Source organism: Cupressus sempervirens, chromosome 11 (genome assembly GCF_028749045.1).
Source record: "Cupressus sempervirens isolate cs-2001-9-10 chromosome 11, ASM2874904v1, whole genome shotgun sequence".
In the NCBI taxonomy this organism is placed as follows: domain Eukaryota; kingdom Viridiplantae; phylum Streptophyta; class Pinopsida; order Cupressales; family Cupressaceae; genus Cupressus; species Cupressus sempervirens.
The window spans coordinates 571,866,712-571,938,800 of NC_143128.1; the positions used below are offsets into that span (position 1 = coordinate 571,866,712).

The window sequence follows — 72,089 nt, forward strand, 5'->3', positions numbered from 1 at the left end:
ATGCTGTCCATATTGCAGACTTGTTTTTTAGAGAGGTGGTAAGACTACATGGTCTTCCAAGGAGTATATTTTTTGATAGAGACACTAAATTTGTGAGGTATTTCTGGAGAACATTGTGGAAAAAGTTGAGAAAAGACTTGAAATTTAGTTCCACACATCACCCATAGACTGACGGCCAAATGGAAGTGGCAAACAGAAGTCTGGGCAATTTGTTGAGATGTTTAGTTGGGGATAAGCTCAAGGGGTAGGATTTGATTCTACCACAAGCCAAATTTTCTTACAATAACTCTATAAATAGGAGTACTGGTAGATCACCATTCCGAATTGTATATGGAAGTAGCCCAAGGTCTGCACCAGAATTGAGAAAGATAGAGCAAGGGGAGAGGACAAGTGCTGAAGCTGAAGAATTTGCTGAACATATCAAGCGTCTACATGAGGAGGTTCAAGCACACATTACCAAGATGAATCAAGAGTATAAAGCTAGGGCTGATCAAAGGAGAAGACATAAGAAATTCAAAGTAGGGGATCTAGTCATGGTACACTTACGAAAAGAAAGATTTCCAACTAGCACTTACAACAAGCTGAAAATGAAGAAATTTGGCCCCTACAAAATTATGAAAAACCATGACTCTAGAAATGCATATTAGGTGGAGTTGCTAGATGGTATTCACATTTTTCCTATTTTCAGCATTGCAAGCTTAACAAAGTATCATGATGATGGTGCAGATGAGGATTTGATGTTAGAGCCATGTCCAATTCCTGCTTCTAAGAAGGAGGAGATAGAAGATATTCTAGATCATCGTGTGGGTAAGAGTACCAAAAATAGGTAGTATGAAGAGTATTTGGTCAAGTGGAAAGGACGGCCGATAAAGGACTCAACTTGGATTTCAGTAGCTAAGGTTTACCAGTTGGGATTTCCTCTACCATTCATAAAGTGATAGGGTCACTTTTCAATCTACCTTGGGTGTCTGATGCAGGAGCATCCAGAGGTATAAGGGCAATCCTATGTCACCCAAAAAAATGTACTTAGACTTAGTTTCTGTTTCATGTGTTTTCATTTCTAGATACCTATTTGGGTCAAATAAAGGTTCCAACTCTCATAGTTCCACTATTAGTGTTCTAGGATAGAGTATTTGAACACCTTGGGATACATGTAAATGTCAAAAAAATAGGAGTATGTAATTGAGCCATCATTTTGGTGAACTAGGAGGTGTAAATTGGCCAGATAAATGTAATTGTAATTTAGAGCATTCCAAAAAAAGAATTAGGTCAAAAGGCGCCACGGTTTGAAAGTTATTGTAGTTTTTCAATTTTTGGAGACCTCCTAAGAATGCTTCAAAATCAGGATAGGGGGATTAAATGACCTCAAAAAGGGCCAAAAATTAGGGGATGAGCAAGGCTTGTCCATTGGGCTATAGAGTGCTTCAAGAGCTTTCTAGAAATGTAAATGGTTCGTCAATCAGAGCTATGGTTCAAAAGTTATGACTCCCGAAAGTTCAGTTACCATTTTTGAATTCTTCTCGATTTGCACCAACTTCTAACATGGCTGCTGGAGCCTTCTACTAGGTCGGTGGATTCCTACTAGCACTTTCTAGAATGTACTCCTAGTCCTTAACCCTCTGGGGTCTATTTAAGGAAATTTTTGGCATTGTAAAAGACAGTTCAGAGTGGAATTGGAGAGGAGGTACCAAAAGGAGAAATTATCTCTAGTTTTGTGCTATTTTAAGCCCTTAGGGCATGTTTTGAAGTCTATTTTCTCTATACTGAATGTACTAGCTTATTTTAACAATTAATACAATTTCCCTTTTCCTGTTGTGTCCATTTTGTGCTTGGGTGGTGTCCCCATCAATATGCCTCCACCTAGAGCAATGGATTTTCATATTGATCTTGTGCCAGGATCCAAGCCAATTTTGAGAGGACCTTATAGGATGACTACTCATGACCTTAGTGAACTAAAGACTCATTTGGAGGAACTCTTGGAGAAGGGGCATATTCAACCTAGTGTGTCACCTTGGTGTGCACTAGTGATCTTTGTAAAGAAGAAGGATGGGTCACTTAGGTTGTGTATGGATTACCGACAATTGAACAAAGTGACCATCAAGAACTAATATCCTCTTTCTAAAATTGATGATCTCTTCGATCAGTTGTAGGGTGCCTGAGTATTTTCAAAAATTGATTTAAAGTTAGGTTATCATTAGTTGAGGATTATGAATACTGATATTCCCAAGACTGCATTCTGTACAAGCTATGGTCACTATGGGTTTAGAGTGCTACCATTTGGCCTCATGAATGCTCTAGCTATATTCATGATCCTCATGAATGGAGTATTCCTACACCTTTCTAGATAAGTTTGTGGTTGTTTTCCTTGATAACATTCTAATATATTCTCATAGTGAGAAGGAGCATGAGGAGCACTTGATACAAGTATTGCATGAGTTGACAAAGAATTAGTTGTTTGGTAGCTTGTTCAAGTGTGCATTCTATAGGCCTGAGATATATAATTTGGGTCATGTCATATCAAGCAATGGTGTCTTAGTAGACCCATCAAAGATTAGGTCCATTATGGATTGGCCAGAACCCACCAGTGTCGCTGAAGTGAGGAGCTTTATGGGACTAGCAAGATATTACCAACACTTCATTATGGGATTATCTAGATTAGCACACCCTATTACATCTCTTCAAAAAAAGGAGAAGAAGTGTGAGTGGATAACAAAGTGTGATAGAGATTTTCAAGAGCTCAAGAGAGCCCTCACAAGTGCACCAATTCTTGCAATACTAGATCCTTCTATGGATTTTGTGGTGTGCATTGATGCATCTTTAGATGGTATAGGAGCAGTCCTTATGCAGGAGGGATGACCTATTTCCTTCAAGTCTAGGAAGTTGAAGACTCATAAACTCAACTACCTGACTCACAACCTAGAACTTGCAGCAGTTGTTCATGCTTTAGTAAGGTGGCGACACTTCCTTCTAGGTCATAGATTCGAGCTTCATTCTGACCACTAGAGGTTGTAGTACATATTTATGTAGTTGAACCTTAATGCTAGGCAAAGAAGGTGGATGGAGTTCCTTTGTGAGTATGATTTTGATGTTCATTACATCAAAGGAAAGGCGAATGTAGTTGCCGATGCCTTAAGTAGAAGGCACCATGAGCTTTCATCTGTGACTAGTTTCATTAACTTGAAGGAGTAGATCCTTCAACACTTGCCAATGGATAAGCTTTATGCAAAAGTTAGTCAGTTAGTGGATTCTCAGAGACCCTTGGAAGGGAAGTATTCAGAGTATTCCTTAGAGTCCAATGGACTTTTGCATCATAGAGGATGTATGTATGTAGCTTCCATTGGGGGTTTGCATGAGCTCATTGTACTTGAGGCTCATAGAGCACCTTATGCAGTGCACCCCGATGTTAAGAAGTTATATGCAAGTCTGAGACAATCGTATCATTGGCTAGGCATGAGAGTGTAGATTGCTAATATAGTTACAAGATGCCTTGAGTGTCAAAGGGTGAAAGTAGAGCACCGTCATTCTAGTGGGCTTCTTCAGCCTCATGAGATTGTAGAGTGGAAGTGGAATGTTATATCTATGGATTTTACTATTGGTCTTCCCATTTCATCTCACCGCCATGATGCCATTTTGGTGACAGTTGACATGTTGATCAAGGTCACCCATTTCTTGCCCATGCATGCTACATACATAGCACAAGACATAGCTTAGGTGTTCTTGCAAGACATTTTCAAACTTCATGGTGTGCCATGTAAGATCATCTCTGATAGAGACTCATTGTTCACTTCATCATTTTAGAGAGAGTTGCAAGCAACCTTAGGCATTAGGCTCAATTTTAGTATAGCGTACCATCCTCAGATCGATGGTTAGATTGAGCAAGTGAATCATTTTTTGGAGGACATGCTATGTATGTACGTGATGGACCATCAAGTCAAATGGGAGGAATACCTACATCTTGTCAAGTTTTCCTATAACAATGGGCACCATTCCTCCATAACTATGCTACCTTATGAGGCCTTGTATGAAAGATTGTGCAGAATGCCTTTGAGTTGGGATAGGATGGAGGATCGAGTATCTATTGGCCATCAGTTAGTCAAGAATATGGAGCAACAGGTGACCTTGATTAGATAGTGCTTGCCAGAAGCACAAGATAGGTAGAAGAAGTATGCTGATGCGAAGAGGATAGATCAAGAGTATTAGGTTTGAGATAGATTATTTTTGAGGTTGTGACCACACAAGAGTCTGATTTGATCTGGAAAGGGCTCTAAGTTGGCACCCCAATTTTTTGGACTATTTGAGACCCTAGAGAGGATAGGAACTATTGCATACGATTTAGCTTTGCCACCTAGCCTATCACTCATCCATGATGTGTTCCACATTTCAATACATAGAGGATACATTTATGATGAGTCTCATATTATAGATTGGGATGCTTTGCAAGTGGAGTCGGATGGGTAGCCAATGCTAGAGCCTATCTGTATTATTGCCCAATGGAGCCTAGCACTTCGAGGCTAAGAGTTGGACCAGGTTAGGGTCCAATGGGATTGTTACAATGAGGTCATGGCTTCATGGGAGGATGTAGCATAGATGCAATCTTAGTACCCTTATCTTTTTTATGAACTCTAGGAGAAAGTTCATGCATAGTTGATACTTTATTATTTTGATACTCATGACTTGATATGTTGAGATACTATCAGATACACTAAACATATTATGTTATTTCATGTTGTATGATGTTTTACTTGCAAATTTTTTTTCGTCATTCAAAGCTTTATGAACATGTATATTGATGAAGTAAGTGAATGCATAATTAACACTTTGATTTTTAAAATTTTAATGACTAAAAATATGAGAAGAATGAGATAAAAAACTGATTATTTGAAAGATGAATGTCTTAATTTATGTGATTTTCTTAATACATTATATACATATATGCATGTGATTTTCTTGAACTATTGACATGTGCAATGAGTGTGCAGGAAGTTTTAGCTGAGCAATCTAACAGAGAAGCAAATCGAACCCTATGTACCATTTGTGAAAACCTCGTTGTATTTATTTTATTTGTATTGTGAGATGAATGAATGTATCATTCCAGGATCAGTAAATGTTAATGTTTCGTAATAATAATTTTTTTTATTCTCACTTGACACTTGTGAATTGTTTATGCATTCCAGTATGATATTTAGGGTTAACTAAGTAACCTTACGATCTAAGTTAGACTAATTTAGTGACCTTCTTGCTAATCAGTTTATAATTGAGATTAGTTACCCTAATCAAGATTAGTGTTTAGTCTACTTTTTGAAAGTTGTAAGTTAGTCCTAAAATTATTAGCTTTTGTTAGGTTCCAAATTAATTCCTAAGTCCTTAAAACATGAAATCTTAATACCCAAGGGGTATGGGTATGGGTTGGGGGCATTTTCCACCCCCCTAGCCCCTTTTGTTGACTTTTATGATCACTCAAAAATCTAATTTTTTCTTTGTTGCGAAAATTGATTAATTTCATCATGGGTTGCGAACTTCAACTCCACCTTGAGGTTAGCCTTAGGTCTAGTTGATTTATAAGCCTCTTGAACTTTTGGGCAAGTGGGGGGGGGGGTGGGGCGGGGGGCGGAGTTATTTCTTCTAGAGGTGGTTGAATTTAGGATCTTATTTAGAGGCAATTTTGAGGAGGTTTCAGTTGTTCACCCAACCTATAGTTTTAGAGGGATTTTCAAAATTGAAGGGGAAGGAGAGGAAAGAAAGCTCATATCAAACTTGTTCTTTTGCCATAACTTGTTTTTTTGAAGGTAGGAATACTTCACCTCATTTTGGTTTCATGTTGTGCATCATATTTCAGTTTCATTGTTCATGTATGTATGTGTGTGTCTTGGGTATGTTGGGAGGGACTAAAAACATGTTTTGTTTTGTAAGAAATGATAATGTTGAGCAAGGAACGAGAAAAAATCCAAGTAAGTTAAGTGTGAAACAATGTTACCATAAGATAAGCAACTCCAAGAGCATACACCAAGATGGTTCAACAATGGAGACAAGGATTTATAAGGGGAAAGCAAAGAAAATCCCTTGTGAGTATTATGAATGAAGGCAAATGCCTAGAGAAGAGAGAGAGAGAGTGTTGGAGCAAAAGTAGCTCAATACAATAACATCAAGTGCTAAGAGAGTGTTGTTGTTGAAGAAAGAAGGAGGAGCATCTCTTATATAGAGATGAGAGAGGAGTTGCATTTGTAACTCCCATTTCTATGAATGCCACATTCATAATAGGTGTGTGCAAAGTGTCACAATCCTCTTAAGGAGGATAAACTAAATAAAGAAATAAACAAGAGTTGTCCTTACATGTGGAATAAAGGACAAACAATGACATGTCCTCCACATGTGTACAAGTGGACAAACTACATGTAGGGACCCTTGGAATATCCCAATTAAAATATATATCCAAGGAAAGATTAACCTTTCTAACACCCCCCCTTAATCTTTACTTGGGGAGTTTACTTCAAGGGGTTGTAAACCCAAATTTTTACAATGGAACTGAAATCTCTCTTTAGAAAGTGGTTTGGTTAAAATGTCAGCCACTTGATCTTCTCCTTTACAATAAAGAAGAATAATTTGATTGTCTTCAACTTGTTCTCGAATGAAGTGATGTTGAAGTGAAATATGTTTGGTGCGTGCATGATAAACTGGATTCTTTGCCAAGGCAATAGCACTTTGATTGTCACAATGTATAGGTGTAGGTGATTGTTGAGGTAGACCCAAATCGTCAAGAAGTCTTCGAATCCACAAAGCTTCCTTAGCAGCATTGGTGCAACCTTTGTATTCAGCTTCAGTTGAGCATAGGGAAATAGAGTGTTCTTTTTTGCTTTTCGAAGAAATTGGACCTGAACCAAGAAAGAAAAAATAACCACAAGTAGATTTCCCATCATTGGGATCTCCACCCAAGAAATAATGTAAGATACCTAAATCTGTCATTTGAAATTTCTGTTTAAGTTGGAATTTGATATCAGAAATCAAAGCGTCTGAACTAGAAGTGAGTATTAGATCATCTACATAAACAATAGCAATGATAATATCATCGTTAGTATGTTTAATATACAAATTAGGATCATTTTTACTTCTAGTAAAACCTTGAGAAATAAAGAAAGAATTAATTTTAGAATACCATTCTCTAGGTGATTGTTTAAGACCATAAATAGATTTGTTCAATTTGCAAACCAGATTTTCACTGCCTTTCTGAACAAATCCAGGAGGTTGAGCAATATAGATTTCTTCATGTAAATCACCATTCAAGAAGGCACTTTTAACATCCATTTGATGAATGGGCCAATTCATTTTAGATGCTAAAGCAAGAACTAATTTGATAGTAGGCATTTTAGCAACAGGAGCAAAAGTTTCATTATAGTCTAAGCCTTCAATTTGGGAAAAACCTCTAGCAACTAGTCTAGCCTTAAATTTACTAATTTCATTATTAGTATTCAATTTTGTTTTGTATAACCATTTACATGAAACTAGATTCTTGCCATGAGGTAATTTAACTAAGTCCCAAGTTTGATTAGCAAGTAAAGAATCATATTCTTCTTGCATGGCTTTCTGCCAATGAGGTTGAGAGTTAGCTTGATCAAAAGACTTAGGATCATTAGAATTCATAATAGTAGTCATCAAAGCATAATTACAATAATTAATCCTTCTATATTTAATTCCACCAGATTTAGAAATATAATCATCAGCTTCATTGATTAGGTTTTGAGCCCATTTAGGTTTACGTTCAGTTGTAATGGAATTATCACTAGAGGAAGAATCGTGAGTAATAAAAGTATCATTAGTATCTACTTGAGTATCATGAGATGTAGGAGGAGAAATAATCGGTGGTACTTGATTTGAAGGATTAAGAGAAAGAGTAGGATTAAGAGAAGGAGGTTGGTCCTCCACCAGCACAATTTTAGTGCCACTGAATTCTTCATCCTGTGTAGTAGAGCAATCATGAACTCCATTTTTTGCAATACAAACATCTCTAGCAATTTGAACTTTGTTAGTAGTGGAATCATAAACACGATAACCCTTAGTGTTTTCATCATAGCCAACAAACATATAAGGAGATGACTTAGCATCTAATTTATGCCTTTTCTGTTTAGGCGTATGAACATAAGCAATAGAACCAAATATCCATAAATGATGTAAATTCGGTTTCCTACCAGACCAAGCCTCTTCTGGAGTGATAGCCTTGAGAGCTTTGGTAGGAGTCTGATTAAGAATATAAGTTGCACAAAACATGGCTTCAGCCCAAAATTTATAATGCAGATTCTTAGCATGCAACATGCTTCTAGCCATTTCAACAATGGTCTGATGCTTTCTTTCCGCCACACCATTTTGTTGTGGTGTATAAGGAATAGTAAGCTCATGCTTAATTCCACATGATTTCAAATAAGAATGAAAAGAATTATTCACATATTCCTTCCCATTATCAGTTCTAAGAATTTTAAGTTTATACCCAGATTGCCTTTCAACATATAATTGAAATTCAATAAATATATCAAGAACTTGATCCTTGCTATGCAAAAAATAGATCCAAGTTCGTCTAAAAAAATCATCAACAAAGGTAAGTGCATACCGAGAACCTTGGATGGAGGTATTCTCCATGGGGCCCAAAAGATCACTATGGACAAGATGCAACTTATGAGTTGCTCGCCATGATTTTCCACTTGGAAAGGGCTCCCTATGCATCTTACCACTCATACAACCTGTACAGGCAATCTTGGAAGGAATAATGTGAGGCAAGCCATCAACCATATTATGCTTTTGCATGAAAGTAATATAATCAGAATTTAAATGACCAAGTCTTTCATGCCATATATTGAAATCAATAGAAGTATGTAAAGAATATCGTGAACTAGCAAATTCATGGAATTTAAACAAATTGTCATTATCCATTTTAGCATGAGCAATCACTTTGAGAGTTTGAGGATCTATGATATAACATGTATCTTTGTAGAATTCAACTTTATAGTTCTGACATAACTGTGAAACAGAAAGCAGATTAGTTTTCAAGTCAGGTACATATAAAACATCATGCAATTTACCATTAGGAATAGTAACATCACCTAGTCCTTCAACTTTACAAGTCTGATTATTAGCTAACTAAATAGGAATGTTAGTAATATCAGGTTGTAAAGAATAAAAAATTTCTTTATGAGAAGTGACATGTTGTGATGCACCACTGTCAACAATCCATTCTAAAGGTCTACAAAGATTAAAGCTACAAGTAAAAGCATGATGAGGATTAGAACTAGTCAAATTACCTTTTTTATGGTTTGAGGTTTGATGATTGTTACTATGATTCATAGGTTTTTTATCATTTTGCTTTTTAAAACAGTTATTGACAAGATGACCATCTTTGCACAATAAGAACAATGAGGTTTGGAACTGGAACGGTTCCTTTGATTATTAGTATTACGAGTATTATTAGGATGATTGGTATTATTATTATATTTGGCATGAAATTTATTGTTGGAGTTATTTGAATTAGAATTAGATTGTTTGTAATTATTATTATTGGAACGAAAATTATTAGTTGAATTTCTAGACACAAATGCATGTTCAGTTGATTTGAGGGTACCAAACTGAATTAGCTTAGCTTCTTCCTGTCTTAATAAACTTTGAAAAATAACATAAGTTAACTGAGAAGTTAAAGTAGGAATAGCAAGCTGTGCATGAATATTAGTTATAAACTGTTGAAACTGTCTAGGAAGACATTTTTTAAGAATAAGATGAATTAAACAAATGTCCTCTAATTGAACACCTAAAGCCATAATTTGATTTTTAAGAGAATCAAATTTTAAGAGGAATTCATCCATACTTTTAAAATCTGCATACTTGAGATCTTCGAGTTGATCTTGCAATTGTATTTTGCAGTATTCATCGCCACTGTCATACTTGGTTTTCAAGATGGACCATGCATCATGAGCTTTAGAATAGTGAGCAATTAAGACATATAAATCTGGAAGAATGGAAATACCAATTAACCCTAAAGCTTCTTCGTTTTTAGCTTTCCAAGTATCTTTCTCGTCTTGAGTAGCCGCTGAACCAGGTTCAAGAGAAGGGTCAGTGGCTATTTCGAAGAGATGTTTAAAATGAAAAATAAATGAGATATGAGTTTTCCAAGAATGATAATTAGAATAATTAAGTTTGATTTCTGGAATTAATGTTGACATGATGAAGGAAAAAAATTGTTCTTTTTTTTGAAAAAAATTCCTTAATTTGAAAATTAGATTAATTAAAAAAAAATTGTTAAATGAGAAAAAAAAATTTAATTTTATTAATTGAAAAAAAAATTTGGTGTTTTTCTTTTTTTTTGTTTTATATAAGATTAAGAATATATATATATTTTTTTGTTTGAATTAATATTTTTATTTGTTTTAAAAAAATAAAGAAGAAAAAAAATGTGATTAAAAAAACGTTATAAAAGTTTTGTTTTAATAAATAAAACAAGATTTTTCTTATTTTAAAAAGGTTGGGAGGAGATATGAATGAAGAGCGGAGCGTTGGCGGCGACTGCCGCGTGGCAAAATTGGCAAAAATGGGTGGTCGGTGGAACAAAAAAGGCGGGGTTTCGAAAATTTAAAAAATGCGAAGATAAGGATGCGGGCTCTGCCCGCGTAGGTGGCGGATGCCGCGTGGCTGGGACGCGGGCCGCGGCAAGAAGCGGTGGAAGTGGGGTTTAGGGATAAACAAACACCAACGTTGAATTTGCAGGGTTTAGGCGGCGATGAGAACAAGCGGCGGTGGCGGAGCGACAGATCTCACGGCGGAGGCAGGTGGCGACGCAGTCTAGAGGGCGTCGGCCGCGATGCAGACTGGTAGCGGTGCGCGGCGGCGCGAGTGGCTCGCGATGGTGAGAGGGTTTTGCGCGGTGGCGCGGCGGCTCTGCAGACTTGCGGCAGTTACGCGCGGCAGCGCGCGGGTGGCGCGCGGGTGGTGCGGCTGCCCAACAAAATTCAAGATTTTTATTATTTTTTTTATTTTTATAAAAAAAATGCAATGATAATAGAGAAATAATAACATCTATGTTGTATGTTAAAAATTTTCAAGAGCATACAACAAAAAACACAATATATTGGAATTTTTTTTTTTTTTTTTAAAGAGCAAAAAATTTTTTTTTTTTTATAAATGAAGTAAGAAATAATTAGAGAGTTATATAAAACTTTACTAATGGAATACTTTTTGTTTTGGCGGCATGCCGTCCAAAACAAAAAAAATTGAAATTTACCAAGAAAACCCTTTGGCGGCAAGCCTTCCAAAGAGGGTTAGTAAAAAAAATATGAAACCTGCATACACAAGATTTGTTAAAAAGAGCTAAAATCACAACACAAACTTCTTCTCTCAATAATGTCTCCAAATAAGGTGTGCTCCAATGAATGGCAACCTTCACCACAAAACTTAAAACAAGGATTAGATAACCAAGCTCTGATACCATGTAAGAAATGATAATGTTGAACAAGGAACGAGAAACAATCCAAGTAAGTTAAGTGTGAAACAATGTTACCATAAGATAAGAAACTCCAAGAGCATACACCAAGATGGTTCAACAATGGAGACAAGGATTTATAAGGGGAAAGCAAAGAAAACCCCTTGTGAGTATTATGAATGAAGGCAAATGCCTAGAGAAGAGAGAGAGAGAGTGTTGGAGCAAAAGTAGCTCAATACAATAACATCAAGTGCTAAGAGAGTGTTGTTGTTGAAGAAAGAAGGAGGAGCATCTCTTATATAGAGATGAGAGAGGAGTTGCATTTGTAACTCCCATTTCTATGAATGCCACATTCATAATAGGTGTGTGCAAAGTGTCACAATCCTCTTAAGGAGGATAAACTAAATAAAGAAATAAACAAGAGTTGTCCTTACATGTGGAATAAAGGACAAACAATGACATGTCCTCCACATGTGTACAAGTGGACAAACTACATGTAGGGACCCTTGGAATATCCCAATTAAAATATATATCCAAGGAAAGATTAACCTTTCTAACATGTTTAATGTCTCTTCTTTGTGTCTATTTTCAATTTTGAAGTTTTCTTTTATAGGTGTTTTGGCATTACTCACCCTTGGATAGGGGAGAAGTGGCCATTTTCAGGAAAAGGTCTTTAGTTGGAATCCAACAGTGTAGAGTCTCTTCTCAAGATGAGAAGAGGGAGAGAGGGTTGGGTGTTATGCCCCCCTACCTGTCAGCACAAATCACGTATGAGTTTTGGCATGTAAAAATGAAAGAATGAAAGTTCTTGAGTTATAGCCCCGATTGGGCATCTGTTTTGGTGTTGTGTCTGACATCTCTTGTTGGAAAAATCCACCTTCTCCCTAGTTTTGGTTCAATGTCAAACCTGTTGTGAGAACTCGGTATGGGAATGAATGTTTGATTTTGTCTCCTTGTTATGTTTGTTTGTCACTTGGTCAGTTTTCATTCTCTCCATGATCTCGGTGATGTACTGTTGAAAATGAAATGGGTCCCTTGTTAAGGGCTATGAAGGAGATTTAATTTGGTTGTTGAAATTCAGTTATGTTTGGGATTGAAATCCTATGTAAAATGTATTTAAACTTTTGTTGTAGTGGCAACAATGTCGAGTTTTCTTCCTAGTTCTTTCCGGACAGAACCTTTGAATTAAGTGGTCAATAAAATAATGATTGAATAATTTCATTTCTTATGAGAATTTTAGTATTTTCAGTTATAAGTATGTGTATCTAAAATAAGATGAAATGATGATGTTCAATTATGCAAGCTTCAAGTTCAATTATGTTAAGGCAAAAAGTATGTTATGTTGGGAACTTGATTTGTTTTCGTGCTTAATATGAGATAAAATTGCTCTTACATTATTATGATAGTAAACTATTGGATTCTATTTTTTTAAACCCATTCACAAACCACCCCCCCCCCCCCCCCAAAATACATTACTCGGAAGAAAAATCCATATTTAGAAAATATTTGCAAAAAAAAATAAAATATAACACTTAGTCAAAATAAAGACTTTAAAAATATACATATACATACATCCTAGAGCAAAATGTCTCTGGATTTTGTATGAAAACAAAAATAATTCTTCTTGAGTACCTTACTTTATATTTTTTAATTCAAAAATATACATATATATATATATAAGAATTGCTATTCATATCCTAAATATCCTACCAATCCCTCCTATTTAACTTTTAACAATCACTACCCTCTTACACTTATCCCATGATTATAGCGCATGGGAAGTTGGAAAAGGTGATTTGGATATTAATATCCTTTCCTCCACCTTTTCCTTGGGCATCATGGGTAGTTGGGGATTTATTTTTCTAAAAACAGAAACATAAGTCAAAGTATTAATACCTTGAAACCCATTTTTCAACCCTTGATTTGACTCAGGTTTGTAAACTCGACATCTTTCCTCACATTTTGGTGTTGCCTGCAAACATTTGTATGTGTTTTGGAAATCACATGTCCCAATTTTCGCTTGTGTCTGTGGTACCTGCGCTTTAATGGGGGCAAGGTTCCAAGTTGGTATTAATGCCAAGGTTGGTAACAGAGTTTCCTTTTTAAAAAAATCAGAACTTCCAACATATTTTGGAGTGCCGACTTGGCCCATGGCTATATAGCCACAAAAATGCACTCCATTTACATTGTTTTTTCTAACTTTTCAAAAAAAATTCTAAGTCCTCTCCTTCGTAAGGAAGTGCATTTTCGTGGCTGTATAGATGTTGCCTGCCCACTTGGGCCTGTATGTGCATAAAGGTGGGTGGGAAACACACCTATCATGGTATGTTTGTTAGCGTGCAGGAGGTGGGGAGCCATGTGGCTAAAGTTAGCAAGTGGGTAAGTTAGGTTATAGGTTAGTTTAGGTTTATTTTTAGTTAGTAGATTAGTGTTTTGTAGGTCGATTTATATTATATTAATACTTTCTTAAATTGTGTTATTTAGTTGGTTAAAAGTTGTTTAGGTTTAATGTTAGATTAGTATTAAAGATAGTTTAGTTTAAAACATTAGTGTAGTTTAAATTAAAAATGTTGTATATTTTAGATTAAGTTAGAAAGTAATTTTAAATTAAGTAGTAGATTTAATTGTATATTCATGTTTTAGGTATATTTAGTGTTAGCTATTGTTTCATTTTATTAAGTTAGTATTGATAGACTAGTTGGTTGCAATTGTTAAATTTAGACTTTATTAAATAAAGTTTTTAACTAGATAGTTTGTTAAGTTTAAAACAAGTCTATTAGTATATGTTAGACTAATAAGATAATGTTAATTTGTTTTGATTTTATCATTTAATCAAAGATAAGTTTAAATTATATTGTTATTTTATTTGGTATGTTTAATTTCAAAAAGAAAAGTGTATTTATATATTTAAATGAAAATGTGATTTGAATAAAGTTTTTAAAAAAAAAAATTTATTAGTATGTTAGATGCGACATTTACTTTAATTAGTTCTTGATTAAAATTTTTTTTTTCAAATTAATCAGACCATATTCATTGAAAATATTATTCAATAATTTTAAGTATAATGTTGTAAAAGTAATGTAACAACGAAACAAATGTCGATATCGATTTAATAACGAGAAATTAAATTTAATGATTTATTCTTACTCGTTATTTTAAACATAAGAGGTATTTTAGTGAACTTATTTCACTTTTGAACACAAACATATCAACTTAGAAGATTTATTTACTTAGAAATAAAAAAAAATTGTTGCATGTGTTTTTGCCTTACTTATTTTGAGCATGAAAAGAAGTGGGGACTTTTATTTAATTAAAGGGGAGAAAGTTCCTTTTAATTAAATAAGGACCAAGGATAAAGTGTTCAAACCATTGGTTGTAATCAAATAAATTATAAAATGAGGATTTTATCAAGAATAAGTGATATTAGGCAAAAATGTTAGAAAGGGGGCTTATAGTCTAGATGACCATTTTTGGGTGATTAAGAGATCAAGGTCAATAAGACTAGAGTTCAAGAAAAAATTCCCTAGGTCTGCCATACTATTAGAGAAGCCTTCAACACCCCCTATCTTCTTAGAAGGATAAAGGGGAGAGTTAAAGTCATCGAAAACCATCCACTTAGAACTTTTGTTATTAATAAGATTAGAGAGAGTGATTCCTAAAGAAATTTTTTTTTACCTCTATTATTTGGGGCATAAATATTGACTATATTTTAGGACCAACTAGAGGAAGCATCATGGAATGTAGTAATAATAGAGTTACAAGAAGAGTTTAGAATAGTAATTGACAACTTAGTCACATTCCAAATGATGGCTAAACCATTTGATGCACCTTGAGAGTCCTAGAAGATTTGGAAAATACTAAAATGATTTTCCCTCATAAAACCATACCCATCAAATGACTAAAGAATAATTGAACAATCTTGTTGGATATTTCTTGACTTCCCTTTCTATATCTTAACACAACACTACCTAAATCTTCACTCCTCCACACATCAATTTTGGTGTTGTTGGAAGCTTCAAATATACAGTATTGTAGGGCATCTTATTTGTTGAGGAATAGAAATGGCCACAAATAGCTTTCATCAAATTAACCCATTTCACATAGTAGGTCTATCTGTGATTTTGGGATGAAGGTCATAGGTCTAGCTATTCACCATTGATGTAGGGGTAATGATCATTGCTCACCATGGAGTGGCATATTACTTCAAGAATATGTCTCCTACAATACATTTTGTAAGAAACTCTTGCTTTCCACATAAAATTATCATTTATAGCAGCACTCCATAGAAGCATATTCATTAAGTTTTCCACCTTTTGTTTCATAACTCCAACATAATCCATCTTGAATTTAAGAATATCTTTTAAAATCCAAAGAGGTATCTAATTTTCAAATAAAACTATATCAATCATTAATCTTTCTCTCATGGGATTTTTAATATTGACATCAAAGACTACATTGTACTTCCACTTAAATGAACTCACTTGCTTGTCATAAAAACTCTAAACATACTCTAACTGAGATAATTGCATATCTCATATATCTTGATTATTATTGCTAACTTTTATATAATTAAGAAGAAATTCATAAACAAAATAGGAAGCTCTAGTGACCATCCATGCTAATTCCATAGAAGTGAAAGGAATAAGTTCACCATAAAACTTCTCTATCTTTTTGTCCTTGAGCAGAATGTGTTGTTCAACAAGTGACTTGATAGAAACATGTGAATTTCACCGCTAGACCCTCTTCTACATCTTTCAAATTGCCTTAAATTTGAAATTTTGATTTCCTTGTGCAACTCCTTTTTCCCCTAATAAAAAGGGTTGATAGAAACAAGATGGAGGGTGCATAAATCATGTTTGGAGTATGGTGATAGACTTGGCACTAAGAAAATATGAGTAGTAGATATGTGAATCAATAAAAGAAAAGAATTTTACTACTTTTTGTCTTTGATGCATTTTTTCTGGAGCTTAGCCAATGCCTCCATGTATTGGGACAAGACCAAGCTCAAGACAATATGTATTGTTCACCATAATTCAAAAATCCAAAAACACAACAAATTTTTCTAAAATTTTCAGCATTTATTCTTCATGATCTACATATTTTGTGATTGAAAACAATAAAAATTTTGAGAGAACATCATTGTGTTTTTATAAATCTAGGAAAAAAAATGTTTTTCTAATTTTTTTTTGTCTTTGATGCATTTTTTTAGAGCTTATCCAATGCTTTCATTTATTGGGATGTGACTAAGGTCAAGACAAAATGCATTGTTGAGCAAAATTCAAAAACTCGAAAGCACAATAGATTTTGTTGAATTAGATAGTTATTATCAATATCTAAGTTGCAGCTATGAAATGTTACCATGGCTATTCATTAAAATTGATTAAGTGATTAGAGGTCCCTTATAGAGAACATCAAATAAAATACATACATGTATGGGAATCTACTAAAAAATGTCGTCTATAAGTATTTTGATATTGCCAACTTTTATTTGCATAGTTTTCTCTTTTGTTGGCCAGATTATTTTCATTCAAACATTTTATTGAAAACATAACACTTCTCTTAATTGACTAGATATTTTTAGTCGGATGCTCTCAAGCAGGCCTTAAATGTGATGGTTGTATTGGCTATTTTTCAACTTTTGAGCTATATATGATAGGCTATTTTTTTTTAGAACTGTATCAATTGACATGTTAATTTTTTATAAAATCATCAATATGATACTTGAGTTTATAAGTTTAAACCATGAAAGTTCATAATAGATAATATTTTTATAATATACTATATAAATTTTCTTTACCAATTTGAAGTATTAGTATGCAAAATATAAACTTAGAAACTTTCTTAGGTTGCATATATTTTTGATTTTTAATTACTTTTTAGAATATTATATTAATTTTTAGAACATATGAATTTAAAAACTTTAAGATATAATTTTTTTAAAATATTACTAATTTATACATATGTTTTGTTGATTTTTGACAAGCAATTGTTATCTCAAAATGTATAATCAAAGGCATTAATATGACCAAACCTTCATAAAGAAACAAGATGATAGGTAGGGGTGATCGTTAAATTCTAGGTCTACACTTAGGTAACCAAACAATTTTTTTGGACATGGCTATCCTCCCTACAAAATGTACCATTGACAACTTTTTAAATAAAAAAATTCACCAATTGATCTTCATGATCTGCATATTTTGTGATAAAAAATAACAAAAAGTTTGACAAAAAATCACTGCAGTTTCATGAATCTAAACAAAAAACATGTTTGACTTTTCAATATTTATGCTTCTGGGTGAGATTGTGTATAATTTTATCAGCATTAACATTTCAAATCATACTCAATGATCCATCACTAGGATGAGAGAGCTAAGAAAAAAAACTCAATGATCCATCACCAAGATGAGAGAACTAAATTTTTTTTTTTCTTAGCTCTCATCCTGATGATGGATCATTGACTATGATCTAAAATGTTGATACTAATAAAATTACACACAATCTTACCTAGAAGCATAAATATTGAATAACATGAATTGTGGAAATTTTTTACAATTAATGTTTGGCTTTATTTTTTCTTTGGTACATTTTGTGAAGAGATTAGCTGTGAAGGAATGACATAGAAATATGAAACTTATAAAAGTCTTCAATTTTCATCCAATATTTCCATGGATTAGAAAAGTCTTGCATTCTATCACAGTGTGGACCAATAATAATCCATTCCCACTATCAGGAATAATAATACGAGAATCAGAAGAAATGCAAGCTAAAGACTTTAGAGTCTACAAGTTTTGATTAGAAAAGTTTTGGAATGATGAAAAAGCCATTAGATAATAAAAATGGTTTCATAATTTTAAAATTCAAATGCTACGTATTTTATCATTGGTGATTCTCGTAAAATAAATATGAATTGAAGAATATATATGTGTGGTTTGATTGCATAGACCATGTAAAGATGAAGAGGTGATTTAAAGTTATTCTATTTTTCTAAATAATCATTTGTATTAAATTGATTTGTAAAAAGTTTTATTTATGATATTTTACTTTATAAATTTTTGATATTGTATAAAATATTATACAAGAAAATTTGTTTGTGTTTTTTCTTTAAAAAATGTAATTATAATGTTCTATAGAATTATATTTTTTGATGTATAAAATATCATATACGTAGTCTTGTCTATGATTTCTTATGTTGATTTAATCTTTCATTATAATTCATATAAAGTTATCAAAAATATTTAGTCAAATTTATAATCATATAAATTATAAATTGATGTAATCATTACATCATCTTTCAGTATAAGTACTAGTTAATAAAATTGGTACAACATGTGTATCGTTTTCCACAAATACAAAGTCAAAGTTGGCATACCCTACAATAAATATTTGTTGACACTAATTCTATTATTTTACTATTTTCTTTGAATTAGGTGAATCTACTAGAATTTATTTCAATTTTTTACTTCTTTGACAATACTTTAAAGTACAAATTTAAATTATTGTTCTAGTAGCTTAATAAGTCACTAAAGAGAAAAATAATTCATTAATGTGAAGTTGAAAGTTTGGTATATATAATTTTAAAGTCAACAATGTCATTTGTCCTTACACCATTTTTTTAAAAAAGATTTTCTTTTCATATATGTCCTACACATTTTCACTTGCATGAATCAATAGGAGAATGTGTAAATGGTTATTTTTTAAACTATTAAGGAAAATTAATATAAATAATAATATTTGATAAATGTTTTATTTTATATGATTTCTAAAAGACAAAAAAAATTGCACTATATAATCTTTGAGGGAGTTTGGTGTGATGGTGGTTAAGACCTCTATTTCTTGGAGGATGAATAGGATGTAGAGAACTACTTTTCTTAGACTCTGCCTCGAAACGACTAGCTTGTTGAGAAATCAATGTGAGAAGAAAATAAATTCTCATTTTATTCATTTTGGAAAGAATATAATGATAATTTAAAAATGTACGTTACCTTATACTATGAGAATTTGGAATGCAACCCAACATTACCAAACCTAAAAAGGAAATACAACCTGTACGAAAGACCTCTATTTCTTGGAGGATGAATAGGATGTAAAGAACTACTTTTCTGAGACTCTACCTCTAGATGACTAGCTTGTTGAGAAATCAATGTGAGAAGAAAATAAATTCTTATTTTATTCTGTTTGGAAAGAATATAATGATAATTTAAAAATGTACGTTACCTTTATAGTATGAGTAGTTGGATCTTTGTACATGTTGTATTTCCTTTTTAGGTTTGGTAATGTTGGGTTGTATTCCAAATTCTCATAGTTTAATTTGTCATGTAGCTTGTTGTATTGGTGCAGAAGTATTTCTAGTTTTCTTCCCTTTTTCTTATTTTTTTTCCTTCCATGTCTTTGTTTAATTTCATTTTGTGCCTTTTCCTAAATGTGTTTACTTGTGGGTTTCAAATCCCTCCAATAACTTGCATTGTAGATGTTTGTGGGTCCCCTCAAAACTTATTTTTATTTGATATAAAATCTATAAAATAGTTATATATGGTATATTTACCTTGTGTTCTATGTGTTTTCATTTTCTTTAGTTTAATTACCTTATGTGAACACTTTTGGAAACCTATTTCCCATCTATGAATTTCTATTGTTCATGAGCATAAATAAAATTTTTTTTTTTTCATTATTCAAAGAAAATGTAGTAAGGAAGAAACTCTCCTATATATATAACACACATTATTTCAAAAACACTTGAACCAAATGATCAATGCAGTGGTACGATTGCTCCAAGAATTTGTATGGTTTATCTTCTCAAGGTAATGAGACAATTTCATAGGTTGTTGGACTAGGTATCATGATGATACTATCCGTTCAAAAACAAATATTCATGATATCTTTAAGGTGCTCAACTATACACATGACTTTCTTAAAGGAGGTTCTAGAACAATTGGGAAAGAAAACACTTAACCTAATCGAATTAGCCAATCAAAATTGTTATAGTAATATATTATCTAGGTTACAAAAATATCTTGCCTTCTTTCCTAATTTTTTGTGCTTGGTACAACCTTAAATTACACTTTGGGATAGTTTTGTGACAAATAAGGGTTTTTTTAATTTTGATTTTTATTTTAGAACATTATTTACAAATGAACATGGTGCGATGTCTCCTAGAGTTTGAGAGAGAAAATAGTTCATTGGGGTACTAGAACCTCGTGCCTTTATGTGGACATAAGTAGGTTCGTCTGGTGATCTTTTTTTTTTTTTGGTTACTTAATGGGTTTCCTTATCTCAATACTTTATATTCTCAAATAGGACTCTATGTTGAGGCCTTGTTTACTATGTTATTGAGGATAAAAGGTGACATCTTCAAGTATCTTGTTATAGTTCCTTTTCTAAGCGTGACCTAGGAAATAATGATGTACATAAAAGCTTGAGCTCATCTCCAAGCTAGACACTACTACCCCCTCATTCATCTTCCATAGGTCCCAAAGAAACCTAACTGACCATTTCCACATTTTTCCAAACAATAGATGATATTTTTAGTGCCTAAGTGATGCAACAAATTACAACTCATTCTTCCTTAGGGTTCTCTTTATTCCAAAAGAGTTGAGTGCCTTCATATAAGAAGAGTATTTTGGTAAGGAGGATAATGGTCGCATAAATATTCTATAGCTAGGTCTATAGATTATTTCTTTGAAAGTAGGGGTGTGATATCCTAGGTGAAAACTAGCCAACTCATCTCTATTGGTAGATGCACATCTTCGATGTTGTCATAGCCTAGATTTGAGGGACCATAACAATTCTTCTTTATTTTGATCTCCATATTTTATTTTGGATATCTCACAAGATCTCTCCCACATTGTCACCATGAGATCAATATTATGTGTAAGTAAAGGGGACATCATGAGCCATGGTGAAGCTTCACACTCTAGTTGAATGGTACGACAATGGAGTAATGAAAATCCTCTTAGTTCTTGTGATTGAAAAGAGGCTCAAATATTTATGCATAATATTTCATTATGCCATAACACATGGTTCTTTATAGGGACTTCTTTAGAAGATAATTTTTTGAAGACATCACTAAATTGTGGTTAAATTAAATTTGGGTCCCACTAGGAATGCTTGAAAAGTTTATCAATCGCCAAGAGGATTATTTAAAAATATGGACAATTAGGAAGCTCTACATATGGTGCATCTATTTTTTGTATAAAGAGTGACCTCTAAGATTGTATAATTTTTCTCTTCATTATTACAATGAGAAAAGTTTTTTAAAAAAAAGAAAGAATTTGCACTACATGGTTGTGCACCAATTTTTCTCATAATATCGCATGCTTGTAGAAAAACCTTAGCAAAAATTTAGTTCCTTTAGCTCCAATATGCCTTCCCTCAAAGGTAGACATGGTATGAATGAAAGATTTTAATGAGGGGAAGAAGATACTTGTAGGCATGCAACTCATGCAAGTGATCTAAACATAATGTGGGTAGTGGTCTATCTAGAAAAAAACAATCGTCTAAGAATTACGTTAGGAGTAATTGTACCTAATTAGGTGACTATTTAGGATACAAACCTTATGTGGTAAAATCCAAACCTTAAATAAAAGAAAAATAGAAGAGAAAAGAACACACTTGGTCCATTACATTACCATGTGTGCAAAGGATGCGAAGGTCAATGCATGCAAATTGGGTTAAGCTTAAGGGGGATCCACACAATACACTCTATCTAACAAGAATCTTTATAAGTGTAAATATGCAAAAAACATGCAAAATTTGGTATCAAAGCCATAGGTTTCAAAGATCATATTATGCATACAAGAACAACAAGAAATGATATAAAAATTATCTCTATGGTAAAAAAATTAAAAATGATTAACTAGATCAAAGCGCATTAATACAATGTGTTTTTTTGTGTGTGTACGCACGCACATGCACGTGTGCATGCACACACATGTGTTTGTGTTTGTGTACATCACTCTATTTTTACAAATGACAAGGTTTCAAAGGTCCTTATTCCCCTTTGATTTGGATGATGTGTACCTTTTGATATACAACATAATTTTGCAAAGGAATCATATTCAAGTCTTTATAATTTTACTAATCATATGATGAACAGGTTGGTTGCACTATTTTTCAACTATTCACTAAGATGGGGTTTATAGTGGTTCTCCATTTCATGTGTAGTCAATGTTTTCTAATTCAAGAAATATTTTCCCATGATTCTCTCTCTTGATGTAGCCACACAAATATGACATGTTGAAAAATCGGTCCCACTTTTCATGTTTTAAATAGGTGAAATTGACGAAGGTTGTTCCCCTTAATGCCACAAACACCTAATAGAAATAGAGAAATAACAATATTTTGTCACAATTGAAAATTATCTCCTTATTATCTCCAAACATATGGAATTGTAGATTTTCAAGCCCATATAGGTGCCCTCATTAAAAATATATTGCAAGACAAAGTTGTGAATTACCACCGAGAACTTCCCTAGACAACAATATATTCCTTCCTTATATAGGTAATTTTCCACCACTCAATAAGGTTCTAGGGAGTAGCACTAACCCTTGAGATTGACTAACCCTAAAATTAGTAAATTTATTGTATTATAGTTAGCTTAAAATAATTACAAATAATGAATTTAGGTAGCCCAACTTGCCATAGCCATAAATCTTTAACCATAGCTTTGATTGGCTATTATAACTACTTTTTGGAAATTTCAACTTCTAGTCTACAATGCATGACTTGTGTAAATTCTAGTCAATCAAGGTTTGACACCTTTTTAGAGAATCTAAAGCCTTCAAAATTGAGCTCAAAGTTTGGTCCCAAAAATTTATAATAAAATTATGTGATAACTTTGATACATATGATATGATAGTTAAGCTCCAATGAAAGGCTAATATATCTAAGATGAACCTCCATCTATGAAATTATAACATTTAGAGCTTGAATGGCTAACTTAATAGAAATAGGAAGTTTCCATAAATAGAAACTCTACATTGAAATACCCTTATTGAAAGATAGAAACAAAAATATTCCTGGGTGATGCAAGATTACCCTTATACCCAAGATGCTCCTAAATTAAACATTTAAGTAATTTGAGTAGTGACCCTACCATGTTTAATTTTTCAAAGGAAAACCAAGATAGTTAACATCCTTCTTTATCATCCATGATGAATCTTCTATTGGTTATCCTTTCCATTTGACTAGATATTCTTCCTATGACATGTTTTATGTGCTTCAGCCAACAAGATTATCCAAAATATCCTCAATATCCTCAAATGAACCATGATTTCATCTCTAACCTAGAAATCCTTATGCCTCCTTTTTTTATCCACCTTACTCTTGTACTACATCTTCATCTTTGTAATGTGCTTCATCACCTCCTCATGGATGTTCTTTAGGTGTTCAGCAAAATCCTCACCTTCAACACTACTTATCTCCCCTTTATCCAACTTCCTTAATTTAGAATCATTTATTGGACTACTCCAATACACTATGTAGAATGGTAATTTACTAGTTCTTCTATTGAAAAACTTATTGTATGTAAATTATGCTTGTGGTAAAAAAAAATCCCATCCTATCATCTTATCTCCAACCAAACATCTCAAAAAAATTTCCAAACTCCTATACACAATAGCTATATGTCCATTATTTCATGGATAATAGGATGAGTCTAACTTCAAATCTATCTTCAACTTCTTCCATAATATGCACTATAAATACTCAACAAACTTAGTATCTCAATCTAAAACTATGCTTTTTGGTGGACCTTGTAGTGTCACCACTTCTCTGAAAATATTTTTTCTACATGAATAACATCACTAATCTTCTTATAGGGAATGAAATGTGACATCTTTGAGAACATATAAAACACCAAAAAAATTAAATCATTCCCTTGTTGAGTCCTTGGAAAACCAAGAACAAAGTACATGAAAACATCCTCCCATGAATTCTCTGGTAAATGTAATGGTTTATACAATCCTATATTATTCTTTGTTCCTCTTTTAGCTAACATACTCTACAAGATTTTGAAAAATTCTTGACATTTTGTTCTAACTATATCAAGTAATAATTCTCATTAACTAGAGAAATGGTTTTATCTTGACCAAAATTTCCAATCAATCCTCCATTATGCTTCTCCTTCATGAGATTCTCCCTCATAGAACTTTTTGGAATGCATAACTAACTTCTTTTGAATAATATACTATCTTGAATGATGAAATCCAACCACTTGGTTCTATATAGAGTAATAGGTTTTGTACAATCTTTCCAAGCTTTACTAAAATTAGGATAAATTAGATACAAATTCTTGAATTCTTCGAACCTAAACACCTCAATCTACATATTTGTTAGGAAAATTTATTTTCTAATAAGAGCATCTGCAATGTTGTTAGACTTCCTACTTCTGCGTTTCAAAACAAATGTGTAACTCTATAATTTAATCTCAACCCATTTCAAATTTCTTTGATTCAAATTTCCTTAACTATTCAAATATTAGGAAACTTGAAAATTACTATACAAAATAAACTTCTTAGGAAGAAGATAGTGTTTCCACTTTTTTAATGCCTAAACTATAGCATAAAATTCTTGATCTCAAAAATATTTGTTTTGCTTGACATCGTTTAAGTTCTCATTGAAATAGGCTACATCTATACCTTCTTAGATAAAAATAGATCCTATTTCAATACCACTAGCATCATAATGTACTTAAAGAAAAATCTTATCAAAATATAGAAGCATTAAAATAGGATGTTCTATCACTTTCCATTTAAATAAATTAAAAATTTATTTGCTCATGTATTCCACTTAAACTCTTTCCTATCCCCTCTGATTATTTTAGTCAAGGGTTTACAAACACTGCTAAAACCTATATAAATCATGAAAAGAACTTGACTCAGTAACACTCCTTGGAGAAGATCATTCAACAATAGCCTTCACCTTCTTTGATTCTAATTTAAAAGATCTTATGTTAGTAGCACTTCTTTGAGCATGTAATGATCCCTTCATATAAGACATACAAATTTCCAAATAGAGTTATTTGTAGTATAAGATCATTAAATATATTATTGAACTTGAATCCAATCAATTGATTTTTTTATGCAAAAATCCTATTTCCTTCTCTAATGTTTGAAATAATTTATTTTTAATTTTTTATAAGTCTATATATATATATATATATATAAATTTTTTTTTCATACTTAATTTTACATATTTATTAATCATTTTTCATATTTATTAAAAATTGTTACTAATATTAGAACATTTTCCTTTATTATGACTCCTTATATATTTTCTTACCTTTATATATATATATATATATATATATATATATGAGACATAAATATTATAAAGGAATATTCTCTCCCATAATAAAGGCTTTATTTAATATGCATTTTTTTTTTTGGTTTAAGAATGTATTTATTTTTGTCCTTTATGTCTTCCGATATAATCTGGATCCCACATGGATGCACTTTAAAAGATTATTGTAAATTGATGGTACTATTACCACCTTTTCAGTGTTACTTAAGTATAATGTTTTTATTCTCCACGTAATAGTGGATTTCCGTCTATATTCTTTTCACCTGTTCAGGTGGTCTACTCATTGTAAGGCATGCATTTATATATTTCTCTCAATCATCTATGAGGAAAGTCATGACATTTGAATTGCGTAGTGACAAACAATATTATTATTATTTTTGATAACCTTGTTATTATTAAATTTTTGATGATATATTTCATTATTATAATGATTAACTACATGCCTTTTATAATTAGTAAGATATTAAATTTGTTTTCTAATATTTAATGGGTATGTCTAGGGTATGTGCAAGATCATGGTCAACCAAGCTATGCTCTTAAGTGGTAATAAAAATTTAGAAAATTAGGGTTATGTCAAGTCGACATGCAATTTTCTACTTGTTATTAACTTTATATCAAAAAGTTGAGAGAAAAGAACCTCTAGAAAATTGAATCTAGTTTCTAAACTACTAGGACTTATCTAAAAAAAAAAACTGATTGGTCAAAATTTTGAATTTTAATGCAATATTACAAAAAATTTAGAACGAAAATAAGTAGACATATGTCTGACCACCTTAATCAAAATCAAATGATGATATTTTTTAATAATATTCTAGATATAAGTAGTAGACTCATGCTTGGATGTGACACATATTTTTGGGTATTTTTACTCTAAATAAATAATCAATAATTAATTTTTAAATTTAGTATTTTTGGAAAAAAAAAACTCTCGTGTCTAACAACCTTAACTAATTCAAAACTCTGCAAAATTCAATTTTTCATTTATTTCCCTTACAGTAGAAGAAACATAGAATGTAATGCATCTTTTGGATTTTAAAAATGTTGTACCATTTGAAAGTTATAGTTGTTTTTCAAGTAGTGTGTTAGTCAGCACTTTATACATAAGTCCATTAGAAAATAAGTACTAATTACTCAAGAAACTCATAATTTAACAAACCTTACATTTATGGAAATATAAGAACACTCTTAAGAAACCCTTTTCATTTCATCAAATTTGGGTGGAAAAAAAAGTCGTCAGCTACATGTTTGAAGTAAAAATCACATAAAAACAGGCCAAAAGCACATTTTAAGGATGTTTTTAAAGTTGACCATATAGGTTTGGTATCAAAATATATAGTAGACCTGATAAAGATATTAATTGTTTTCATTTAGTATCGAGGTGGGTGGGAAAAAAGTTCAAATAGATTTTGAAATGGTTTGAGATATTTTAGAACTATAGATTTTTTAGATTGCCACATTTTGGCACACCATGATCTTGCACATACCCTCTAATATAATCATTATATTGATTTGGTAAAAAAAAAATTAATAATTGATTATTTAAACTATTATTCAATCTTAAGATATCTAACTTATCTAATAAGTGATTAGCTATTATTCACATATATCTATAAAAATAAGACTATCCATTATGATTTTTCATTAGATTCCTTTATAAGAGGGGATATTACAATCCCATCCTCTTGAAATTTCTCATTCTCAAGCAATTATGATTTGTATTTCATATAGTAGATTTTATTCAATCCACAACTCTAACTTAGTTTGATCCAAATAAGAATTGAATGATAATAAATTGATAAGTGCATATGTATGTTACGAGAACCTTGATAGATTAGATGCTAATGAGATTGGTGAATGTAAGATTAAGCATGATTGATGATTTCTTTGGGATTGATGATGAATTGTATCTTGACAAGAGAATTCATAATCTGCGATTGATTTTTAGAGCTCCCAATATCTTTTGGTTGTAGTTGATTCATTTAATGGCTTCTTTGAGGAATAATAGAATGTATCCAAATTAGTAGTTACACAATTTATCTTATTCATATTTTTCCTTTTACATGATCTCTTTTGAGTATGAAAATTTTCATTGTTGTAGGGCGCTAGATACTCATCTATGAGTAGGCACCCTCAAGGTATTGGGACTACATGTTCTTACCCATCTTGGACTCTTTCCTGAAGGCATTCAAAACCATTTCTTCACCTATCTTGAAATATTTCATCAAGGTATTGGAACTTGTGTCCTTACCTATCTTGGAATCTACCTATCTCATGGGGATTTACTTTTCCTCTCCCATCTTGACAATAAATTATTTGTATTCATGAATGAATGTATATTCATCATTTTTGTAATCATGTTTCTAGCTTTTATTATAATATGTATTCAATAGTTTGATATTTTATTGATTAAAGTGTTTATAATTGCTACACTACAGGATGGAAAGATCATGCTCTGATACCACTATAATGATCTCTTTATATAGGACATAAAAATTACCAATTAGAGCTTTTTGTATTATGGGATCATTAAATGTATTATCAAATTCGAATATGATCAATTTATTTTTTATGCAAAAATCCTATTTCCTTCTCTAATGTTTGAAATTATATAATTTTAGTTTTTTATAATTGAATTTTTTTTAATATATATAGTTATATATAATTATATAATTATATATGTCATACTTAATTTTACATATATATTAATCATTTACTTATAATGTAAATTATTTCATACTTATTATAATTTGATACTTACTAATAGTAGAACATTTTCCTTTATTATGACTCCTTATATATTTGCTTACATTTATCCATTTTAACCACAAACACACACACACACACACACACACACACACACACACACACACACATATGACATAAATATTATAAAGGAATATTCCCTCCCATAATAAAGAGTTCATCTAATATGGCTTGTTTTTCCATTTCCTACATATGAAAAATGTGCATCTTCTTTTTTTTCGGTTTAAGAATATATATATTTTTTTTTGTTATGTCTTGTGATATAATTTGCATCTCATGTAGATATACTTTAAAGGATTATTTTAAATTGATGGTACTATTACCACCCTTTCAGTGCTACTTAAGTATAATGTATTTATGCTCCACGCAATACTAGATTGCCCTCTATATTCTTGTTGCCCATTTAGGTGGTTTACTCATTGTAAGGCATGCATTTATATATTTCTCCCAACCATCTATGAGGAAAGTCATGATGTTTGAATTGCCTGTGTTAAATAATAATAATATTATTTTTTATGACCTCATTATTATTAAAATGTTTGATGATATATTCAATTATTATAATGATTAACTACATCCCTTTATAATTAGTTAGATATTAAAATTTGTGTTCTAATCTTTAATGGGTATGCCTAATATAATCATTATATTGATTTGGTAAAAATATAAAAGAATTAGTAATTATTTATTTAAACTATTATTCAATTGTCATAATATATCTTACTTATCTAATAAGTGATTAGCTATTATTCACATATCTATAAAAATAAGACTTTCCATTATGATTTTGTATTAGATTCCTTTATAAGAGTGGATATTACAGAGCAGGCCATTCAAGGATAACCTTCACTTTCTCTAAGTCCAAATTAGACCTTCTATAAAAACTACAAATCCTAGATACATTAACTCCTTCACAAAATTGTCCTTCTAAAAAATTAATCAACATTTTCTCTTCCCTCAACTTATCAAAACCCCTAGGATTATGCATTAAATAATTCTCTAATGCCTTCCTGAAGATGAAAATAGTATCAAGGTAGACAATGACAAAATTACCTAGAAACTCTTTTAGTACCTCATTCATGAGCTACCTTAAATTTCTTGGTGCATTGGTTAACCCAAAAGAAATGAATAACCACTTACAAAACCCTTATTTTGTCTTGAAGGAAGTCTTCCATTCATCTCCTTCTCTAATTTGAACCTAATGATATCCACTCTTCATAACTATCTTTGTGAAATACACAGTTTCACTCACATAGTCCATAATATCATCCATCATAGTAATGGAAACCTATACTTGAATGCGATCTTTTTGATCATAGACCTAGAATCTATACACATTCTTGATTCTCCATTCTAATTTAGTGTTAATAATATTGGTATAAGATATGTACATTGACTCTATTGAATCAACCCATTTTGGAAACGCTTGTGCACTTGTTTGTTCAAATATTTAATTTTTGTCTGTGTCATCCTATTTATTACCTTATTTAGAAAAATAGCTCCTAGAATCAATTACAATTGATGACTGATATTATTTACTCTAGTGATAGTCCTTCAAACACATTATCAAATATAATATCCAAAAATTTATTCTAAAATCAACTATGTCTTTAGGTACATCTTTTACTTTTCTTTACCAATTTTTTGAATTATAGAACACATATACTCATATCTCATACCGTCTAGGGCTATTCTCCATCAATAAAACTTATTTTGGAAATACTATATACCTTTTCTTCTATGTCCTTCAATGACTTTAGCTAATGCCACTCTCTATGCTTTATCTTATGTTGAGATCTATCCTTTTTCAAGAAATAAGTATTCACATGACCATCATTTACAACATGAATTTCAAACTACCATGGCCTACACAATAATATATGACATACATCCATGGGTATGATTCCATTTAGTACCTCATAATGATAGCCCCCAATCTTGAACTTCACTAGGTAATATTTTGATGGGTTGTTATTTCACCATTCTAAAATTTTGAAAGTTTATTGTGAAAATTCAGGTTAAATATGTGAAATTAGGGTTTACATGTCTTTTTTGCAGAGGTTTTTCTAGAAAAGCCCTACTTTTGTCATGAATGTCTTTGCTTTTTATTATTTTCCTTTCTATGTTTGAAACCCTTAGGTCAATCTTTTATATGCACTTTTTTGCATTTAAAGAAGGTTAACGTTATTTTTTCAGTTGTGATGTTATGATTCCTTCTTAGGTTCTATGTCTCTAGTCTAGTGATCCTTGACTATTTTAAGGTCATGATAGTATGGCACAATTCTCTAGAGGGTTTTCACAATGTCTCCACACTTAGTAAGGATGGATCATCTTGGCCAACAATGTTGCAAAAGACTTCTTGACACTAGATCTCAAGGGTTATGAAAGTTCACAAATATGCCACATGGAATGATCTAGGAAAAGCATCATAACATAAGTAATTTGAAGGTGGAGAAGCAGCGATCAACAGATAAGGTAAACTATAATGCTCCTTCATGAGTTTGAGATTTTAGTGCTAATGTTAAGTGGAGATTGGGCGATTAACTAGTTTCCTAACTTCATGTAGTTAAGACTGCAATCTGAGTTGAAAGATGTGATGTAAGGAGAAGGTTATATAATGTGAAGGAGATATCATGGTCAAGGGCACAAAGTAAGAAAAGGGCTGTGAAGTAACGAAAAAGGGTAGTGTAATAGTGTTCACTACTTTTTTGGGTATTCTAAAAGCAGACAAGAAAAGAGATGGGATGTGGTTATCAACTATAAAATAGAGATTAACAATAGATCTCTACATCAATGATTTCCATCTTTTATGATTGTTGTGACCTAGCAATGAAAGAATAATATGAGTGTCATTGTTTCGTGTAGCCAAAGGTTGAATGGAAAATATGAGTCAAGAGGTTGAGATAAGGTCTTCATGCAACATAATGGTTAGAAAAATATGATGATATAAGACTCACAATGCTAAAAAACACAAAGGCTTTTAATTCTTTGCACTATCACAAATTGAGCTATTAAGCTATTGATAATTAGCAAGAAGTAGAGATAGGGAAGAAAACTTACCACCGCTACATCGTTGTTCTTAAAAGCGTGGGTACTTTATGAAAAGGGGTGATTTTATGGGTGTTGGCAAAATGATGAATGGTAGTAAAAATGTTGTAAAATGTAAATGCAAGTGTTTTTTTGGAAATTCAAAAGATTTCATGCATGTTGCCTTAAATGCATTTAATGCTGCTCTTAACTCATAAAAGCCATTAAAGAGTTTATGAAATGAAGTATCAGTCACCAGTCTCAATGAAGTTGATATTGTAGAAGAGATAATTGTGAAAAGAAATTATTTAAATGTTTGAATTAGAGAAAGTTTGACTAAATATTTAAATTGCAAAGAATGGTGCAAGAAGAGGAAAAATTGATTGCTTAGGTAAATGTCGAAGAGGTTCAATTGTTAGTGTTTCTCAAGGAAAAACAAAAAGGCCTAGTCCTTTCGCAAATTAATGAGTGTGCTTCTTGACAAATCAATTGAATGCACAATCTACAAATTTTCGTACCTTGAAGGACCTATATAGTTTTTTTAGAGATGCAATAGTGCTAGAAACAAATGGAAATGAATTATTCTAGTTCTTCTAAAACAACAGGGTGTGCAAACCTCCAATTTCAAATCCTTGGAATAGGAATTTGGGTAAGCTAATTGTACAAGAGGTTTTTTTTTTATGTAGACCTACCAAAAGATTTGATCAAAACATATAATATAGTAAACCACGCATTTCATAATAAGGATAGAAGTATATTGTGTACATTGGACAAGGAAAATTTTATAGAAGTTTTTGATTTAGGAGGACCCATGACTAGTATTATTGAGTCAGAGAAACTTTAAGAAACATTCAAAATATGGAAGGGTTGTCTCACTGAGAGGGTCATGAGGAAACATATCGCTATGTCCAAGAAGGAGAGGGGTGAAATTCCAAAGAATGTAGGGGATTTATTTCCCCTTGAATACTTGAGAAGATATTTCCATTACACTGTCTTTGGTTTGAAAAAACTAATGGGACTAGATGGGACCATCAATGCTCCTAGTTCTTTGCATATAATGGCATTGGATATACAAGATCAACACACTAATGTTGGATATGATTTTTTCACTCATATAATCAATTTTATTCATAATGAGAATTTTGTTACACAATAGGGAGACTTGAAGAATTTTAAGTTTCACTAGTATTCATTGTTGATACATGTGATCTTGTACAAGAATGTGGGGTATATAAACCCAAGTTTCATTGAAGAAACAAAGGAGATGGGATAAAATCTACCTTTTCAACATTGAACACAAGTATGGAAAATTGTTTACCCTTATGTAAATTCTCTTTCTTTTTACAATGATTTTGTGTACCCTATTTTGAACATGCTAGATGATGTAGCTAAGATGGTCCCAAGAGTTGTGAGGAAGTTGATTAAACCATCTAGGTGTTATGATGAGGATAGAAACTTGAGACATGATTGGGTAAGAATTTTTCTATTTGAAAATTATTCTATAATAAGGGTTTATGGATGCCCACAACCAACTCATCTTCTGCCCAAATATATCCCTAAAGATTGGGAACTATTGACTTTTTTAGGAAACTAATTTTGATGAATAGGGAATATTTAGGGCCCACTATCTGAAAGGGGACCTTTTTTGTATAAATTTCAAGGTAGCACATTTTAATATAGGAAAAGTTGTAGTTGAAGAGCTTGATTCATTCATTAGGGAGTTTACATTTCCAACTAGTCCTACTAGGACACATTATCCTAGTGATGTTGTCAAGATAGCCTTGAGATAGATGAGGGGATTCAATTTTCCCCTGAGAAAACAAATATGGGAGGTGGATGTCAACATTGATTATTTGGAAACAGTAGTGTGCAAAGATATAATTGTGAAATGGAGAGAAATAATGGAAATTGAGGAAGAGATGAAGAGGATTGACCCTTCATTCAAGGGTTTTTATCATGAGGAAAGATATTTGGATAGGTATAATAAATGCCTTTAGAATTTTTAGGAAATTATTCCCGAGTGCTTACAGATGTGAAAGATATGTTGGAGCCTAAGTCTGCTTAGTAGGACATTATAGTAAAGGTTGATGAGGAAGATGAGCAACTAAAAAGTTCAACATGGACCTAAGGAGACAAAAAAAAAAGAATTGTTTTTTTTGAGATACAAAATAAGGTTAGGGAAAAAGCTCTCCAAATCATGCTAAGAAGGATCCAATACTTTGATGAATTGAGGCATAGATTTTTAATGAGGCAAGCCATTAAAAAGGAGAAGATCCCTAACAAAATTGAGCTTGAGGCCAAGATGATTGATGATAGAATCATAAAAGCTCAAAAATTTATGCACGATGATGATTTCATCACAACTAAAGAATTCAAAATAATTCTTTTCAAATTAAATAAAAATGAATTGAGTTTACAATTACAACTAGGAGATTTGGACAAAAGGGTGGTTGAACTGGTAGGAAAACTACAAGAATATGATCCTAATAGGGAAAGCCTCATTCTAGAAGAAGCTAGAGAGCTTGTAAGAAAAAGTGGAATGATATTGTTCATTGGTTGGGAAATGAGTTCATCTTTCATGTTTGACTAGATAAGGAGACAAGAAAGATCTATATCTTTTGAAGATGTCATTCTAACTAGAGAGTTAAAAGGATCTAGCTTTAATATTAATATCCAAACAATAGAAATATGGCGTATTTCTCTAGAAAATGATAAACCAACATCGATAGAAGTTAGAAATTCACCACAAGGATATGTGATTTTATAGAATGTCAGTTCTACCTCTGGAGATCAGATATTTTATATTTTGAATACAGTGTCACTCATGGGAAAGAGTAACATGAATTTACTAGAGGAGAAACTATATCATGCCTATGGAGAGACTAAAAAATAATATGAGGAAGAAATGAAGAAGACTTATGTATTGGAGCAAAGGAATACTAATTTGGAAAATGACATAAAAATACTAAAGGTTGTTACTAGACCCATCAGAGAGGTAAATGTTAAAAGGACACAAACATAAGGAGATATGTCAAACATGGGTGTAATGGAAAGTTAGGAAATTGATGTGGATGTATATGAAGAAGAAATAGACAAAAAGTAGAGATAAGGACAATATAAAATATGCTTTCCCATAAGATAGGTGTCCTGAAGAACATCCATAGTAGTTGCATCTCACTACAAGGTGTTGGGTACCAATGTTCAGAGGCCATGGGGTCCCTACATAAAATTCTTTGACAAAATTGTTCCAATGTTAACAAATAAAAAATATTTTTTGTGATGTGGAGCCTAATCAAAATCAAAGATTTATTCAGTGTAGTGATATTTAGTTTATTGAAAGGAAGGCTATCAAAGGATAGGAAATTACTGATCAATTAGTAGAAGCATCGATGTAGAGTCTTCTTCCACTAAACATTGACTTTCAATTATTTCCATGGAGGTATGGGGCAGTGCCCCCAAGACAAGGTCAAGGGGTAGAACCCTTGCGAGGTCTTGTGGTTATTGAGTTGTAAGTGATTGCAGATTGTAATCACTAGATAATAATAATATTAGACTTGTTGTTAGTGGATATATCCTAGGGATTGGATGAACCATGTTAAATCTTTGTGTCTTGTGTTCTCTTTTATGTGATCTATTATTTTATAATATTGGTTATCTTTACATGTAACTATTATTTCTATCTGAGGTTAATTCTAACAAGTGGTATCAGAGTTAGACTATCATAATTTTTTTTTAGCCATACCATCGTCATTTTTTAGTAATTCTCTGCACAAAGGTCTCACGGTTGAGCATGAGCAACAGAAGATGAGGGTAAGCTAAAGGTGGAGAAGTTTAATGGTCAGAACCTTTAGTTATGGAAGATGCAAATGGAGGACTATCTTTTTCAGAAGGATTTATGAAAGCCATTGTAAGGAAAAACAAAGAAACTGGGAACTTTTATAGATGATGAGGACTAGGATATTTTATATAGAAAGGAATTGGAATTATTTGATTATTCTTGGAACCATCAGTGACATATGACATTATAAAAGTGAAGATGATGGAAAAGTTGATGAAAACCCTAGAGAAATTTTATGAAAAGCCCTCTCCTTCAAACTGGGTATTTCTCATGAAGCATTTATTTAATATGAAGATGAGAAAAGGTTGATTTTTTTTAGATCATTTAAATGAGTTTAATACTATTATTATTTAGTTATCTTCTATGAATGTCAATTATGATGAAGAAATCGGGGCTCTCTTGATTTTGTGTTATTTTCTTGAAAGCTAGAATGGCTTGGTAATGGTTGTGAGAAATTCTTTTTTTGGATCTAATACCCTAAAATTTGATGATGTGATTGGTGTTATTCTGAGTAAGGAAACTTGTAGGAAAATCTCAAGTGGATCTACACCAAGAAGTACTTTGAATGCACAAAGCAGGGGCTGAATGACTAAGAAAGGAAATAATTATGGAAATCTTGAAAATCAAGAGGAAAGTCAAAGGGAAAGATGTTTCAATCTAGAGGACCAATATATTGCTAGTATTGTGGAAAACCAAGGCATAAGAAGAAAGATTTCTAGACTTGAAAGAAGAATGAAGGAGATAAACTAGAAGGGAACAATGAAGAAAATATGGTAAGTATCAAATCTAGAGAGGATGCTTTGCTTCTTTCTTTAGAAAATGTTGTTGATTCATGGGTTTTAGATTCTGGTGTTTCATTTCATGCTACACCCCATAGAGGTTATTTAATTGAATATGTCCAAGGGGATTTTGGGCTTGGTTTTTTGGGGGATAATAAACCCTATCAGATTGTTGGAAAGGGAAAAGTTAAGATTAAGTTGTAGAATGGGAATCATTGGCTACTACATGAGGTAAGACATGTTCCATGGTTGAGTAAGAATTTAACTTCAACAGGGAAACTCGTTGATGAGGGTTGTGTAGTTACTTTTAATGATAAATATTGGAAGGTTTCAAAAGGTTTTATTGTAGTAGAAAAAGGTGTGAAAATAGGTACCTTATATCTTTGTATGGGTCATTTTGTTCCTTCTACTTTTATTGTGAAGAGTGGGCAGGAAAAGAAGAATGTGAAATTAGAGCTTATACATATAGATGTATGGAAACCATCTCAAGTATCTTTCCTTGGTGACTCATTATTATGTTACATTTATTGATGATGCATGTACAAAAGTATGGGTTTATTTCCTTAGACAAAAATATGATGTATTTCAAACTTTTAAGAAAAGAAAATGCCTAGTTGAGAATGAGACTGGTAAAAAGCTAAAATGTCTTAGATCTAATAATGGTGGTGAATATTGTAGTCATGAATTTTAAAATTATTTATCTACTAATGGTATTCATAGAAAGAAAACTATTCCAAGGACTCCATAGGAAAATGTAGTGGTTGAATGTATGAACATGACAATAATGGAGTGTGCAAGGAACATGAATTTGCATGTTGGGCTACCTTTAAACATGTGGGTGGAGGCTAACAATACTACTATGTATATTACAAATAGAAGTCCCTCTAATCCTTTGGGTTTTTTTATTCTAGAGGAAGCATGGACTAGTAAGAAACAATGATGTCATATTCAATGAGAAAGTGTTGTACAAAGATCTATTGCAGCAACATGAGAAGAAAGAAGATGATTATGTAGTGATGGATGATACTCCAAAAGATTATGTTTCAACAATTCCTCATGATGTGCAACAACCGCAACAAAAAATACCACACACACTAGTGAATGTTAGATGGTCAATAAGGCTAAGTAGACCTCCAGAAAGATTTTCTCCTTCTTTGTACTCTATTTTACTTACTGATGCTAGTGAACCTGAATGTTATGATGAAGTTGTGTAGATGGATCCTAAGATTTACTGGGAGTTTTCAATGAAACATGAAATGAACTCTTTGCTAAAAAATAAGACATGGGATTTATGCAAGTTACTTATAGGTAAAAGGGTTTATAGAACAAGTGGGTTTATAGGTTAAAAGAAGAGGATGTAGATAAGAAAATATTTCAAGCTAGGTTAGTTGTAAAAGGATTTACATAGAAAAATGTGTTAATTTTAATGAGATATTCTCTCATGTTGCTAAAATGACTTCTATCTATATTGTTTTAAGTATTGTTACTACTAAAGATTTGCATTTGGAGCACTTTGATCTTAAATTAGCCTTCCTTCATGGTGATTTGAATGAAGAGATATATATAGCTTAGCCATAGGGATTTGAGGTCAAAGGTAAGGAGAACTTAGTGTACAAATTGAAGAAAAGTTTATATGTCTTGAAGCAAGCACCTTAGCAATGGTATCTAAAATTTGATAGTTTTATGCATGAGCATGGGTATAGTATGTGACATTCAAATCATTATGTTAAGAGGTTGGATGATGACAGATACAATATTTTATGTTTATATGTTGATGATATGCTTGTAGTTGGGTCTAACATGGATCGTATTAAGGGCCATAAATTCCAATTAGCACATGCTTTTTCTATGAAGGGTTTGGGGATAGCAAAAAAAATCCTTTGTATGAAGATTTGCAAAGATAGAAAGAATAAGAAATTGACATTATTGTAGGATAATTATATTGTGAAGGTTTTGCAATGTTTCTCTATGGAGAATGCTAAAGCTATCAGCACACCTTTACCTGGTCATTTGAAGTTGACTAAGGAGATGCGTCCAAAGACATAAGAAGAGGAGGATAAGATGTCCATGGTACCTTATGCTTCAACTATAGGAAGCTTGATGTATGTTATGGTATGTACAAGGCCAGCTATTGCACATGTAGTGGAAGTCATTAGTAGGTATACAAGTCATCTAGGAATTGAGCATTGAAATGTAGTCAAATGGATTCTTAGATATTTGAGAGGCACACCCAGAAAGTGTCTAAATTTTGAGGACTCTACTACTAATTTACAAGGATATGTTGACTTAGATTTGTTAGAGGATATTGATACTAGGTAGAGTACTATAGGCTATGTATTTACTATTGGTGGGGCAATAGTGAGTTGGGTTTCTAGGTTATGGAAGGTTAATGTTTTATCCAATATAGAGGTAGAGTATGTTGCTACTACAGAGACATTAAATGAGATGATTGTTGGAAATATAAGAGGAGTAACTAAGAGGGATGGGGGGAGGTGGGGGGTGAGTGAATCAATTATCACTAAAATAATTTCTAGATCTCTTAAAAGTCAATCTTAAAATTTAGGCTAATAAAATTGGTTACTGCTGATACTCAATAAACACACAGAAAATTGTTGTAACTCGATAAGTCCAGAGTGTGTATTACTTTAGTAAATCTTAAGATGTTATTAGTAATTACTTGAAATCATGAAATAAATAACATGAACACATGAGACACTAGGATTTTACATGGAAACCCAATTTGGGAGAAACACTAGTACATTTGACCTCATTTTTCGACCAAACTTTTCGACCATCTATTAAAATGTTTTAGGTTGGTCAAAATATGGAAGGAAACATATCTTTTTTTAAAAATCCATGCCCATGTTGGTCAAAATTTTGACCAACACGAGCTTAACATATTAAATGAAAAATTGTTTCATAGAGCACATGCAAGAGTTGCACAAGCATTTGCTTTGGTTTTCATGGAGCACAGGAGCTCGAGGAGAGAAGGAGCAAAGGAATGGAGCTTGATTATACCCACAAGCAATTTGGGCTTTTATCCTTTTATTAAGGCACTTTCTTCGAAGATCTATCAAATTCCCAGCCTGTTTCTACTACAAAAGGAAAGACAAATGCATACTTAAGAAGCTGTAATGGAAGCTGAGCATTCTTCTCGAATTCCTATGAGCTAAGTATTTTCTATCATTAATTTAATCTTATGGAGCTTGCATTTTTAATCTCTATGCTGAAATAGGATTTTTTAACCTTCATTGCTCTTAAGAATAGATCTGGATATGATGATTGATTGGTTTCTCTCTTTAATTTAATTAAAACATCGATTCATGCACGAGCACACCTCTTTTCTAATTTACATGTTTGAACAAGGTTTTGAAAAGTCTCTCATTCTAAACTAATTTCCTCTTAGACAGACCCACGGCCATTTTCTAGGTGATTGATCTAAGTGAATCTCACAATTTCTCCTTTCTTTTTCTAGGTATTACCAATCTCAGATTTTGCAGGCTCGGCTAAACTTTGAATCCTAAAGATGGGTTTTGAAGCACAGAGCTCTTGAAACAAACCCAAGAGGTCATAAAATGTTGTAAGTTTGTGATTCTTATTCATTTCATATCAATTTCCAAAGCACTATTGAGAGCTTAAATCATAACCAATCATCTCATAGAATAGTTGTATGATTATGTGATTACAAATCACAAAATCTGGGGACTTTTATAGGAATTTTTTTATCTTTTTTCTTGGGTTTTTTACATACCCAAGTGTTGTAACCATGTTTATGTGGGCTCCATGTTGTTATTGAAGAGAACTAGTTATTTGCCTAATGTTGGTGATTTTAGGGTACTTGCCAACTTGGCCATCTATTATTATGGGTTTAACAATGTTCCACATGGATGTATCCCTACTGCAATCTTTGGTAACAAGGACATCCCAAAGGCTTGGGAAGCTTTCTCTCATTGGCCTGTAATGCCCCCTAGTTGGAGTATACTTGAATTGTGCTCAATATAATAATTGCACAACAATATTTTTTTATAGATAGAATTCTATAATTAAACATATGACAACTATTGAAACTTGATAAGCAGTTGCATTAAATAAAATTTCATATGCAAATCTAAACTATAGTCTTATTTACAATAACTAACCATAGTAGGGGTTGAAGAGGAGAGCATGTTAAGGGGCCCTGGAACATGTGCTGCAACAAAGTCCAAGTGCATGATACAATACCCCTTGGCCCACAAATGGCTAGGATACATCCATCCAATTGGGGTGGTCTACTGAGAAGAGGAACTCATATCTACCCTACCTCCTTGTATTTCCTTACTAACCTCTACATGATTGTTGGTAGGAGAATAAGTAAAATTTTAAAAAAAAAAAAAAAAAATCTAATTTGGTTTATTAGAAAATAGATAGCATCTTCATCATGGATATTACAATAATTGTTATAACACAATATTATTGTTTTCTCAGGTCTAGATTGCTTGTATTAAATACTGATCCAATCGATTTCCTTAATGCCCTTTTATCAAATGAGTTTCTGCCTTTTTATAGTCTTCTGGTGGTAGTGAAAGGTTATGTTTATTTGGTCACTACCTTTTTAAGAGTGTTGTCTTCTCATATTGTCATAACTTGTTAACAAAATAAAATCATTGACTTAATTTGTAATGAGGTTGTGTTAATTACTAATGAGATTTCTGCCTTGATTGGTATCACTACTCAACAATAACTATGTCTGTGTATGGTGATCTCTATGTGTATATTAGCTTATGCATCATTGTATAGAAATAATTGAAAGTTTGAAATGCTAGTTACTAAATATATTGCATTGCACAATGAAAATGGCAATGTCAAGTATCTATATCAAATACATTATACTAAAAATGTCAAAATATAATTGTCCAGTGGCCCAATGCCTATATCTATGTCAACTCCTCATCACTCAAATCTTTGGATCGCTCAAGATCAAGTTCCTCAAACCAATTCCAAGAAACCCTATTGTAATGTCGCCTTCTTGAATATATCTGACTTTACCTAAAAGTAACAATAGAATAATACAAAGAATATTCTATAAATGAATCATGTAATGGTAAGTTAGCTTAGAGAAAATTATAAGCAATTGGCATCTCTATTGTATCCATTTCGTAACATATTTCCAACACCAACCATATTAGGAATTTGTGCAAAAGCACAATAGGATGCTCAAAGACTATCCTCTACAACTAAGCACAAGAGTGTTAATGGCCATTCAAGTCAATTCAACCTCACAAGCGAACAAATTTGGGGTGGTAGAATTCTCAATTGGGGAAATTCATACTATAGCATCTTGCTATCCCATTTCATCACTAATCCTATCTATGATTGCTTGATGGCAATCAGATAAAATTTGCCAATCTTATAATTCTTGTTAGGATGCCTGGAGACTCTTGCTCAACCAAGCCCAAGGGCAAGGAATGAGCCTCTAGTCATTTGGTCTCTTGGCCCACAAGCAAACCAACTTGGGGTTGTGTACTTGACGAGGGAAGGTCTGTACTGCTACATCTTCATAATAGTTTTAGAAATAAGTTAGATTACATACCATGCATACCAATCATTTTCCTTTATATTTTAGATTGTAATACTTTTTCTAAGTTCTATTCAAATTAGAATTGATCATTACATTGTTGTTGAATGATTGATATTGTATGAATGATTGATGGATTTAAATTTTTAATGAATTCCTTTGATTGTAAGAATTGAGGTTTTGGTGAGGGATTCTTAAGTTTTTTATTATTAGATAATTGATGAGTGATGATGTAAGGATTGCTTGTTTTATATATTGGTGAACGATGATTTGAAAGGGTGCTTTTCTCATTGATTGTTTACTTGATTTGATTAGTGATGTTTGCTTTTGCAGATTCAAGAGAGATGATTGATAAATGACACTTGAATGCATGGAACGACTTCTCCTTTACTGGTGGAAGGGCACCATATTTCATAGGAATTGAGTCACCATCCTTCACTGCTGCCTTTTAAGAATAATAAACTAATTTTCAAATTGATCTCCCTCGAATGCCTTCCACAAATGAAACCTTCATTATATCTTCTAATGTGAGGGAGATGACAGATCTCTTCATCATGTCTGCCATTTGGCAAGAGTCATGACCATTTACAATCACCTCCACTTGAAATAGTGCAGTCTTTTATATGTTTGCCTTTTGAAAGAATGACAACCTTTTAAACAAGATATTTTCTTGAGCTAAACATTGCTATTCATTTTGAAATCATTAATCAATCTAGAATTTAATGTTCATTTGAAAATATATTCCAATGGAATGTTTTATCTATTATCATCAATACTTATCATTGATTGCTCAATAATTTTATGCTGAACATACATTTTAGTATATGATAATGTTAGATTTTATTTAAGAAATGATTGTTTATATTATTTCAAATATCTTTATATTGATTTGGGAAATAATGTTAACTTTGAAGTACAAAATAAATATTCAATTTAGGTTCTCTCATATTTGATCACTCATAAACAATACAATCACCTTACTAGAAGATATCAAATGGCTCAGGATATGGCCAAGAAACTCCAAGGTATGCTCCTTACTCCTTACTCTGGCTGTGATTTTTTTAGGTCTTTGACTATCATTTGCATGGTTTTTCTCAAGATCTTGTTTACCCTATAAGATATAAGTTCATCCTTTGTTTTCAAAAATAATTCTCTTGGAATTTTAATTTATCATGAGAGTGATTTATAAATTATTCTTTGTAGACTTAAAAACAACCTACATGGACACCACCTGAAGAACAAAATAGGATCCTATGCAGTACCCACTACTACAAACTGGTAATTTTCACACTTGTTCTAGTTTTGATTTCAGAGTTGTATTTGCATTGATTTTGGTTCAGTAATCCTTGATTGTGTTTTTCATACCCATAAAAATTTCATGTAACATTTAGTTAATATTAAGTTCTATGTTTTCGTGCAAGTGTTTTTTAATTGAGATATGTGCATAAACATGTTCTAAGCTTCTACTCTATTAATTAGGTAGCAAAAGTGGAAGAAATAAGTAGCCAAAATTCACTTGTTGATGTTGACGACACAAAAAATATCCTTCCCACAAGAAAGGATCAAAATAAGTTGAGCTCACGAAAGAAGGCTTTAGCCACTGCCGGTACAAAAACACCAAAGTCTCTCAAGACTGAGAGTTAATGTGTGGATGAAAAGTAAATTCTAGATAGCAATAAAGAAGATCTCAATTCAGAAAAAGATCATTCCGATTCTCAGCATCTTGAAATGCCACTTAAAAAGAAGCATGAATTTTTTTTTGGAGGAAGTTCAAAGAAAAGCAATAAAAGGGTTGCTGAAAGAGTTTTAGTTTCTATGAGGAAGCGACAGAAAAGAATGGTCATAAAGACTAGTATCATTTCTAGTGGAGTTGTTTCTTCTCTAGGCATTCATCTTAGATCAAACATAGGAAAAGTTGATAAATAAGCTAAGGCATTGTTGAAGAAAAACAAGAATTTTGTAGAAAAGAAGTCTTTGAGGAAGAGAAATTCAAATAAGAAAAGTGACTCCAATGTAGATGACATTATCAAGCCGGAGGATGATACAAAACGTATAATCGATGGTGACTTTGAGGAAATAGAAGAACAGGGAGCATCCTATAAATAGGAAGAAACAAATGGTATTGTTGTTAAGCAAGAAGATTGTAGTTGGAGTTTTGTAGAGAAGGGACTATATGCAAAAGGTGTGGACATATTTGGCCGGAATAGGTAATCACAATTTGTTTCAATATTTCTATTTTATTTTTAATATGATATGAATACATATTGTTTACTTATGAATCATAACATTTTGAGATATTGATATAAGAAACAAAAAATAGATGATTGGAGATGTGTAGTTTTCTCTTCATCTAATGTAGTGATAACAACCATTAAATTGTATACAGGTTCATGTTTTATTTCCTTTATTCTATCATCTTTATAAAGATTAATGTATTGAAAATGGACTTGGATTACAAAACTTATGCTTTATTTTTTATTTAATGAATCTAGATGGGTGGGACAAGATTGAATAGTTTTTTTTTTTTTTTTTTTTTCCTTTTGAGAACTATTCTGCTACTGATAATTTATTTTTGTAATTTTTTTTGTGTTATTCAAATTGCTAGTAAATCCTTCCAACATCCTTTTTTATCTTGTTATAGTAGGAGTCATTTGATTATACATCTCATCTACTATTTTTCTTGTTATTTCATGGCTTCCTCAAAAATGTTTCAGTATTACCTTTTAAGTGCCTTCTAGCATATGACCGGTACTTGTTATCAGGAATTTTGTAAAATAATGCAGTTAAGGTTTGGATTGAATTTTTTTTTTAAATCTTGCTCATTGGCAGTTGAGATTGTTTCACATTTATTGAAACATGTTTAAGTACCCATTGCCATACTTTCTCGATGTTTTCAAACATCCTCTCATGATTGTATATTTATATTAACATAGGCCAACAATCTTATTGCATCAACTTCAAGTACCATGAATTACGCCTTTATATTCCCATGACATTTATTTTTCCAATAAAATTAAGTATTATTATTGTTGTAATGCTGCTACTACTATTTTCATAAGCTGTTGTTAGAGCTATTCTTTTGTAGTATCTTTCATTAATAGTCTTGTTGGAACATTCAAATTAAAGGAACATATAAACAATGTTGTATGCTAGAAAGAAAACATTCCTAGCACCTACATACTTTTGTGGCATAAATGATGTTTAAAGTTTTATATTGTTTTTTAATATGAATCCTCTACATTTTTAGTGAATATTTTGTGTCATTCACATTTTTAATAAACTTTGAGGAGATAAGAACAATTCTTTTTCTTGAGAGCACATAGTTGTTTGAGCTATTTACCCAGTGGTGTGCAGTTCAAGAAATATAAAATCATTTTATAATTTTTAGAAGATTGAAAAAGTAACCAATCAGCAAAGCATAAAATAATGAACTAAGTGATTGGTCTCTTAGTTTGGGTTGTTAGGATAGAGGGATCTAGTTCCCCTTTCACTACATATATGTTAAATTTTCTCTGGTTGTCCTTTAAGCTTTTTTTTTTGGTAATCTTTCTACCAGCTACATGTAGAATATTTACCAATTTAGGTGTGAAAGATGGAAAAATAGTGTAACCTTAATTTTTTTCTCTTTCATGCATTTATGTCAAAGCACTTTATCTACTTCATTTTCCCTTGATTTTCATTAGCTCTCTATTGCATTTTGTTTCATAGAGGCATTTTCATGAGAATTGGAATGTTGTTTCCTACATTCTTACCATCTAGATTAAATTAGAAATCTATTATAAAAAATTAAATTAGCTATCCATGTTATTAGCTATATAGAGTTAATATTTTGCACATGTTGTATTTTCAGGACTCTATAATAGAGTAGCTTAATATGCATGCAACTTTCCATCTTTTAGAAACTGAAATCTATTTTCGTTTCTTGTGTAGCTGCCTTATACCAAAAAAATTTCTGAGTGGTCTAAAGACATGCTTAGAGATAGCAGAATACATCTACTCCAATGAATTTCTAATGCATGTAGTTGGGATGGGCTCAATTCACAATCAAACGACAATGGGAAAGTTGATTGTGGTGATGCTATTGTATGTTCTCTTACACTATTCCTTTTCCTTTTCTTTTCTCGATAATACAAATTGGACACATGAATAAGGAATTTATAAGATACAAACATCTTATAAGGAACAGAAATTTGAACAAGAATAAGGTTTTGGCATAGAAGAGGGAGAGCTCACAGACTAAAGTATACTTGGAAATCTATTGTTCATCCTTCAATCAGAAAAATAATTGGTGATAGTAAAGACAAACCTTGTAAGTAGTACATTCCTTGCAATTGTCAATCTACATGTGAGAAGTAGTGCCCCTATCTACACAGTGGGACGTGTTGTGAAAAATATTGTGGGTAAGAGCTTGGGTATTTAATCCATATTTTTTATTTTATTTTGTAATACATTACATTGAGTTTTGCTAAGATATGAAGACAGAAAGCTGCTAGTTAATTTTACACTACTACCTTTTCACTTTTAGCCAAGAATCCAACCATCTTTCATTGACTCCATTGAACCTCTTTTTATCGCTTTCTAAAATACATTGTACTAATTTTGTTAGGATCCGGTGTTATGTAAAAAATTTCAAGCCATCATTCCACTTTACAATAGTTCTTTGCTAGCCACACAATCAATTTTTAGAGCTCGATTGTGTAGCTAAATAAACAAAGTCAAATTCTATGCCACTTAAACCAATGTATAGTTTATAATCATTTATTGCAGCATGTTATGATTGGTCTAATTTTTTACTTCTAATTCATGCTCAGTTGAAAGCCAATTTGTTGGAAATTCAACCTATCTTGGGCCAATTTGAGGTTTTTCTTAGTATCTATGATAAAGGAGAGTTATAACTATAGAATGTGTACCTGGTAATGTTCCAGGGTTGTATTGTAAGCTGCATGATCATGAATCCTATTAATCTGTAAAAGGGACAGTTAGTGCATGAAAAAAGGAACAACTATATAAAAATAGGGAAAAACAAAATACATAGTGAGATTTGAAATATTTATGAAAATATGGATAAGGTGTGTCTTTATACATTATAAGATCTTAAAATATAAGGATTAGGAGAATTCTTATGCCAAACTTGTATTCTGAGATTTCAAGTCAAAATGCCTCTATAATTAATGTCAAATTCTCCTAGACATATGTTCCCAAGATGGAGTGGCTGAAGGAGAACCTAGGTATGTATCTCAGGACAATGTAGGATTATTTGTTTGTGGTAGTAGTTAGATTTTAGCAAAATGTGAATGTCATCTCCTTGCAAGAAAGATTATCAAGAAACAAAGATGTTGAGCGATGTTCTTTGCTAATGCATAGGGTCTACTTTGGGCTTTATAAGTCTATTATTTGAAGTAGAGACATCAAATTTGTTGGGAAATTTTGGTCCACGAGGATACAAGGCTCAAGAAGAGTGTTCCCTGTCACACACAAATAAATGACCATGCACAGGCGATAAACATGAACTCAGTGCAACTCATAAGAAGATACAAGAATTAGCATCCTCAATCTTGGAGTGTGTCACTTCCCTAAATTTAACATTTCTATTATAAAGCAGGTTATTCTCAACAAATTAGTTACCTTTTGAAGCATATCTGGGTCATTTTCCTTCAACTCCACTTGACATATCTTTGGAATAATAGGAAGAGAATGTAGGAGAAGATTTCTAAGGAGTTAGACATTAAAATTTGTTGAGAGGTCTAAAAAAATTTAAGACATTAAAATTTTTTTAGAGGTCTAAACAAATTTAACTCCAAGTAAACTGCCAAATATAAAAAACTCAAAATATGTACTACCAAACAAATGATCAGCATACTACTTCTTTTGATATGACAAAATTTCAATAATGTGAGGATAAATTAGTCCTTGTCAGACTGATTGAAGTTACAATGAAAGTTCTTTTGGTTCAATTATGTGTATTTTTTGTAGAGAAGCTTTCCTATTTGGATTCTTTTGTCAAATTTGATTTTGACTAATTTTTTTGTTATTTTATATACTGTATTCACCAACAAAGTATGCCTTTATGCTCCTTTAAACATTTGTCTTAAATTATTCACTAATACTGTATGATTTATTAATGTTGTGAAATAGTTTATATGTTAGTGTCTTTTTAAGGTTATTATATCTACATCAATCTCAAGCTACCATGAACATGGTGGTAGATTGTTTTAGTTGTTACTGCTAGGTAGTAATAGGTAACAAATGTTGAATTATGTTGTAGGCTATGACATATTCCTCTATAGAAGAAACAAAAATTTGGCATATTTATTTGTCATTAATGTATAGTGGGAGCTATTATGTTGAAGTATCATGCAAATTACTTTTTGCTTCTTACTACGAGAGTTATTTGTTCTTTATTAAATATGTCAATTTTTGAAGATAAGACCTAAAAAATATAGAGGAATTTCTATACTAATCGGATGGTTAGAATCATTCTCTTAATTTATCACAAATTCCTTGCTAGACATCTCTTTGAGTAATGTGCTTTGCAGTTTGAAAAGAGCTAACAACAATGCATCCATAATCATGGGTGATATTATCTGAATTCAACTGTCCAGTTATTTCATTATAGTGTGCTTTTTCTTTTCTTTACTATTATCTAGCTAAAGCTAATAGCCTATTCGCATTCCCCAAATAGACATGAAAGGCACTAAATTTTTTGTTTGGAAATTTTTGAATTCTTTCTCTGCTTTTTGTTGTTGGTAATTAAGATTTAGATTTCAATATGAATGTTCTGATCAATTTTCAGATGATTTTAGATATAGAACATGCATAGATACAATACATTCTTATCTTTTTGCACATCCAAATTTAATGAGAAAAAGTTGATTGGCTGTATTGTTATATTTGTCCTCCTATGTACTTTTGGATTCCATTGACCTTTCTCTAAATACTGCCAATTCTTCATGCATGAGTCTATTTTACTGGTGGGTAAAGATGGATGTTTGCATCTTTTACCGAGAAAAAAAAATGCAGTGTCAATCATATTGTTAAGATTTCTCCCTATATTTTTATTGGCAGATCCAACAGAGACTGATTATGGTACTCTTCTTTAGAACATAAGGGATTTAAAAGATGGGAAACCTGTAAATATTCCTCTATATGATTGTAAGCTCAGTTGTCACACTGGCTATAGGTTTGAATTTTAGTTTGCATGAAACATATTAATTTTAATTGTCACATGTTGTAATATAATTTTTTTGAATTTTGAATGCTTTGCAAGAAATATTAAATGCTATCTAGGAATTGCCTGAATTGAAGTTTAGAGCTAGCTAACATCTTATGTGAATTATTTTCCAAGGAATTATTTTACATTATATGAGATTCATTACTACACTCCGGAATGGGCTCATCTTCCATCTTCAGAAGATTGAAGATGAGCCCATTCTCGAGTGTAGTAATGAATCTCAAAGCTCCTTTAGCCCGAGCATATCATGTCTTTCAGATGATCTTTTTGAAGTTGCATCAACATTGTATCCTTCAGGTGTTTGATTCTTCATCTTTCTTCTTGATTATTCTATATAAAAATTCTTATGGTTTAAGTTTTTTAGCATCAATTTGTAATTTCAGTTCAAAATCTCTATACATCTTTTCTTGCCAGACAAGGTTGCTTAGTTTTTATGTAAATGTCTTTGCTTTTGCAGCTTGGACTTGAATTCACCACCAATGTTCTTTATACTCAGCCAACAATATATTTGTACCAAGTATAGTGCATTGTAATGGTATTGTTCATACAATGTTGATGTTTACTCAAGAAGACTATTTTTATTTAGTTTTATTTGCCAAGTTTCCTTTTCAATTTGATTTTGAGCTGGTGACACTTGAGACTCAAATGCCTACAAATGCTTCATGCAGTGTCCAGTCTCAAGCCCTGATCACTAGGCAAGCTCCTAGCTCTTATTATAGTTTGCTTACTGCAATGTCACATCCAGTTTGCATGTGATTCTACTAACCTAAAGGATCCTTAACCACAAACAACAGTAGTCTCCTTTGCCAGAGATAATACAACTTTGTTTGGATTTAAATAAGAAAATCATAGCAGCAGCATTAGTGAGGATTTGTGTCTACTCAGAAACTTCTTATCTAAGAAAGCCTTCCTGAGGGTTGTGAGCTTTTGTACTTCCCCTTTAGATCGAATGTTCAATGCTAGCATGTTGCTAAGACCTTTCCGAAGGTTACAAATGCAAAGTGAACTAGTTTTTAATGCTTCTCACTAGCAATAAACAATGTTTTATTAGCCCATTATCTAGCTGGTTCACCTTTATTTCAAATTTAATGCAAGGACGAGGATCTTCTTGGTCAGGGTCTTGTATTGAATGATGAATTAGATTGTGTGCTAGGGAAACATGACTCCATTACTATAGGGTCTCCTATGATGTGAAAAAGAACATTAACTCATGCAGGTCCTCTTGTTAGTGTCAACTCATGCAGTGTGTGATGCATCTTTTCAATACAATTTCGTAAGTTACATTTTCTATTTATGATTTTCATTTGGAATCCATTGTTTTAGTTTTGAGATGAATTTGGTGAAATTCTTTTTGAAATGAGTGAAAACTCTAAAATACTGGGATGTCCTTTGTAAGTTATTATTTTGATTACAGTTTTAGTTTTGTAACTTGATATTGTGAGTCACATGTGTGAAATTTTGAGTGATTAATGTTGAAAATTGTTCATTGGAAATACAAGCACAACCCTGATGGAATGAAATACTGAAGAAAGTAAAAGAAGAGATAAAAGAAAGAAAATGAACAGATGAAGATGATGAGGTTAGCATACATTTTTTTCTTTTTAAATCCTAGTTGTATTAGAATTCCATGATAAAATAGATTAGAGAATATTAATACATCAAATCATTTGCTATCCTTTATGCCATAAATTAGTATGAAGTCTCTTAATATGAATTGATCCATAGTTATACTTGAGAGAATGTTCATTGCAAAAGAAGAGTTTTTAAATTTGATATTTTTAACACATACTTGATGTATGGATGCACCATTAAGTTCTCCATTATACATGCTTTAGAAAATCTTCAAATGCACCTACTCTACCTCTGCCTGCAATTTCATACTCTAGATTCCAAATCCTCAAAAACCACATTGTTCTTTTTAAACAACCCAGCAAAAATCTCGAATCAACAATACTTTATACTTCCTCTGAACTATACCAAGTATGTGCACCTCAAATTTTACAGATCAGTAGCCATCGAATCAAGATAGAGTACAAGAAATGACATGGTGATAGTTATAGGGGAGACCTCAAGTAGGTGAAAGTAGGAGACTAAGCCTCAAAGGTGGCACAAACCGAGCAAAGAGAACTAGATCCCTTACTTACCAATTATGACATGAAGAAGATAAAAGGGTTCAACAAAAGCAATGGCAGAGATGATGACAACCTCAATGCATCTAAAACGTTCTTTTATAGGCCCACACATTAAGGGTCTACTTTCCACCACTAGTGAGACTCTTTATATCAATTTAGAACTTTCTTCGTGTTGTGGTCTTGTGTTTGTTATTAATAGATTTATCTTTATTCCATCTCCGAAGTATTTTTTGGGGTTAGTAGAGAGTATGAAATAAGTAATTTTCTTAAAACTATTGTTTGGATGTACTTGTAGACCAAATGGTGTCCAACTCCTAGCTGTGACTATGGTGTTGACTTCGTACTTAGAAGTGGGTGCTATGATATCACTTGGAAATGTTCACACAACTTTTTCTATAATGAAAGTTCTGTTATATTGTGCTTAGTAATAGTCCTTCTGGTAGGTGCTTTTATTTTCCAACAGATTGTTCTTGATGTTAATATATTGTATTGAAACTTAAATAGTTTAAAATTTTGACTGAAACCTCTTCAGTGCTTTGAGGAAGCTCATCATCCAGTTGATTATGAGACAATACATTAACTAAGATCACATGTCAATTAAGCCTCTACAGTTTCTTTTCATCTAGAGACAATTCTAACACTTTGTGAACATTATGTTATGGCAAAAGAAAATAGCAAGGACACTCTTGGCATCATTTGCAAGGAGCCATGGGGACAATTGAAAGCAATATGCTTCTCCAAGTAAAAATAAAGAAGCCGATAAAAGAGATGAAGCTTCCTTCCAAGGGGCCAAAACACCTTCCACTCCACATGAATCACACAACTTCTCAACATCATGGTCTTCCACATACCAGTCAAATGAAACTAATCTCTCTGACCTTGTTGATATGGACTATGGTAAAGTGTATGATGGAATAGAGCAAATCTAGAGCACCACTATAACTTATAATATAGAGGGGATGGTGATAGTAGTTAGTTGGAGGTCGGTTCCGACATTCCATCCATCCCTTTTTGGGTACATGATGATAATTTTATTTGGTGGTTGTTGAGCAACATAATAGTTCTATTCACATTATATATCAATTAAATAAATGGCTTGACATTACTTAAACTTTTCATGCTATCCATTTCTTTATATAATCAAAAGGCTTGAAATGTGGCAAAATGTTCACCATTAAATGGGGACAATCCCTATGGAAACTAACTAAACTTAGTTGAATTGTGCAATAATAAGTCATGTTATGTGTATCCCATATGTTAAAAACATGAAAATAAGTCTTTTTATCATATGTTTTATCTTTCGGTGGGCCCTGTCAGCCATGGACTGTCTTCATATGATGTACATGATTTGTCTCAATCATATAAATAATTATATATTCTTCATATTAGTTACTGTCGGTGTTTTTTAGGCATTCTATAAAATAGTTCGCATGCCTTGCGTATGATATGACATTTTGCATGCATCCTGCACTCTCTCTCATCTGGCTGATGATGGATTACACAGAGTGCTCTGAAACCATGATGCTAAAAAACACACAATCAAATCCAAAATGAACTTGCACCACAAATGGATTGTGAAAATCTGATATTTGTAAAATTGCATGCATGTCTACCAAGACAATCACAACTTAAACATATATTTTTCCTAGTAGACATGCATGCAAAATTAACAATATCAGATTTCCACAATCCACTTGTAGTGCAAGTTCATTTTGGATTTGATTGTGTGTGTTTTTTAGAATCATGATTTTAGATCACTCTGCATAATCCATCATCAGCTAGATGAGAGAGTGTAGAATGCATGCAAAATTTCATATCATAGGCAAGTCATGTGAACTGTTTTATGGAATGCCTGAAAAAAATTTACACCTACCTATTGGTGGAAATTTCCACCTTCATTGGTTGAAATTTCCACCAATGCCTGGGTTTTTTCTACCTTTGTTGGTGAAAATTTCCACCGATGCCTAAATTTTTTTTTACCTTTGTTGGTCAAAATTTCCACCAACGCCTAATTTTTTTTCTACCTTTTTTGGTCAAAATTTCCACCTTCATTGGTCGAACTTTCCACCAACACCTAAATCTTTTTCTACCTTTGTTGGTCAAAATTTCCACCAACACCTAAATTTTTTTCTACCTTTGTTGGTCAAAATTTTCACCTTCATTGGTCAAAATTTTTACCAATGTCTAAATTTTTTTCTATGTTTGTTGGTCAAAATTTGCACCAACGCCTAAATTTTTTCTACCTTTGTCGGTCAAAATTTTGAACAAAATTTTGACCAATTCCTGATTGAACCTAGACAATGGCTTTGGAAGATTTTTGACCAACTAGTGAGTTGGTCAAAATTTTGAATGAAAAAATATCAACCAATGGGTTGGTCGAATTTGGTCAAAATTTGATCAAAAAATGGATAAAAAATTTTACCAATAAAGGTCAAAAAATGAACCCAAATGTACTAGTGAAATCATCAAACTAATTAGTTACTATTTTTCCCTCTTTTGAAGTGAACCCTATTAGGAGCCAACCCTATTAAATGTTACAAAACACACTCTTAGCTATGACATGTTAAAGGATTTAATCATCTTGTTAGGAGTGGCCTTGCAAGAGGTCTCGAAACAATTCAATGGAATTGACACCTTGTTAGAGGATTTACAAATGGTTGTTAAAGAAACTTTGTTAAGAGATTTTAGTTCACTACTACAATGGTTAGAGAGTAAAAATAAAATGACCTGATTGTGATGCAACTAAATTACAATTACAAATCTCTACTCTGGTTCATACTTGATCCTTCTTGATCAAATAATACTTTTTTGCCCCACAAGTATATCTGCTTATCCTTCAAGTTTGCTTCCTCTTCTTATCTCTTTCAACTTATTCAATTTGCATCTCATACTTTGAAATCACAAACTGACCTTCTACTTATACCTTTTAGATTGTCAAGTCAACTCAAATACAAATTAGAATAACCAATATTCAATACCTCAGTCAGATAGAATCATTAGGTAAAATAATTAAGCTTTACATGCCAAAATAAGAAAATCCTTTGGTCGTCAACCTAGCTCAATAGAAACTAATTCTGAAGTGATTTCCTAGATGTTAACCAATAGAAGCTTAGTTAACACAATAAACTTACAAAATTCCTCTGGTAATTGCATGAACTCGATTGACACTAACTCTATTCAACCTTCCCTTTGTTAACCAAGTGAGCTCAATTAAAACTCTTTTCTGCATAACTTCCTTTGACGCCCAAGTGAGCTTAGTAGAAATTGCCTTTTGCATAGAGTAAACTCACGAACACTTGTTAGACTAGGAAAACTATCTTCATTGACCAAGTGAGCTCAACATGCACTGTCTATCAACTGATATGACATTTTTGTAACATCAAAGACAACACACAATTAATCAGTTGTATCCAACAATCTCCCTCTTTGACATTGATGGCAACACAAAATGTCATAGAAAAATGAAATTTTGAGAACAAGACTCCCTCTATCAGAAAGTTTCTCCCTCTTTGATTTTATGCAAGAAAACTTCTCTTATAATATTCTACTTCTGTGAATGAACTTCTTTACTTCACTCTTTGCAGAATTTTAGAAAGATATGATAGTAAACTTCTCCCTCTTTGACACCACATGCCAAAGACAATTCTGATTAGTATAAATGTACCTTGAGTATAAATTCATCTACAATATGTCATTACCAATGCTACATCAATTGATTGATCTTTGATTTAATTGGTGTCGATGCATCACTAGACTTTATTTACTAAGCTGCCGATAGGGGAATAACCCCTCCCTTACCTCTTAGATACATAAATACATCCTTAGGTAATGGCTTGGTGAATATATTTGCAATTTATTCTTTTGTATGCACATATTCCAATTTGATTTCTTTATCCTCTATTAATTCTCTTACAAAGTGATATTTGATAGCAATGTGCTTTGTTTTGGAATGCATTACTAGAGTCTTTGATATGTTGATTGCACTAATGTTATCACAATACATCACTATTGGCTCTTTAATTTCAACCTTCATTCCTTCCAACCACTATCTAAACCAAACAATGTTAGAGAAATTCACTACTGCTGCTACATATTCTACTTTTGTTGTTGATTGAGATGTGTAGTTTTTCTTCTTGCTTGTCCAAGATACTAGCCTTTTACCAAGAAAGAATGCTCCACCACTGGTGCTCTTTCTGTCATCAAGATTTCTTTTCCAATCAACATCAGTAAATACTTTTAAGTCAAGGTTGCTTCCACATTTTTACCATAAGCCATAGTCTTCAGTACCTTTCAGATATGTTAAGATTATTTTTATTTCCATCATGTGGTGTTGTCTAGGTTTAGCTAAAAATCTTGCCACTATGCCAACTACTAAGGCAATATCAGGCCTTGTATGTACCACATATTGTAATTTCTCAATCATACATTTATGTAAGGTTCGATCTACTTCTTTGGAGTCAACATCTTTTGTAAGCTTAAGTCTAGTACACATGGGGGTTCCAACTAGTTTTGAATCCTCCATTCCAAATTTCTTGAGTATCTCTTTGGTACACTAAGATTGTGTGATTTAAATACCATTTATGTTCTATTGTATCTGCAATCCAACAAAGAATTTTATTTCACCAAACATGGACATTTCAAATTCTTTATTCATTTGTTTTGAAAATGCTCTACATAAATCATCATTTCTTGTGAATAGAGTATCATCCACAAATATTTTTGCCAACACAATCTTCTTATCTAGTCCTTCCTTGATGGATAGGCTATTGTTATCATTTGTTCATTGAAAACTAATATGTACAAAATAGTTATGTAGTCTTCCATACCAAGCTCTAGGAGCTTGTTTCAGACCATATAGGGCTTCGTGTAATTTTTAGACCATGTCCCTTTTTAATGGATCAACAAAACCTTCTAGCTATTCAATGTAGACTTCTTCATCAAGAATTCTATTTAAGAATGTAGATTTAACATCCATCTAATATATTTTGTATCCTTTGTGAGCTACATAAGCTAGTAAAGTCCTAACACCTTCTAATCTTGCAATAGGGACAATAGTTTCACTGTAATCAATACCTTCTCCTTGAGAATAGCCTTTACATACCAATCTTTCTTTGTTTCTTTACACTTTTCTATCTTCATTCATTTTATTTCTAAATACCCATTTTGTACCAATTACATTTTTATCTTTTGGCCTAGGTACAAGAGTCCAAGTTTTATTCTTTTCTATATGTTCTGTAACCTCAATCAAACTTTCATTTTCTAGTGCATCTTTAACACTTCTAGATTCAAATTCTGCAAGCAAGCATGTACCTTTTAGTTTGATTCTTGTCATTGTTCCACTAGATTTGTCTCCAATAATCTAATTAGGTGTATGATGCCTTCTAACATATTTAGCCAATACAGGTTATTTGACATTTGAATGAACTACACTATCTTCATTTGAATTTCAACTTCTAGCTCAGGTCCTTCTATCTATGTCTTGGATTCTTCAAACTTGATTTGCACTAACTTGGTAGCCTCTGAATGTGACTCAGGTCCCTCTGACTTAGTTTGTACTTCCAACTCTATAACTGATGGAGATTTGGAGATCTTAGGAGATGAAGTCTCCTTTTTGTCAAATGTGTTTGGAAATTTATGAGGTTCATAGTAGACAAATATTTTGTAATCTTCTGGCTCCTTTTTGCTTTCTTCTTCAATCTTTTCTACAGACTCATCAATTCTCACATGTGAACTTTCTATGATTTTGAGAGTAGACAAATTTAGACATTTGTATGCTTTACTTCTGCGAGAATATCCTAGGAATATGCCTTCATCACCTTTTACATCAAATTTTCCTTTTCTATATTCTTTCAAGATATAACATTTACCGCCAAATACTTTCAAGTAACTTACATTGGGTTTGTAGCCATACCATAGTTCATAGGGACTCTTGTTTAAGCCCTTCTTCTACTGAACTTAGTTCAAAGTATGAAACTACAGTGCCAATAGCTTCCTTCTAGTATTTGATAGCAACATTCTTTTCAATCATTAGTGTCCTTGCACAATCCATGATGGATCTATTTCTTGTTTTAGCTATTCCATTCTACTTAGGAGTACCAAGGGTTGATACTTTTCTTTTGATTCCTCTTTTTCAATGAAGAAATTGTTAAATTCATTTGAGATGAATTCACCATCTCTATCCGATCTCAAGCATTTCAATCTTTTTCTAGTTTCTTTTTCTACTCTAGCCAGATACCATTTGAATTTGTCAAAAGCTTTTGTTTTTTCTTTTAGATACATAATAATCATCATTCTAGAATAATCATCAACAAAAAGAATGAAAAACTTTTCTCCACTATAAGTTTCTATTCCAATGGGTCCACATAAATCAATATGCACAATTTCTAATACATCTTCTAACTGATAGTTTTTTCTTTTAAAACTAGTCTTTCCCATTTTACCAGTTTGACAACTTTTGCATAATCCAACATTAGGTTTCATCAAATTAGGAAGATCTCTTACTCTTTTGATTTTGTTAATCTTGACCATATTATCAAAATTTACATGACATAGCCTTTTGCGCCATAACCAACTTACTTCTACTTGAGCAATGAAACATGAACAATCACCAAGATCAAGATAAAATATGTTACCTTTTGTTTTCTTGCCTGATCCAATCAGATTTCCTCGATTATCTAATAGTCTTGCCTTGCCATTCATGAATTATACCTTGAATCCAATGTTGTTTAGCTATACCATAATTAGTAACTTATGTTTTAGTCCTTCAACCCAATAGGAATTTTCACATACAAGTTCATTGGTTAATGAGATTTGGCCTTTCCCTTTTATGCAACAAGGAACTCATTGTTTCCAAACCTTACACTACCTCCATCACAGTGTTCAAAATGTTCAAACATAGTTTTGTCTCTAGTCATATGGTGAGAACATCCACTATCTATGATCCATGTATCATTTTTGCTAACATGAGAGACAAGTGTCATCTTATCACCTTCATCATCAGATTCATCTTTTACAACAATATACACTATTTCATTTTCACTATTATAAGAATCTTTAGCCATAAAACAAGTTTTCTTACCTTTTTCTTTATATAAATTGTGACCTTTGAATTCTTTCTTGCCTTTGTACTTGTGGCTTTTCTTCTCTTCCTTGCCTTCTTTGTTTGGACACCTAGTAGCAATATGACCAATTTCTTCACAAGAAAAATAGATTAGAGGGATTTTACCTCTGTACTTTTCTCTACTCCTAGAATATTTCTTTGCAAGTAGAGCTTCAAAAATTTCAAGATCACTCTCTGAACTTTCTTTAGTACTTTTCCTCACTTTCTAATTGATTGTCTTTTATTTTCTTGCCTTTTTCTTTGAGTTAGATTTTAGCTTCAAATGCAGACTCAATATTCTCGGAAACAAGAACATAGTTGTTAAAGTTATCTAGTTCAAAAGCTATCAATCTTCCTACTAGGGCATCCAAACCTATCTTTTTATTTGGATCACATCTCTTTTCTTGAATAGCAAAGACTCTAATTACATAGATAGGAAGAAAAGTTCTAAGCACTTTACTTACAACAGTTTCTTCTTTGATTTCTCCTCTAGATGCTTTGATTGCACTAACACTGGTCTTGATGCTTTCCACATATTTTGCAACATTTTCATCTTCTCCCATCCTTGTTTGATCGAATTGTCCTCTAAGGCTTTCTAATTTGGATTTTCTTACATTTTCATCACCTCCATAGATTTCTTTCAATTTGATCCACATATCAAAGGTAGTTTTATAGTCTTTGACTTCATCAAATTAAGCATAACTAAGAGCAGATGCAATGTTAATCATCATGATGTTATGATTCTTCTTCTCATAAATATCTTCAACTGATAATGTTCTAGTGGGAGTTTTATATTCTTCATCAAGATATTTGCATCTTGAATCACTGATGGTAGCTAGGTGAATCCTCATAAGTCCTTGCCATGCTGTAAAGTTGTCTATGTTCAGCTTTGGAATCTCTCTCTTGTAAGACATCCTAATCTTTAGCTTAGGTCCTTGAAACATTCTCTGCAAGCACCAAAAGCTTTGATACCAATTGTTGGAAATTTTGGAGGAGTAACTAGCTGGTGAATCAATTGCAACTAAAATAAATTCCAAATCCCTTAGATGTCAATCTTAAAATTTAGACTAATAAAACTGGTTACTTCTGATACTCGATAAACACAAAGAAAATTGTTGTAACTTGGTAAATGAAGAGTGTGAATTACTTTAGTAAATATTAAGATTTTATTAGTAATTACTTGTAAGAATGAAAAAAATAACCTGAACACATGAGACACCAGGATTTAACATGGAAACCCAATTTGGGAAAAACCACCAATGTAACTAGTTACTATTTTTCACTCTTCTATAGTGAGCCATGTTCGGAGCCAACCCCATTAAAGGTTACAAAACATATTGGGTATATGCACCAAGTTGTGGTACCAAAAAGGTGACACATTTTTTTCTAACTTCCAATAGCGCATGCATGCTATAGCATGTACGTGCTTTTAAAAAACCCATTTTTTAATAAATGGGCTGCATACTTGCAGCCCATTCATTTTTTCTCCATTTTTGTACTTCCCCTCCTCATAGTACATATGTGAACTAAAAAAATTGAAGGTTTTAACCAGCTGCCTGATCAATATGCCTCCTCACCATCAAAATTTGAGATCATGAGCACGTTGTATATTGTCTAACCTTCTTTTTGCATTGTTTTATATGTTTTTTATGTTGTTTTGTAGGTTTTTTCAAATGTTCTTTAATTTTGTTTATTTATTTATATTTAAATTGATTTCTTATTAGGAAATGTGAATAATGAACCAAAAAATCCCCAATAAGATCAAAACCAAAACACTCAACAATATCCAAACCAAAACCCTCCACAATAAGAACAACAAATTTTGCAACCTACACAAATTGGAAGACCTCCTCCTAGCACACAAGAAAACATAATAAGTGAAATAGAAAGAGGAAAAACTAAATTAGAAGCACTCATTGGTAGGTTGAAATATTGTGGACAAATCAATCCAATGAGAGCTCAATTGGCATCCTCCCTCGAGTCCATTATGACCCACATAGTTTCTATTAGTGGTCAGTTACATATTTGGTAGGTTAAGAGGGATGAACAAAAAAGATATTATACAAATAAATTATCATATCAAGATGTTAAAAAAAAAAGATATACCAAAAGGGAGGATTTGTGCATTATTTAGAAAGCCTGGTGAACAAGATACTGTTAGAGATACAACTAAATGGTTCCCCATCCATTGGTACATACACGATGGTATTAGAAATAATTTTTGGAATAGATGGTGGATGGTTTTTGATGGTCCTCCTTATGATAATCATGAGGTTCCAATGTATTTCTTAAGGAAATTGTATTGTGAATTTGTCCTTGGGGAAATTCCCAATTATTTTGATATATTAGACTCTCATGGTAGAGGTGAGGGGTCATCATTTGAGAGGTCAGGGGCACGTCATGACCCTAATATAGGTAGGGCAACTATAGTCAAGCCACAAGGTGAGCATGTGACTATTCCTTTAGTTGTGAAGGAACATGTAGAGGCAAACACTCTAGGGAATATTAGTGCTTTAACACAAACCCTCATTCATTACATAAGTCCATTAGCTGAGGAGGAGCCTTTTGCACATTGTAGTCATATGTGCACATTGTGTGGATCCTTATACACATTTGGCAGTCATGCTGAAGATGGTGCAGATGATGGGCTAGTGACTAATCAGTTTCTGAATGAGACATTTGGCATTGACACATAGGTAAATTACAATTATAATAAACTAATTTGATCACATTTCATATTTATAGTGAATGAGTAATTAATTAGCATGTATTGACATTGTTCAAAATTCAGGGTCAAAGTGTTGGCAGCCCTAGTAGCGATCCCCTGACTCCATTTTTTGTCTCGTCGATGAGTCTAGAGGTATGTATTAATTTAATCATTTAAATTAATACATATATTTATTAAGTAATCATATGAATGATTGAAAAAAAAAATTATGCATGTACATCAGTTCTCTTTAGGACCTTTGACATTCACTATGTACTTTGAGCCTAGACATGGTACGAGCTTCGTAGAGGTACATTTGTTTCATGTTAATTTAATTCATTTGATTATATTTGTTTCATGTTTCATGTTACATGTATGTGTATTGTATGACATGCAACTCTTGACATATGAGACTCCTCCTCATCTTCAGTAGTTCGTTGATCTTGGAGTGGCTGCAGCTATGGCTATTTCACAACCATTGACTGAGGTATGAAAGAATTTTCTTGGTTTTAATTGTTGTTTATAATAGTTAGTATCAAAATTTATAACGTTATTTATAAGTGATTATATTGATTGAATTATTGTAGGGTCTTGTCACACCCAATCATCCACGAGCCTTTAAGGTGGACTTGCAGAGTGACTATATGATGGTGGTAAGAAAATAATTAATTTTGTGTGTACATATATTTGATTTCAACGTATAATAATTATTGATTCATATCTACTATTTTTTTATCATCTCGAGTTAGAGAACAAACTCAACAAGAGGATGAGCGAGCGTGTGAGGAAGACCCCGTCATTGCCATCATCTCCCTCCACACGATGACCAAAAACCTCTAGAGATTTGTTTCCTTCTCCTAGTGGGAAGGAGAAGATATAGTTGATAGACATACATCTATAAGCATCAACAGAGATATATGTTGGATTTTATGTCAGTGGACATATTCAATATACATTTGATGTATATATGACATTTTATATTTGATGTATGACATTTATTTGATGCATGGCATTATTAGAGTTATGACATTATTGGTTAATATATGATATGTTTGTTCATGTACGACATTATTGGTTATCATAATATATTTTGTGTTTGTTAATGTATGACATTATTGGTTATCATTTTATATTATATGTTTCTTCATGTATGACATTATTGGTTATCATAATATATTATATGTTCCTTCATGTATGACAGCCCTAGTAATCATACCCACATACCCAAGTACCAGTTACATGTATCCCAAGTACCGAGTACTCAGTGGAGAGCATCATAGCTATTGACCTTGATTGAGATTTCATATTAATTTTTTAATTTTTTGTTTGTGTATCAACTCATTGTTTATCAAGCTTAATTCAATACCTAATCAATTCGAAACTTTGGTAGAATATTGATTAATAATAAACTTTATCATTGTTTAAGCATAATTTTATCATTTCCAATATGTCATCATCATATTATTTATGATCTTGTTCATGTTTAAAGTTTTCCTTCTTTGTTATTTGTTTATCAAGCTTAATTCAATACCTAATCAGTTTGAAACTTTGATACAATATTGATCAACAATAAACTTTATCAGTGTTAAAGATATAAATTTATCATTTGCAAAATGTCATCGTCATATGATTTATGATCTTCTTGTTCATGTTTAAACTTACCTTCTATGTTATGCATCTAAAAATTTATCATAAATTATTATTACAAACATATAAAAAATCTGAAAATGAAAACAATACATTACATTTGTAAACTTTATCACTATTCTTTATTTGAAAAATCATTGTCATGACTCATAATTTCAGGATTTCAATAAATATAAAAGTATAATTAAAAATAAAGTATGACATACCCAAGTACCGCCATCCCCTATTATAAAAAATAGTTGTACCCATACCCATACCCTAAGTACCCCAAGTACCCCCGTCCTCGTGCAACCTTGTATATTATATGAGGATCTTGGTGTTTTTTGTACACCTATGTGGTCTATAGGATCTCTTGCTACTTAGAACATCCACTGACCTTGCCCAACCTTCTCACTAGGTTAACTAATCCAAACTTGAAACATCGCTCCCTTACTCTTCTAGGAATAGTATCCCTCCAAAGGTTTTATAGCTCTACTAGGGTACCATAGCACTTTCCAATCCAACCAAGATTTCCATGATGTCCTAAGGTGTTATTGGAATAATTTTATTGTGCTTGAATGGATAACAACAATGGGTTTGTACTTGATTTCAAGATTTCTTCACAAAAGGGCTACAAGGAGAGCCCCTAATTAGGCCTCTGCCTAGATTCCTAAGCCAATACCTCCTTTTTCTTAGAGTTTCAACACCTCTGGCCTTAATAAAAATTGATACATATGACCCATGCTCAAGGATTTTTAGGGTCTCAAGGTGTGTACATGGCATACAACAAAAATAGCAAAATTGAGGGTTTGGTAGGGTTTTCTTGGCTGCCTGTTTTCCTCACTTTTAAGACACCTTTCACACTTCATCAAGACTCATCCTCCACTAGTTAGAACCTCCTTATACCCCTTTTCAATCCCTTAGAAGGGAAAGTCTTCATTCTTCAATCTTTTCTCTCAAGAGCTCTTTCTTTCTTGACAGTCCCTAGCAGGACATTGCCTAGCTTGCCTAGGGCTTGGTCAAAGAATTATTTGCACTCATTTTTAGGGCCCTTGCTTAGATAATATAATACATTATGGTCTATATCCTTGAAATCTAGAAGATCGTGGAATTTCTACTATGGAGACAAGACTTACAACCCTCTCATGATAAATAACTCCAAAACTGGTAGTAGACAGGTATCTTTGAAAAATTTAAAAAACCTTTCAAAACTTGGTCACAAACTATAACTAATTCATGGTGAATATAGAGGTTGCAATTATCTAATATTTTTTAGCTATTAGAGAGAACTTTCATATATATCTATTGCTTTACCTCATTCAATCCTTGTCCCCTGGCTTAAGGCTCTACTACCCATGTTTGACATACACAAGTACCCCCATCCCCTATTATAAAAAATAGTTGTACCTATATACCTATATAAAAAGACAATAGAACATATCATTTGATCCCATGATGAAATGTGAGTGAGAATTGGCAGTTGGAAACCTTGTATTGGCCAACACTACAAGTTTCAACATCACCTAAGATGGCATCGCAAAATAAAAATAGAGTAAGATCTCCCAAAAGTGAGAGAGGTTATTGTAGGTCTCCACAACATGGTCCTATAGGAACTAGAATCACATTCATACCTAGCACAATCTCTGAGATATGCCTCATCAAAGATCACTACCCTATAGCTTTTAGTGACCCTTAGGAACATTTTAGTTTGGCATGCACGAGAATGTTTGAGCGCTCAATAGGATGCGACAAGGTTGGCAATAGGGTTTTCCTAGCCACTTGGTGCTAACAAAATAGCAGTTTGATCCCATGATAAAAGGAGAGTGAGATTTGGAAGTTCGCAGCTTTGTATTATCCAACACTAAAAGTTTTAGCATCACCCGAGATGGCATCAAAAAATCAAAATAGATAAATATCTCCAAAAATCATGAGAGTTTATTGTAGGTCTCAACAACATGGTCCTATAGGAACTAGAATCGCATCCATACCTTGCACAAGTTTTGAGATATGCCCCATCAAAGATCACTTCTCTATGGCATTTAGTGACCCTTAGGGATGTTTCAGTTCAACATGCCCAAGAATGTTCGAGCACTCAACAAGATGGGACAAACTTGGGAATAGAGTTTACCCAACCACTAGGAGGAAACAAAATAGACATTTTGATCCCACGATAAGAGGTGAGAGAGATTTGGCAGTTGGCAACTTTGTACTAGCCAACACTACAGGTTTCAACATCACCCGAGATGGTTTTGCAAAATCAAAATACAGTAATATCTCCAAAAATTGAGAGAGGTTATTTTAGGTCTTTACAGCATAGTCCTATAGGAACTAGAATCACATCCATACCTTGCACGAACTTTAAGATATGCCCCATCAAAGATCGCTACCCTATGGTATTTAGTGACCCTTAGGAACATTTTGATTTGTTGTGCCCGAGAATGTTCAAGTGCTCAATGGGATGGGATGAGGTTGGGGATAGGGTTTACCCAACCATGTGGAGCTAACAGAATAGACAGTTTGATCCTATGACGAAAGGTGAACGATATTTGATAGATGACAACTTTTTACTGGCCAACAATACAAGTTTTAGCATCACCTGAGATGGTATTGAAAAATAAAAATGATGTAAGATCTCTAAAAAGAAAGAGAGTTTATTGTAGGTATCTATAGCATGGTCCTATAGGAACTAGAACTACATTCGTACCTTGCACGAGCTTTGAGATATGCCCTATCAAATATTACTACCCTAAGAGATTTAGTGACCCTCAAGGACATTTCAATTCGGTGTGCCCAAGAATGTTTGAGCACTCAATAGGATAGGACAAGCTTGGGGATAGGGTTTACCTAGCCACTTGGAGCTAACATAATAGACAATTTGATCCCACGATGAAAGGTGAGAGAGATTTGGTAGTTGGCAACTTTGTATTAGCTAATACTACAAGTTTCAGCATCACCCAAGATGGCATTGCAAAATCAAAATGGAGTAAGACCTCCAAAAAATGAGAGAGGTTACTATAGGTCTTCACAACATGGTCCTATAGGAACCAAAATTGCACCCCTACATTGCACAAGCTCTAAGATATGCCCCATCAAAGATTGTTTCCATATGGCATTTAGTGACCCTTAGGAATGTTTCGGTTCGATGTGACCAAGAATGTTTGAGCACTCAATAAGATGAGATGAGGTTGGAGTTAGGGTTTAACAAACCACTTGAAGCTAACAGAGTAGACAGTTCAATCCCACAATGAAAGGAAAATGAGATTTGGCAGTTGGCAACTTTGTACTAGCCAACACTACAAGTTTTAGCATGACCCTAGATGGCATCACAAAATAAAAATGGAGTAAGTTCTCCTAAAAGAGAGATAGGTTATTGTAAGTCTCCATAACATAGTCCTATAGGAATTTGAATCACATCCATACCTTGCACGAGCTCTAAGATATGCCCCATCAAAGATCGTTGCCCTATGTCATTTAGTGATCCTTAGGGATGTTTCAGTTCAGCATGCTCGAGAATGCTCAAGCACTCAACATGATATGATGAGCTTGGGGATAAACTTTACCTAACCACCCAGAGCTAACATAATAGATAGTTCAATCCCATGATGAAAGATGAGATAGATTTGGTAGTTAGCAGCTTTGTACTGGCTAACGCTACAAGTGTCAGCATCACCCGAGATGGCATCAAAAAATCAAAATGGAGTAAGATCTCTAAAAAGTGAGAGAGGTTATTGTAGGTCTCCACAACTCAATCCTATAAGAATTGGAATCACATCTATACCTCACATGACCTCTGAAATATGCCTCATCAAATATCACTGTCCTATGGCATTTGGTGACCTTTAGGGACATTTTAGTTTGGCATACCTAAGAATGTTTGAGTGCTCAATAGAATAGGATGTGGTTGGGGATAGGGTTTACATAGCCATTCAAATCTAACAAAATAGGCAATTTGATCCCATGACAAAAGGTGATAGAGATTTGGTAGTTGGCAACTTTGTACTAGCCAAAACTATAAGTTTTAGAATCACCTGAGATGGCATTGCAAAATCAAAATGGAGTAAGATCTCCAAAAAGTGAGAGAGGTTATTGTAGGCCTCCACAACATGGTCCTATAGGAACTAGAATCACATCCATACCACACACAATCTTTGAGATATTCCTCATCAAAGATTGTTTCCCTATGGCATTTAATGACCCTTAGGGACATTTTGGTTCGACATCCCTGAGAATATTTGAGTTCTCAATGGGATGGGATGAGCTTGGGGATAAGGTTTACCCAGCCACCCAGAGCTAACATAATAGATAGGTTGATCCCATGATGAAAGGTGAGAGAGATTTGGTAGTTGGCAAGTCTGTATTGATCAACACTATAAGTTTCAACATCACCCAAGATGGCATCACAAAATAAAAAGAGAGTAAGATCTCTAAAAAGTGAGAGAGGTTATTGTAGGTCTCTACAACATGGTCCTATAGGAACTAGAATCACATTGATACCTTGCATGAGCTCTGAGATATACCCCATCAAAAATTGCTACCCTATGGTATTTAATGACCCTTAGGGACATTTCAATTCAGCATGTCTGAGAATGTTCAAGTGCTCAATGGAATGAGATGAGTTTTGGGATAGGGTTTAACTAGCCACTCAGAGCTAACATAATAGATAGTTTGATCCCACAAAAAAAGGTGAGAGAGATTTGGCAGTTGGCAACTTTGTACTGGCCAATACAACAAGTTTCAACATCACTCAGGATTGCATCACAAAATCAAAATGGATTAAGATCAACAAAAATGTGAGATTGGTTATTTTATGTCTCCACAACACAGTCCTGTAGGAATTGGAATTGCATCCATACCTTGCATGAGCTCTGAGATATGCCTCATCAAAGATTGTTACCCTATGGCATTTAGTTACTCTTAGGGACATTTCAGTTTGGCATGCCTGAGAATGTTCAAGTACTCAATAGGATAGGATGAGCTTGAGGATAGGGTCTACCTGGCCACCCAGAGCTAACAGAATAGATAGTTTGATCCCATGACCCTTTTTCCACTAAGTTGCAAATTTGAGCAACTTTTACAACTTCCAACAATGCAACTTTGTACAAAAAGTGCAATTTTTACATTTTTCACTTGATTCCATTTCTATGACTTGGAAAAGGTTTGGCAACACTAAAATAACTTATTTCTAAATGCTCAGCCCTTCACCAATTCCCAAACTCCTACAAAGCTATCAACATTTTTGCAATTTTTGACATCTTAACTCCTAGATGCCTAAAACTTAATTTAATGACTTTAAAGACCTTTATAATCTTCTAAGAAACATAAAAATCCTTTTTGCCTTGAAAAATCACCTATATTGCTCATTTTTGACCCCTTGGTTAAATTTGGCACTCTACCTTATAATGGCACCTAGAGTCCAATTGACCTTACATCTTGGGTCTTATTGGATAGGTATTTGAATCACCTTTCATTGGCATTTGGTTTCAGTATTCATTTGTGCAAGTTATTTTTATTTTACTAAGGGCTACCTAGTTAGTGTTGTAATGTGACTACTTTGCATTCATGGACCTCTAACTTGCAACCCAGCAATAGAAACAAGCTGATTTTCGATGGGAAGCAAGTTAAGGGAGTATTTTCACATATGACAGAGTTTCAATAGTAGAAAGTATGGTTTTCTATTTTTTCTTGCAGGCCCTAGGCTGAATATCACCAACTATTCAACCTTGTTTTAAAGTAGAAGTGGTCTAAAACTCCCAAACTTGTCATTGTGACCCAAGGGATGGGTTGAATTGTTTGTTGGAATGCTGAGGAAGAGTCCCAAGTGGGTGTGCTGATTCTATGACCCGATCTCTTGGCACTTGCTTTAGAAAGCTAGCCTAATTAGGCTTATTAGGACTATGAACCTAGTTGGTGTTTGGGTATGTTGGAGTAAGATCAGCCCATAAGATTTTGGAATCTTCAAGAGTCTAGGAAAAGGTATTCAAAAATTTATTTTATTTGTCACTTTGTTTGAAGAGTTTTGGAGTTGACCCTTGAAAACTAGAAATAGATCTACTAGGATTCCTAGGCCTAGATTTGGGAACTAGATCTATTGGTGGCATTTGAACCTTGGAAGTGGATGAATCTTGGTGGGATAGGTCTATTTATGACAAAAAAAGTCTTTTTTTGAACTCTTGAAAGCATTTTATCTAATTTTTCCTATTTGGCCTAGTTGAAGGCTAGTGTCCCTAAAGCCTAATTGAGACCCAAGTTTGTTGTGAACCCTAGGGAGATGGTAAGACCTTGGAGAAGTGGAGTCCACTTCAAAAGATAGAGGTCAGCATTGGGAAGAGGCTAGTAACTTTTCTTAGCATCTTGTAGTGGGTTGGGTGTTGCTAGGCACTGCAGGAGGTGGTGGTAGATTGTGGTTGTAGACTTTGCATCAAATTTGATGCCATATGTATAGCAACTAGAGATCTGCCTAAAGGAGGCCATGTTTTTATGTAAAAAAACCAAATTAATCATCATAAACATAGTGTAGGATCAACTAACAGGTCCTAAAAGTGATTTCTTGGTCAAATTTGAAGAGGATCTAGTTTTTGGCCTTGTTTGGTGAGGGTTTCATAAAAAACACATATAGAGATTTGATGGGTTCAATCCAATTGAAGAATCCTCACTTTAGGATCATATTAAGATGGGATAATTATTCCATATAGTTCTTTATAAATGGAGGGGTTTTTATGCGTAAAAAGTGGCCCATATTGTAACAGTAGAGAGTTGGTCCAAAACAACCATACCTCATCTTTTGATATGTTAAAGAGAAGTGAAATGGGTATCCTATATTTAATTTATTTTCTTGATGTTATGGAAAAATGTGGAGAAAAATGTAAGAGGACAGCATTTTATGCAAGTGGACAACATTTTATGCATTTTTTCATTTTTTACATCGTTACTTTGTAAAAGTGGAAACATTACTAACCTAGTTTAAAAATCAAGTCTACTCTAGTTATCCTATTGAATTATTGTATCTTCTTTCATGCCAGTTACAACTAGATATAAGATTTGCTAAGGAAGGTGACCTAAGACTATATGGAAGAAGCATGACAATTTTCTCAAGGATTTACCAATTAAACTTCTACAGATTGTTTGAAAATGAACAAAGAGGGAATATCCAATTGTAAAATTGTTTTCAAATCAATAAAATATACCTATTTCAGTAAAATTTCTTGACATTTTCCAAGTATAGTGTAGAAGAATAAGGGGTGGATGATGTCCTTTCTGATCTAAAATTTGGTGCTAAGTGTTTGAAGTCTTTTGGTAGTGGTTTGAATTTTTATAAGCACAATACAAAAATTCAATCATAAACATCCAAATACTACTATTTGGTTTGTAATGATTTAGTATTTATGCACTCCTATGGAAATCAAAGGTCATGATTTAGTCTTGAACAAATTCATTTCTCTTCAAATCTCTTACTTGTAGCCAAGTTCATTAAAATGCCCCTCACTAGAATCTAAACCATCTCCATGCTCCTAAATGTTGACTACCAAGACCAAGACAACTCTCTTGTTGGAATCCATAATCTTGGTTTCCCTCTTCTTTCAAGTTTATTTCAACTTGTGAGAAAAATTATTACTTTAGCAGCATCTTCAAATTAACTAACATACTACCTAGTGGTACAGAGAATTTGTCCACCAAATTGCTAGCAATTAAAGATCAAAATCTGAATCTTGACAAATGATAGTGAACATCTACCCATTTTATAACAATAGAAAAACTTCTTTTTCTAACTACAAGGTTTGGTTCTATCTCTCTCCAAAACTCAATATTCATGTAGTGAGAGAGTAGGATGGACTGATGGTCATCTATTCTTATCATCAAGTGTGTGCTTAAAAATTCTCTATCGCATGAAATGAAATGCTAAGAGTAAAAATAAAATTTGAGTTAACCACTTTAATACTTGTGTGATATTTTCTTATATTCTAATTTTATTTCCTAGATCTACAAGTTTACACCTCTTTAGGCTTGAATTTATGATTTTTAAATTCTTGAATTTATTCCAAAATCTAATTTTTATTTATTCTAATTCTAAAAATGCCTTCAAACTCCTCAAAAATTCAAATGCCAAATGGGAAATTCACTGACTACAATCATGTCTACTCTTCTCTTTGACTATTTTATAGTTGGTTGTAATGAGATCTTTAAAAATAATTGTATACAAGGTTTGATGAATAAATGTCACCATCATTTCTTCTTAACTTTGCACCATCCTACACCTTGGCAATTGAAGAAATCTATCAACCTAATATTTTTGTTTAAATTCCATGTCTTCAACAAGAATTTTTGGTGTAGGGCACTCTAACCATCTCCCATGAAATCTTGAACCTTATTGAGTATGGTTTAAGTCTTGATAGATTATGAATTAGTTGTTTCATATCATGTTATTAGGTGTTCAAATGAAGGTCATGTTGACCAATTTCATGTTTTAAGTGTTATGAGTCATAGTGAAGAAAAAGTGGAAAAATGCCATGCAAAGGCATAAATGGAATATATGATAGTATTAAGATGTTATAAGATGATGATAAACCTTTTAAGGTACGTAGAAAAGTATATTATAACTTAAAATACAAAATATGGAAAAGGTGTAAAATTGCTAAAAAGTCTATAAAATTGAGAAAGTGTAGTATAAGATGAACAATCATTCATATTGTTAGAACTTCTTAGAAAGGTAAAGAGTCATGTTATGCTATAAATAAATTTAATCTCACATCGAGAGAGATATAGAGTGAAGGAGAGAATTTGTGGAGAAGAGAAACAAAATGTTTTGTATATAGTTGTGAAATGGAAATCGGTATTTTGGTGTAATGTTGCTGCTATATTGTCATTTAGATTACAATCCTTCTATCCTCTCTTAGGAATTCATATTTATGACGATCTTTAAAGTTTCCTATTTATGGTGAAGAGCATAATACTTATGTGGTTGATAGAACATTTGTATGTTATCATTAAATATTATTATCAGGAATACATTACTTGCTGTTTGGACAGTAAATTCTGTAAATTTTCAGAATATGGTGTGATAATGATTACATATTATCATTTGTGGAGATGGTGGAAGGTATTAATGGTTCCCATGGTTGTTCTAGTTTTTCCTCTTACTAAGTTAACACCTTAACTTTTTTCTTGTAAGGGAGATGCCCATAAATCAACAAGTTACTTTCTACTGCATACATTAACAATGAATCAACAATTTAAACTTAAAGAAAATGTGGCAGAGGTTGGTGTGTGGTCTGAATGCTTGTTAAGAGATTTATTTTTTCATAAGACACTATAGAATCACTTGAAAGAGAAGGAAAGGTAGGATATTGGAGCTTAAAAGCCAACCATAGTAATCAGCAATAAAATTCTCATCAATACAAGGGTTTGACAATTTAAAGATCTCCTCAATAATTGGGAGCCAAACATCAGCAATTTGAAAGACATTAATGAGGTCATAAAATATATAAGTTCATTTGGTAGAGTTGATTGAGGTTGTTAAGATTCATAGCTTGAGTAAGGATTTTATGCCTAATAGCATAGGCCTAAGTCTTTGAATTATATGCTTGAATAA

General features: G+C 32.6%; 1 pseudogene; it reads left to right on the forward strand.

Moving 5' to 3' along the window:
• Positions 1-13,735: 13,735 nt before the first annotated feature.
• On the forward strand, positions 13,736-46,112 carry LOC149530921 (histone-lysine N-methyltransferase CLF-like; annotated as a pseudogene).
• The last annotated feature ends 25,977 nt before the right edge of the window (positions 46,113-72,089 follow it).